A 71329-nucleotide genomic window follows, 5' to 3' on the forward strand; every position below is an offset into this window, starting at 1 on the left:
CCAATCTAGCAAGCACTTCTTATACATTTAAAGCACATGCCCCCCCCTGCAAATCCTGGAATCTGTAGCTGGTTAAGGGTGCTGGGAATTGCAGCTCTGGGAGGAGTAAATTACAGCTTCCATGATTCTTTGGGGGAAGCCATGTGCTTTAAATGTATGGTGTGGATGAAAGCTGCCTTATACGGCGTTAGACGATTGGTCTATCTTGCTCAGTATCATCTACACCAGGGGTAGGTAAGGTGGTGCTCTCCAGATGTTGTTGGACTATAACTCTCATCAGCCCGTCGGTATAGGCAATGGCCAGGGATAATGGGATTTGTAGTAAGAGACCCCGCTGGCTACCCCTGGTCTACACTGACCAGCAGTGGCGCTTCAGGGTTTCAGACATCTATCTGCAGATGCCAGGGTTTGAACCTGTGGCCTTCTGCACACAAGGCAGATGCTCCACAATGAGCTGCAGCCCTTCCCCAAATCAAATGTGCGGTGTGATCGATTCACAAATATACCAGCAGAGGCCAACAACAAGTGCACTTAGAAAACATCAAATGGGTAGCAAGGCAACCATTATTTGTAGTTACTACTAATCCTGTCTCCTCTTGAGATAGAGGCAGTCTTGTCTGGTTTGTGTGGGATAGAAAAAGCAAGGTTCTCAGCCACTTCTCAGAAGGAAGGTCCGTTTCCTACCTACTTAAAGCTGCAGTGGAAATGCGGGGTTGTATGTGGTGTTGGGTGTCCTGCTCGCCTGATGGGTTGAGGGCACTTGCCTCTAGCAAGTTGATCTGTGGATAGCTGGGGATGCCCAAGTTAAGTACCATGGAGGTTGCCCCATGGCACCGTATTATCAAATACTGTACAATTGCCTCCTTATGGATAGGCTGCCTTTTAGGACATAGCCCTCTCAAGGTGTCTTATATAATCAATAATTTTTAAAATTCTTATTAAATATCAAGTTGGGAGAGAGAGGTGATGCAAATTGCAATCCAGAATGGTATATGCAGCAAAACCCTTTATGCAAGACATTTTGTGTGTGAGGAAGGGGCTGCCAACGGCCTGCCACATTACTTTTTCTTATGAATTACATTTGTCGCTTACTACATATAATTAAGTTGCTTTGAGACATTTTAAAGTCCATTACACAATGGAAAAAGAACTAAAAAACAACAGTTGATTCCAGTGAAGTGAATGAAGCTAAAGCAGTCATGTTTGTTAACTTCAATGGGTCTATTTTCTGTAAGACTAACATGGAATATGACCCTAAATACCTAGATCAGCCTTCCTGAAGCAGGAGGCTGACTTAAGATAGTCAGCAACTGGAAAGAAATAAAAAGGTTGCTATCCTTAACAAAATACAAAGGTTCAGAAAAAGAGAGTTAAGTACAAATAATGCATAAATATAGCAATTTAACATGTCAGACAGGAAGAAAAACTCTACTTTTTCCAAAAGGCACGCATCTCCCCAGTTTAAAAAACAAATAATTATTAGGAAGTGCTCCTTTGGTATTATGGCCAAACACGTTTCGACAACCTATCTTCCTCAGTGGCCAGGAAGAAAATCCAGGCTTCTAAGCAAAAAAATCCTTTCCAACTGGAAGTAGCAAATATCACAATCTAGCATGGGATACCACAGATCACCTTTGCGGTCCAGTTCCAGTGAGTAGTAGTTGTAGTACAAGTAGTAGTAATGGACCCATGGCTTCTCTATATTTTTTCATTATTTTTACTCACTAGAACCGACTGTAACAGTGTCTGTCATATTACATTCTTACATTTATGTATTATTTGTCCTTAACTCTTTTTCTGAGCAACTGGAAAGAACCATTGGCCTCAAATACGGGGTGAGGAGAATGAATTTCTGCAAAATAACACAATGGAAAAAAAGTGACCTCTTTTGTGCTTTTGGGACAGCAAATATATGAGAAATGTATTTGGCAATGTCTGTGATTGGCTGTTTACGTAACAAGCGACTGTTTTTTGACCCTCCTGATTTTACTGGAACTGTCTTGTTTCAGTCTTGAGACAACCTATGATTTAAACCAGGCACAGTGAGGTTTTTCAGCCCGAGGGCCACATTAGCCTGTGTGCAACCTTCTGGGGGCCACATGCCAAGGTGTGCGGAGCAACAAATGTGACTCTTACCATTGAAAGTAGGCTACATTTCAGCCACACAAAAACAAGAGGTTTCTACACAGACACAGACACCCATTCAGGCAAGCAAGAGGCATTATCTAAATTCAAGGACACATTGCGGCCAGGCAAAAGCACTTGAGGAGGGCATGGAGCAGGCCTGGTGAGGGGTGTGGCCTACTGAGAGTCCCAAGGGCTGGACAGAGAGGCCTGGGGGGCCATGTGTCGTCCTAGGGGCCTGAACTTCCCTACCTGTCATTTCAACAAAGGAAAAATGCAGTGTCAAGAAGAGGAGAGCAGCAGGGGGGGAAAAAAGATTCAATCCAGTGTGCCTGCTTGAGAAACGAGACATTGAGAAACAACAATTTTAACATGCAGATTTTATAGACGTTACTTGTTCAGAAAATAAAAATAATCTCCTGCTCGTCCTACGACGGAGCAAAACGCTAGGCCGTCTCCGTGTTGGGTTTGGATGGAAGAGCAGCATTGCCAGCTCAAGATGGCCACGGAAGCTGGCTCAGAACGAGAGATCCACGAATACTGAACACAGTCTTTCTCTTCGAACCCTGCCCCTGATCATAGCCTCCGTGCCTTTCGAGGCCGGCAGCCATTGTGGGGGATCGGGGTGTTGTCTGTGATGGAGATCACCTCCAAACCACCCATGGTCAGTCCTTTGATAGCCGCCTGAAAGAGACATAGAGACAAGAAGGTTTTTTTCTCTCTCCAGATGACGCAACTTTTAGCTTTCTGCATGGGAAGACAGGGAGGTGACTTACACTGAGCCGGACCATTGGACTGTCTATTGTCTACACAAAGGCTAGTCGACAATAACTGGCCGTGGCTCTCCGGGGTTTCAGAAAAAAAAAAAGACTTTCCAAACCCTACCTGGGAATGCCAGGGACTGAACCCAACACCTTCCCTGATCACCCCCGGGGCCGCCCTAGAGTGTCTCCCCCTCGCACCTTCCCTGTGCTGCACTTAGGTTTGAAAACCAAGCAGGAAGCTTTTCTCCCCAAGCTTAATTACAGTGTGGGGGTGGGAGCATTTTAAGGGGTGGCTGCAACTGAAGAGAGAAGGGTTAACCTCCTTGTGTGCTGTGACCCCCCCCCGAAAACCCTATTATGCAATTAGGCTTGAGGGGAAAACCTTTCTATTGGTTCCAACAGAAGCCTCCCCCCCCCCGTTGCTGCCCTTGCAAAAGGTCTAATTATTACGGGGGGAGGGAAGAGATCTTCCTGGGCAGTGCAGCTAAGGAGGGAAGGATTAGCGGCCAAAGATTTCAGGCAGAAGCGAGACTTTAAATCTGGAGATTCTTGCTTTACCGCAGCTCAGCCTCATAGCTGCATCGCAACACTATGGCCACATGCACACCATACGTTTTTTCCATTGCTATTTCATTGTAAACAGGCCTGGCTTCTCCCAAAGCATCCTGGGAACTGCAGTTTGTGAAGGGCGCCGAGTTAGGAGACTCCTATTCCCCTCACAGAGGTACAGTTGTCAATGCGGTTTAACAGTCAAGTCCCTCTTCCCGGAGAACACTGAGAAACGTAGCTCTGTGAAGGGAACAGGGGTCTCCTAACAACTCCCAGCACCCTTCACGGACACTTCCCAGATTTTTTGGGGGGAAGCCATGACTGTTTAAAAGTGGAACAACAGCAGAATATATGTATGGTGTGAATGTGGCCTACATCTCCAGTGGGGACAATTCCTGAACCCTTGATTTCCCAGAATTATTTATTTATTTATTTATTTTATTTGTAACACGCCCTTCCAGCAGGAGCCCAGGGCGGCAGACAAAGCACTAAAACACTCTAAAACATAATAAAACAGATCTTAAAATACATTAAAACAAAACAGCATTAAAAACATTTTTTTAAAAAAAATTATATCCTGCCGTTCCTCCCAGCAGGAGCCCAGGGCGGAATCTATACATACAAGTGAGCACAGGCAAATTTTAGGCAAACTTGCATCTTGGGACTCTGCCCTGAATCATTTAAGTTCTTAGCAACACCCCCAACTCCACCACCTTAGTGGTCATCTTCATCTGAAACAAAGGCCAACTACATTTGCTAATCTTTGCCTTCTCCCACTTATCCCCGCTTCTCGTTTCATTGTTACCTCCCTCACTGCCAAAACTTAAAAGACTGTAAGCTCCTTGGGGCAGAGAACGGTCTTCTTTGACTTTGCTGCTCTTTTGCGTGCTGTGTGCACCGACAGCGTTCTGGATGGATATCAACTAAGCCAGGCCTGCGGAACATTTGGCCCTCTCGATGCTGCTGAACTACAACTCCCATCAGCCCTAGCAAGCATGGCCAAATGGCAGGGGTGATGGGCACTGTAGTTCAGCAACATCTGGCGGGGCAAAGGGCCCTCACCCTTGAACCAAGCCCTACTCACAGTAAACCCATTGAGATTAATGGACCCACGCTGAATCATGTTCATTCATTTCAAGGGGTCTACTCTGAGTAGGACTGATGTTGTATGCAATCCTGGGAAAGGAATTAAGAAGGAACTGCAGGCACTTACCATTCGTCCGGGTCCCAGGCCCTTCACCACAACTCGGATGTGGGACACACCCTTAGCAGAGGCTTTCTTGGGGTGGATAGAGAAAACAAGACATTTTGTACACTTAGCCACAGAGCGTTAATATTGCCCTCCCAACGTTCTATCCCAATGTATTTATTTATTGAATTTATAGCCCTCCCTCCCTCCAGAAGGAACGCAGGGCAGCAAACATAAAAACCAAACAATTTAACAAGGAGGGGGGAAAGCATCTTAAAGCATTCTAAAATCACAGTTAAAACATTTCAAATACAATTACAGATAAAAACATTCTAAAATACAGTTAAAACATTATAAAAAACAACTGGAACAAAAAAGGAAATGGACTGCCTTCAAGTTGATTCTGAATCATGGCGACCCTGCGAATAGGGTTTTCATGGTAAGTGGTATGCAGAGGGGGTTTGCCATTGCCTTCCTCTAAGGCTGAGAGGCAGCGACTAGCCCAAGGTCACCCAGTGAGCTTCATGGCTGTGTGGGGATTCGAACCCTGGTCTCCCAGGTCGTAGTCCAACACCTTAACCACTACACCACAACTAAAATATTCTAAAGACACAGTTAAAAACATTCTTCAGCCAGTGATCTGAGTTGCCAGGAGAGGTCCGCTTCAGCCATCAAATGCATGGGCAAACAGAAATGTTTTCAAATTCCTCCTGAAGGTCAAACGTGATGGGGACAGACACACCTCACTGGAGAGAGGGCAGTCCAGAAACAGGGAGCCATCCCATTTGTTGTAGTTGTTATTGTTATTAAATGCTTCTCAAGCCTCAAACGTCTTCTAAGTGCTGCACATTTAAAGACAGTCCCCACCAGCAGGATCACAATCTCATAGACACGATACGAAAGAAAAAAGGAATGGGGAGGGAAGAGGAAAGCAAGGTGCTCCTTCTCTGGCCAGTAAATAGGGCCAGGCAAGCCTCCCTCTTGCTGTGCTATCCCCCCCCCCATTTTTTTTCACCTCATGTTTCGGTCAAAAAAGGCTCCCAGAGAAGCTTAGTAGAAAGACATTTCCTGCCCTCAGGCTTACAACAAGCGTAAGTGCTTTCCGTGTGCAAGGTCCCAGGATCAATCCCCAGCATCTCCAAGTAGGTTGGGAAAGAGCCTCAGCCCCAGCTGAAAGTAAAACCGTAGTGAGCTAGACGGGCCAGTGGTCCGCCTTAGCAGAACAGAGATGGGGAACCTCTGGCTGGCGAGCCCTTTATGGCCAAGCCACGCACCACCTGTCCTACATCTGACAGGTGCAGGGCAGGTAAAGACGTGGCTGGGCCTAAGGGACTTTGCAGGGCGCTTTTCAAATCCCAACGATCAGCTGATTGTCAGTGTGGGCAAAAATGAGTCATCAGGATTGACAGGTTGGTGGCCACGTAGAGGCAGATCTTGTTTAGGGTCAGCACTTTAAGCCCAGGCTCATGCCCATAATAATATTTATTAAATACAGTTATATTCAACATGCCCCTAGAAAGTGGCTTGTGAGTAGAGATCTCTCAGTAGCAGAAAGGATGAAGGGGGAAAAGGGGTGGTGGAGGAAAGAGAGTTAATTTTGATACGGTGTTTGTTGCCTTGATGATCCTTTTGAAGCATGGGAAGCCTAGAACTGAGCAGATCCTGAATGGGTTGGTCAGATAAAGAGGGAAGGAGAGAGCTGCCGGATCCGGACTGCAAGAAAGCTGCTCTTTCTTTCAGAGCTGCATAAAACAGAAAATTACAGCAAGTGTGGCTTACCTAATCATCGATGGGGAAGCGACTCGCCTTTGAGGAAAGGTTACAACACTGGGGGCTTTTTAGTTTAGTTTTTTTAAAAAAGGCGACTAAGACATGACAGATATGTGTAAGATTATGCACAATATGGAGATGGTGGACAGAGAAGTTTTTCTCTCTCATAATGCTAGAACTGAATGAAGCTGGATGTTGGAAGATTCAGCAAAGATAAAAGAAAGTACTTCTTCACCCGGAGAGTCTGGTCTCCACAGGATGGCCAGTGTGGTGCAATGGTAGAGTGTCAGACTACGACCTGGGAGGCCAGGGTTCGAATCTCCACTCAGCCGAGAAACTCACTGGGTGATCTTGGGCCAGTCACTGCCTCTTGGCCTAACATACCTCACAGGGTTGTTGTGAGGATAAAATAGGGAGAGGAGAACCACGTACATCACTTTGAGCTCTTTGGAGGAAAGGGAGGACGTACAAATAAGAAAGAAAGAAAGAAAGAAAGAAAGAAAGAAAGAAAGAAAGAAAGAATAAATAAATAAATAATTCAGCTATGGAATATGCTCCCACAAGAGGCACAAGATGGCCACCAACTTCGCTAGCTTTCAAAGAGGATTAGACAAATTCATGGAGGATAAGGCTATCAATGGCTACTAGCCATGATGGCTATGTTCTATCTCTACTGTTGGAGACAGGATGCCTCTGAATACCAGTTGCTGGGAATTGCAAGTGAGGAGAGAATGCTTTTGCACATGGGTGCTGATTTCAGGATTCCCACAGGTGTTTGGCTGACCACTGTGAGAACAGGGTGCTGGATAGGATGAGCTTTTGGCCTGATCCATTAGGACTCTTCTATTCAAAGAATCCACAGATGAGGGAATTCTCACTCTGTAGGGTGATGGCCCAGAAACTCTGGAAAGAGCATGGGAACTGCAGAAATGCCAGGGCTGGTTTAAACAAGCCCTAAGTGGTAGTGGGCTGTCCACTACCAGTCATATTGTGTTAAATGGAGATGACCATTCTGGGAGTAAAGGAAGGCCACAGGGCATGAATTAAGAGGCAGAGAGAGCGAGAGTGAGAGAGCGCAGGTTGCAGACTAGCGTAAGAGAGCTCGCTACATTTAGAAAATGGAAATGTTCAGTTCTAGGGCATCTACTCCTTGTAATGACTATTGGTAACTTTAGATACTTGATATTCTGAGTACAATAGGCTAAGGTTGCCATCTAGTGGCTATTTTAAGGCTTTTCATCTATGTCAATACACCTAAACCTTAGCAATGAATACAGTGGAATCTTATGCGGCAGTTGGGTTCTACCGTCAGCACGTAAGACAAAAATCATGTAGTCAGAATTACCCTTGAAAATCCCCTAAATCGTCCATAAAGTACAGCACGAAAAAATATGTATCTTTAAACACTGGAATCAGACACAGAGCGGCAGATGCAAATAGATGATGGGAAAAAAAGTAATCCACCCAGGGACATCAAGGTGAAGGGCAGGTAAAACGGAATATAAAATGGGGGCAAAAAGTATGTACACCATCTTGAGCTCCTTGAAGGAAAGGTAGGGTATAAATAAAATATTTTTACAGGGGTTTATATATCAATCAATCAATCAATCTTTATTAATACGGTCAAAAGACCAGCAATAAGGGGTTTATATAAGTGTCTCCAGTTTTTTATAGGAGAATAGGGGGTCTCCTAACAACTCTCAGCATCCTTAAACTACAGTTCCCAGGATGCTTTGGGGGAAGCCATGATAGGTTAAGGTGGTATGATGCTGCTTCAAATGTATAGAGCAGATGGGGCCTTAATTTCACGCAGTACTGTCACTACAGGGCACTGTGGGAAATTAAAATGGTGGCTCCAGGACCTGGCTGGTGGAAATGCTGTTGCCACCAGGTTAGCCCTCCAGGGCCTGCTGACATAGGAGGGTATTCTTCCGACCAAATTCCCCAAGTCTCAATCAAGGTTGCGAGTTTCTGTGCTGCAGCTGTTACATGCTGAAGAGCACTGTTAACTCAACAGCTCACACAGACTTGAGAATCGGCTTTTAAACAGAGTTTGTTTTAGCATGAAAAATGTTTGTACTGTACTAATATCTTTATGATGTTTCGATCTTTTGTATGTTTATGCTGGTCTCCGACTGTAATAAATCAAATCAAGACATAAGAGGGTACCAGAGGAGACTTTGTTTGGTTTAAATACTGCAGTGTAGACCCACTGAAATGAACAAGCCAAAGTCAGCCACGTCAACTTCAATAGGTCTGCCCTGAGTAGGACAAGCATTCTATTAGTCATGCAAAACGACTCATGAATTTCAGTTGTCAATGAATTCATTAGAAAAGATAATAATGCTGGGAAAAACAGAAGGGAGTAGAAAAAGAGGAAGGCCAAACAAGAGATGGATTGATTCCATAAAGGAAGCCACAGACCTGAACTTACAAGATCTGAACAGGGTGGTTCATGACAGATGCTCTTGGAGGTCGCTGATTCATAGGATCACCATAAGTCGTAGTCGACTTGGAGGCACATAACAACAACGAGTACTCAAGATGTTCTGGTGATTCTGGCAAGACAGTGTACAGGTACTGCCTGGACAAGCAATCCAAATTTTAAGTCCCCGCTGGATTGTTCATGTACTCATAGGGAACGATTCTGGGAAGACAGCCTCCAGGTATTCTCTGGGTACTCCAGCACTAAGAGTTAAGCAACAGTAGTGACTCTTTTGCTCGGTCAATCACGACAGGACCTAACAAGAAGGTCCTCCCTTTCATCTCTGGAGTCCATAGTTCTTCTAAGGGAGAGCATCCAGACCCAGCATTAAGAGGAGAAAGGGACAAAGGAAAAAGCGTCCAAGTCTGAAAAGGGCTGAAGTGCACTCCCAAACACTCCTGGGCTGATGTGTTCAGATGTAGCACAGCTTTAGATTTAGGGGCTTCATCGTCTACATATTGTAACCTTTGCCTTGCAGATTGTCATCAGGGAGGCATCTTCACTGTATTCTTTTCGGCGCCTGCTTAAAACTTTTTTGCTTAGGTAAGCTATCCAGACACATGGATGTTGATGTGCTTTAATCTTTTTATTTACTGTTTTAATTGTTTTTAAAAATGTTTTTAATTACTTGTTTTTAACTGTTTTATTGGTGATTTCTAATGGGTTTTTTTGAAAACCGCTTCGAGGTTTTTTTGTTTTTTTTTTACAGTTATGCAGTATATAAATGTTTTTTTAATAAAGAGAAAAGAAAAAACGTTTGGGACTACAACTCCCATGTGGCCATGCTGGCTAAGGCTAATGGGAGTTGTAGTCCCAAACACCTGGAGGGCACTAGGTTGGCGAAGGCTGATCCGTTACATGTGCAAAGAGCTTCACAATGACGATCTTGCCTATACACAGGATGGCAGTTCAGAGTTCTGTGCAAATAACAAATAAGCAACACATTGGGGGTTCCCTGCCTGTGAAAACAAGATCTGTCGGTTGAAGAGCCACAGCACAGCTTCACCCTTTCCAAGCATGCAAACTGGCTCTCGTCCTCGGAAAAACCTTAGCATCGAGGTGTGATGCAACTTGGATTTCACTTACTGCTGCAGCTGCGATCCCGGTAGTCTGTGCTGCAATGCCAGTGGCCTTCTTGGCGTTCTTGAACCCTTCCGTGCCGCAGGTGGACAGGGCCAAAGAGACGTTGTCGTGGGAGACAACCTGGATGTGAGTGCTGCAGATACAACAGAAAAGAGGAATGAGAGAGGAGTAGCGGAGAAAAAAAGAGAGAGGTTAAAATCTACATGCGAGCGCCAGGGTCGCCAACAAGGCCCCCCCTGTGCACAATGGCGCTCTGAGGACTTTCCCTGGTGCCTGTGAACCTTCGGAGCTCCCTCCCTGTCCCGCTCAGGGAACTTATGGATCCTTGTACTTTTTGCAAGTGATCCCCTTAGAGAGGGCAGGGATCGCCAGGGAGCTCCTAGAACGGCGCCTGTCTACTTCTGCAGCTCCAGGGTTGGGAAGAAAGATAGTTGATCATCGCAGTCACCTTCTGGGGTCTGCGTGCCAGTGACGGATGGGGCCCAGTGGCAAACGTAGGTCGAGCAACTCATTACATTTGCAGCCACACAAAAGCCAGAGGTTTCCCCACCCGGCTCTCTCGACCCATGCAGACAAGAGGTATGACCACAGTGCAAGGCAGCCAGGCAGATTGAGGGTGCACAGCAGGGATGGGGAGTAGGACAGTGGCCTGGGGAAGGTCCCAGAGGCTGTTTAGAGAGGGCCGCATTTGGGCCCTGGGCCTGAGGCTTCCCACCCCCTTCTTTAAGCTGGGGAAGGGTCGTCGCTCAGTGGTAGAGCACCTGCTTTGCATGCAGAAGGCCCTAGGTTCAATCCCCAGCATCTCCAGGAAAGGCTGGGAAAGTTCCTTGCCTGAAACAACTTCCTACTTTCTCAGGTAACTGGACTGCAAAACAAACAGAAAGTTCCGAGCGAAGCCTCATCAAACCCCATCCTCTCTCTCCAACTACCCAAGGCAAGATCTGTCAGTAGTCTAGGGACAGTTCCTCCTCCATTCTCACCCTGAAGGGCTTCTCTGCCACCCCAAAAGCCAAACACCCAGACTCCCTTGGCTCCCACCTTGACCACTGCCAAGTTGACCCCCTCACTTAAGGGGAGAGATCCCTGTCCCAATGCGCACGCTCTGAGCAAGCCCAAACGCAGGTGGCAAACGCTGCCTCTTACTTGTTATACGTGGCTTTGATGTGAGCTATGGGGATCTCTTCAAATTTCTTTCCACCCCACCTCAGAGGGCTCTCTTTGCCTGGTGCCGGGGGGAAAAAGCTGAAAAGTGGGAGGAAAAAAAAGTTAAATGGCAGAGGAGTATTTATGAGGCCGTGCAAAGTTTTAACGCGGTCAGGGCATTCAGAGGAGGACCTTTGTGTAACATGGGGAGAGTTCAAAAAAAGTCTGAACAGCAAAATGGCGAACTTTACTTGCTCCATGCTGCCAGTCCTTTTGCTTTTAAGATGCTCAGTGCTAGGAAAGCTAAACTGAGGCGAAGCAGTCATCTCTCTCCCCCTCCCCCATTTCACCATCTCACCCACAGGTTGCACAAAAGCCCCTCCCCCAGACGTGAAGGGCCGTAGCTCAGCGACGGAGCATCTGCTTGGATGCAGAAGGTCCCAGGTTTAATACCCGGCATCTTCAGGAGGGGCTGGGAGACCCCTGCCTGAAACCTTGAAGAGCTGCTGCCAGTCAGTGCAGACAATACTGAGCTAGATGAGTTGAGTTGAGTTTATTTATTTTACAGTCATAGACCCAAATTAAGGAAAAAAACAACAACAGTACATACAATGATAGCAAAAACAAAATTAAGTACATGAAAGAGAAATGCGTTTCTGTTGAGCCGCATAAACGAACTTGGCAACTTGAAAGGTAATTTCTTTAACAGAGCCAGATAGCAAATAGACAATAGAGGCTTCAGGCGATTTGTGTGCGACTTTTAACAATATATCATTAAGATACCGTATATTCCGGCGTATAAGACGACTTTTTAACCCCGGAAAATCTTCTCCAAAGTCGGGGGTCGTCTTATACGCCGGGTGCTGAAAAAGAGCGGGAAAATTAAGTAAAAAAAAAAGCTGCAGCAGGAGTGGAAGCAGTTGCAGCCGCCGTCCAGAGAGACCGTCACGGCGAGGAAGGCAACGCAGCGAGGCTCAAGAAGTTACTGCCCTGAGGAGGGAAGCCTCGGCAGAGCCTGAGATGAAATTGACTCGAAACGGCGTTACTGCCATGAGGAGGGAAGCCTCGGCAGAGCCTGAGACGAATTGACTCGAAACGGCCAGATACAGGAGGGAGAAGCCACAAAAGGCTCCCGGGGAGAACTTGGGCAAACGGGGGGGTAACGGCGGGAGCTGCAGCTGCAAGCTCCCGCTGGGAATAGAGAGAACCGCAGCCGCGGTCTCTCTGATGGCCGTTAGACGAAAAACAGGAAAAATTAGCGACCCAGGTCAGGAAGAATCCCCCCCCCCAAGGGAGTTCCCCAGGAATAACAACAACCTTTTAAAACAGCAAGCGCGGCCGCCTTGGATTCCTGCCTGACTTTCTAAGGGTTAAATTATAGGGATTGATTCCTAGAGAGGCAGGAAATCTGGGAAGGAGCGTCTGGGTCCTCCAGCGCATGATCTCCTTGCCATCTTGCCTTCTGCATGATCCTTGGAGGCTGATGCGTGGAGGGAGCAAAGCGATCTTACCGCAAGGTTCCTCCTTCAACCCGGAGCAGCCTGAAATAGGAGGCAAAGTTTCACCTCCGCCTCTGTCCAGCCCGCCCCATCCGCGCGGGGAAGCTGGCCTTTCTCCTTCGCGCCCAGGAGGACCTGGTGAGCCCCCAGCCACGCTTGTCCACTTGGGTGAAGGGACAGAAAGAGAGAGAGAGAGGTGAGGCGGGTTGGAGAGAAGGGGATGGGGAAGTCCCAAGTGGGGTTTCCAGCCAGAATTTGGAGGGAAAAGACTTGGGGAGGGGGGCGCTGAGAAGATCAATCGAAATCTCCCCTCCTCAGTGGGGCGATGTTCTGGGCCACGTGATAATCCCTGGATTTAGGAGCATAGTAAACTACCTTATATAAGACTTATATAGTCTTATACGGTGAGTATATCCCAAACTCTATATTTTAACTGGAAAAGTTGGGGGTCGTCTTATACGCCCAGTCGTCTTATACGCCGGAATATACGGTACTTAAAACGAATCTGAGAATACAGAGGACATGAGAAAAAACTGTGATACAGAGTTTCAATATCAGCACCACAGGGACAGACACGTTGCTCATAGGGGACCCCCCTAAACCTCCCTTCCAAGAGCGCGGAATATAAAGAATTAAACCTGGCTTTAGAAAATGCTAAACGTAATTTGGGAATTGTAAGAAAATCTAAATAAGAACTAAACTTCCCAGGAAGAAAGTTTAGTTTCAAAAACAATGGGGAACAAGTTTTAGAGGCCAGGGAAATTGTAGTCTGATAAGCTAGATGAGCAAAGGCCACATCCACACTAGACACCTATTCCACTTTAAAACAGTCATGGCTTCCCCCAAAGAATCTTGGGACGGGTAGTTTGTGAAGGATGCTGAGAGTTGTTAAGAGACTCCTATTCTCCTCACAGAGCTACAATTGCCATAGTGGAGTAACAGTCAATCCCTCTTCCCAGAGAATTCTGGGAATTGGAGCTTTGTGTAGGGAATAGGGGTCTCCTAGCAACTCTCAGCACCCTTCACAAATGACAGTTCCCAGGATTCTTGGGTGAAAGCCATGACTATTTAAAGTGGCATGATACTGCTTTCAATGTTCGGGGCAGTATGTAACCACAGGCAAAATGCTACAACTCCAAGATGGCTGAGCTAAATGGTGGATCTTCTGAGAAGAGACTCAACAAAACTGGCTGGAACCTTTGCATACAGTACTCCCCAAGGTAGCCCCTTTGGAGTCATAGCTAGAAGGGATGCTGGAACTCTGGACTCGATGACAGTCGCATCCCATCGCTTTTCTTGAAACCGCACAAAATGCTACCTCACCTGAAGCCACTCTTGTTTGCAGCCTCTACTGCTTCCGCAGCTGGACCAGAAGAATTCTCTTCTAACCCTTGAAGTCTCTGGATGCTTGTCTGCACGCCTCGAGACAGGAAAACACCACAGCTGCCGTAAGGAGAGAGAAGCAAGAGGCAGAGGTTAGCAGTTACAGGAGTGGCTCATAAAAACAGCAGGTTGAGACTTCCGGGAAGGGTGACTTAGCCTGTGCCTGCTTTTGAGACGGGCTCCTGCCTCAAAAGAAGCTTATTCAGATATATCAGTCAGTTTTTTCTTTTTTTTTTGACTGATTAAACTTCTCCCGGGTAGGGAGAAACGAAGAGATTAACCTCAAAGCCTATTTTTGTTGGGACGACCAGATCTCATTAATTTATGGGACGAGGTCCAGCCGACGAAGGTGGGACGGATTTTCAACAGCAAGCTCTATCTGTTAAAGCGAACGTTCATCTTATCTTCTAAGAGAGAACGCACTAACAGGCAAGCACCCTTCTTTCTATATTTTTCTTTTACTTGACTTAAATTGTTGCTGTTTAAAAGAGATTTGCCAGATTGATCAGTTTTTGACATCTCACTGGGGAGCCATAACTTCTCTCTGCTACGCACTAATTAATAGCTTATCTCTGTTTTTGTTGCAAAAAGCTGTCCTGGATTTGCATTCTAAAGATATACACAGAAGAGGGATTTCTATTCCAGATTTTTATTTTGAAAAATATTATACTGTTTTGAGACTACTCTCTTTTTGGTCTATTTTATTTTGACGAATCTGTTTCTTGACGATTGCCATTAATTGTTTCGATCCTGGGAACTGCATTTTGTTTACTTAACTATTGGAGAGATAAGGCTGTCTGCTCTGTTTATACTGTGATGTCACCAAGTTTGGAGAATTAACCCAATTGTTGCTGAAATAAGAAGTGGTTTTCCTATATTTTTCTTTTAAAATGGCAATTAAGAAAGTGGCTGAAAATCTGGAAATAACTATGTTTCAGAAAATAATGGATGAGATTGAGATAACGAAAATTGAATTGAGTAAAATGAAGCAGGAGATTAAAGATATAAGGGTCCCTGTGAGAGAGGTGACCCTGGAAGGGGTCCCTGTGAGAGAGGTGACCCCGGAGATTGGAACAGGGGTCCCTGTGAGAGAGGAGACCCTGGAGACTGGAATAGGGGTCCCTGTGAGAGAGGAGATCCCGGAGATTGGAACCAACGTGGAACAGGAACAAGATTTGGAGTCTATGGACTTTAGAAATAAAATCTATTGTTTGGAACTCAATGTTATCTCTGAAGAAATGAATGAAGATTCTAGAGATAAAGTTATCAATGGCATGGATAATCTTCTGGACTGGAATGATGTGATGGAGCCCAATATAGAGAAAATCTATGGAATTAACTGCAGCCATGTGACAATGGAAAAACTTTTAAGAGATGACCCAGTGTATTTTGAAAAAAAGAACAGAGATATGATTTTACAGCAGTATTTCAGCAACCTATTCAGAATGGATGGCAAGAAAATATTTGGGATAGAGGTAATTCCCATCAGACTCTTACTATATGACTATGGCTTTGACAGCAAGATTATTATGGAATACTGATAATGGAAGATTGGATATTGAAATTACTGGACTTAACAAGACTACTGAAGATGGAAGATGGAAAATGGAACTAATAGAGATAATAGAACAATGGCTACTGAAATTATTGAACCTAACAGATTCTGATGTGATGGATTAATTGAAATGTTTATTTTGACTATGGTTATGACAATAAGATTATCATAATTAGTAATGAGATGGATTAATCGATATGCTTATCTGGAAAAAAAAAATTGATAGATATATTTCTTAAAGAATTGAAACCTCTCTTTGACTTTTTGTGGAAAGAATAAAGTAATGTTTATGAGATTTGATGATTAAGTAAGATAACTACTGGAGGAAAGTGATTTTATAATATGACTTAAGAGACAGGATTGTTATATATTATAGACTTATAACTGATTTGATCTTTGACAAATGGGAAGTCAATATTTTACTCTTTATTTTTTATTTTTGTTTTTTTTTTCTTTTTTTCTTTTTGTTTAACTATTTTTGATTTTGTTTTTTGTCTTTGAATGTTTTATGATTTTGTCTTGTATGTTTTATGAAAATCTGAATAAAAATTATTGAAAAAAAAAAAAAAAAAACAGCAGGTTGAGGACCGATCACAGAATCTTTAAATTAATTTTCAGGACTGGCCGACCAACTCCATCTGCTGATCGATTCAGATCCAGTGGCTAGAGTGTTGGAATGGGAACTTGGAAACAAGTGTTCAAATCCCTACTTAGCCATGAAGCTCACTGGGTGACCTGGGGCCAGCCTCTGTCTCCCAGCCCAACCTACCTCACAGGGTTGTTGTGAGGATAAAATCGGGAGGGGGAGAACCATCTTGGCACAGCACTTTGAGCTCCTTAGAGGAAAGGTGGGATGTAAATGTTATAGTAAAATAAAAGAAATAGACCATTACAAAGCAGTTTAACAGTATAAAAGTAAGACAAGGCAGTAGAAATAGAAATTAACTTGGACACAGAGTTGCAACGTGAACTAACTTAGAACAGTGAATTTCTGTGGCAAACCATACCTTTCCCCTTAAAAAGGGAAAAGTTGTTACTGTTAACACATGTTAAAAGGACTAAAATGAAGTAACACATAAGAACATAAGAACATAAGAAGAGCCTGCTGGATCAGGCCAGTGGCCCATCTAGTCCAGCATCCTGTTCTCACAGTGGCCAACCAGGTGCCTGGAGGAAGCCCGCAAGCAGGACCCGAGTGCAAGAACACTCTCCCCTCCTGAGGCTTCCGGCAACTGGTTTTCAGAAGCATGCTGCCTCTGACTAGGGTGGCAGAGCACAGCCATCATGGCTAGTAGCCATTGATAGCCCTGTCCTCCATGAATTTGTCTAATCTTCTTTTAAAGCCGTCCAAGCTGGTGGCCATTACTGCATCTTGTGGGAGCAAATTCCATAGTTTAACTATGCGCTGAGTAAAGAAGTACTTCCTTTTGTCTGTCCTGAATCTTCCAACATTCAGCTTCTTTGACTGTCCACGAGTTCTAGTATTATGAGAGAGGGAGAAGAACTTTTCTCTATCCACTTTCTCAATGCCATGCATAATTTTATACACTTCTATCATGTCTCCTTTGACCCGCCTTTTCTCTAAACTAAAAAGCCCCAAGTGCTGCAACCTTTCCTCGTAAGGGAGTCGCTCCATCCCCTTGATCATTCTGGTTGCCCTCTTCTGAACCTTTTCCAACTCTATAATATCCTTTTTGAGATGAGGCGACCAGAACTGTACACAGTATTCCAAATGCGGCCGCACCATAGATTTATACAATGGCATTATGATATCGGCTGTTTTATTTTCAATACCATTCCGAATTATCGCTAGCATGGAATTTGCCTTTTTCACAGCTGCCGCACACTGGGTCAACATTTTCATCGTGCTGTCCACTACAACCCCGAGGTCTCTCTCCTGGTCGGTCACTGCCAGTTCAGACCCCATGAGCGTATATGTGAAATTAAGATTTTTTGCTCCAATATGCATAATTTTACACTTGTTTATATTGAATTGCATTTGCCATTTTTCTGCCCATTCACTCAGTTTGGAGAGGTCTTTTTGGAGCTCTTCGCAATCCCTTTTTGTTTTAACAACCCTGAACAATTTAGTGTCATCAGCAAACCTGGCCACTTCACTGCTCACTCCTAATTCTAGGTCATTAATGAACAAGTTGAAAAGTACAGGTCCCAATACCGATCCTTGAGGGACTCCACTTTCTACAGCCCTCCATTGGGAGAACTGTCCGTTTATTCCTACTCTCTGCTTTCTGCTTCTTAACCAATTTCTTATCCACAAGAGGACCTCTCCTCTTATTCCATGACTGCTAAGCTTCCTCAGAAGCCTTTGGTGAGGTACCTTGTCAAATGCTTTTTGAAAGTCTAAGTACACTATGTCCACTGGATCACCTCTATCTATATGCTTGTTGACACTCTCAAAGAATTCTAATAGGTTACTGAGACAGGACTTTCCCTTGCAGAAGCCATGCTGGCTCTGCTTCAGCAAGGCTTGTTCTTCTATGTGCTTAGTTAATCTAGCTTTAATAATACTTTCTACCAGTTTTCCAGGGACAGAAGTTAAGCTAACTGGCCTGTAATTTCCGGGATCCCCTCTGGATCCCTTTTTGAAGATTGGCGTTACATTTGCCACTTTCCAGTCCTCAGGCACGGAGGAGGACCCAAGGGACAAGTTACATATTTTAGTTAGCAGATCAGCAATTTCACCTTTGAGTTCTTTGAGAACTCTCGGGTGGATGCCATCCGGGCCCGGTGATTTGTCAGTTTTTATATTGTCCATTAAGCTTAGAACTTCCTCTCTCGTTACCACTATTTGTCTCAGTTCCTCAGAATCCCTTCCTGCAAATGTTAGTTCAGGTTCAGGGATCTGCCCTATATCTTCCACTGTGAAGACAGATGCAAAGAATTCATTTAGCTTCTCTGCAATCTCCTTATCATAAGTTACATAAGTTACACAAATCCGAGTAAAAGTTTGTAAACCCAGAGTCAACTAAAAATTCTTAATCCCTTGGGTAAAACACAGCATTCTCTTAAGAATTTTCTTCTCCCATTGATTACTGCTGACAGAAAATGTGCAGTCTTCATAGTTGTCTGTCTTGTGCACTCAATAAGTAAATGAGAGTCACAGGCAGACCTCGCCCCCATATCTCCCTAAAAGCTGTTCCAAATATTGCTCTCTCAAAGCATTATATAAACGGCAGTACCTGCAGATAGAAAAGTCAATCAATTTAGTTTGAAGGGGTGGAAGCGCATTCAGTAGGCAGAAGTGCAACCTGCAACAAAAGTACTGTAGTATGGAATGCTCCTGCTCAGGGTTCCAGTCATGCCCTTTTCCAGGATTCTCCATTCCATTCCACCTCCCCGATCTCTCTCACTCTCCCCCACCCCAGTTTTCTGTGGCTACTGAGCAAGCTTTTCTCACCCCTAAAGTTGTTTTGTACTTCAGCAAACCTTGGGGCTCTCGCCCTGACTTCATCTTGCATGTAGATAGTGCCATTTTGTCCACGTAGGAATCCAACGTGGGAAGATGAGTTCTGGGTTCAAATCCTGCAATTATGCTCACCGGGTAGCCTGTCATTCTCTCTCATGTTGTGGAGAAAGCAAACAGGGTTTTTTTTTCTTACTGGTCATCAACGTGGGATGGCTTTAAAAGGGGGTCAGACAAATTCATAGAGGATAAGGCTATATACATGGGTACCAGCCACAACGGCAGCATTCTGCCTCTATTGTCGAGGCAGTATCGCTCTGCATACCAGTTGGTGGGAATCACAAGTGGTGTCAGTGCTGTTGCACTCAGGTCCTGCTTGCAAGCTTCCCATTGGGATCTGGTTGGCCACTGTGAGAACAGGATGCTGGATTAGATGGGACTTTTGCAGAGCTCTTCTTGGAAAAAAAAATCTACCACAGGGTGATTCTGAGGATGAAATTTGGGGGGTGGGTGGGGGGAAGAGTCAAGTATACTGCTCAGAAAGATTTGGAGGGTGGGTACGATTTCGACAATTCAGTAAATTAAAGAATGGCTTCCACATGGAGAATGGCATGTCTCACCTAAGTAGATGCCGATTTCTTGCTTTTGGGATCAAAGCCCCATCACTGACTTTCAACCTGGCCAATCTCATGAGGCATTTTTTTTTTTTAAGAAATGGTAAAATGCCATAGAAATCATCCAATAAATTCACAAAAGACATTTAAAATTATTGTTTCAGCACACGAAAACCAGGACAAACAAACCAGCAAACGCTTGAATGCTAGTCAAGAACTATTTTTTTTTTTTTAAAGGAAAAAGCAATCAAGATTTTTTAAAAAACTTCTTGGTTCAAGGATTTTTTAAAAAACTTCTTGGTGCAAGAAAATAGCACATGCATTATCACCTTCTTAGGAAAATGGGCAATTTTCACATATTTGCAAGGCTGCATTGGTAGGTCAACAACACATATTGTGAAGAGCATAGACAATTAAGAAAGTTCATCTACAAAGCAAGCAACCTTGTCCAACTGTTCCTAGTAATTAATTAAGCAAGCCCATCTATACACTTGCTGGGGAGTGGGGGGTTGATGGGGGGGAGACTGCTATTCCTGCGGCAGACGGCAAGCGTTTCCATGTGAACAAACGGCCTTGCTGTGGTATAAGCAGAGCCGAGAAGATGAACAACATCATCAACCACAACAACCACTATGCCTCTCTCAGCTCTTTTAAATATTTTATTTAGTTTAAAAGTATTTTTCACCCACTTATTAGAGTTACTATGCCGTCAGAGAGTGCTGTGCAAAGCAGCGAGAGCATGGCAGAAAAAGAAGTCACAACAGAACAGAAAAAGAAGTCTGGGAGGGAAGGTGGGATAGACATTTAATAAATAACTAAAATAAATAATAAATAAAATAATAGGAAAAGCTGCTCCCAGTTGCAACCTATTGATGGTATCCATTAAAGGCAGCCGTAAAGACAAAGATCTTCAAAGGCCCACCGAAACACCAGAGCTGAAAGAGCAAAGGGCATGTCCCTTGGGAGTTCAATTCTTTTGGGGGCAGGGCCGGCTCCAGGCGTGCCAGGACCCTTGGGCATCAGCCTGCCCCAGGCCCCTCCGCTCCCCTTCCGCGATCCGCAACAGGAGCCGCACCGCGGATCGCAGGACAGGAGATTCTGAGCAGCCCGCCACCCTCCTGTTTCACCTACCTTTCTCTGCTGTTTTTTGCAGCTGCGCCCACTCCGTGCGCAGGGTTGCCATCGATCAAGATGGCGGCCGAGGTTTCCGTAACGGGCTGAAGCCTCTGCCGCCATCTTGGCTAATGGCACGCAGTGTGCGCATTGCTGCCATCAACCAAGATGGCGGCAGTGGCTTCAGCCCCTTACGGAAACCTCAGCCGCCATCTTGATTGATGGCAACCCTGCGCGCACTGCAAAAAACAGCAGAGAGAAAGGTAGGTGAAGCGGGGGGATGGCGAGTGGCTAGGAAGCTCCTCCTGTCCTGCGATCCGCAGCTCCTGCCATGGATTGTGGAAGGGGAGCATAGGGCCCCTTAGGGGCTCCTGTAGCTCCGGGGCCCTCAGGCCAGTGCCCCACCTGGCCGTCCTTTAGAACCAGCCATTTGGGGCCATCACTGAGAAGGCCCCATCTCTTGCACATACCAAACCACCTCATCGTAGTGGCAGACACTGGAGAAGGATGCCCGAGGCAGATCTTAAGCATGTGGGCAGAATTATATAAGTCAAGGTGGGTCCTTCACATAAAGTGGACTGTAATACCTTCATCCCTGGTCTTATAAAGGCCTACCCACACGAGAAAATGATGTTTGTGGTTCTGTTCTGAAAAAGCGTCAACAGACTTTTGGTAGCCTGTAGGAGGCAAAGAGAGGGGCCACAAATACTCTTTAACTATATCAGCCTGCCCCAACCTAGCACCCTCCAGATGTTTTAGACTACAACTCCCATCAGCCCCAGCCAGCCCAGGTTGTGGAAGGCTGAATTATATGACCATATAAAGCTGACTTGTATCGAGTGAGGCTATGAAGCCCAGTGCTCTATAGTCCAGCTGGCAGTCAGGGCACGCTCCAGGTTTGAGGGAGCTCTACACAAAATGTCCTCTTGTGGGTTCCCCTCCTATGCCAGCAGGCCCTTGTGGGTTGAGTTGGCGGCAACAACATTTCCATCGGCTAGGTCCTGGAGCCACTGTGTGAAATTTCATTGGGTGAAATTAGACTGTGGGGATGCTGTGGACACAATATATCTTGACCAGCAAAGGTTTTAACAAACTCCTGGAACTACTGTGTGAAATTAAGGCCTTATCTGCTTTACACAAAGCAGCATCATAGCACTTTAAAGAACAAATCGTGTCAGACTAATGTTATATTATTTTTTGATTGGGTAACTTCCCTGGTAGACTGTGGGAATGCTGTGGACATAATATATCTCAACTTCAGCAAAGCTTAAGTTGATTAGCAAGCTAGCTAAATATGGGCTGAATGGAACAACTATCAGATGGATCCACAGTTGACTACAGAATCGTACTCCAAGAGCGCTTATCAATAGTTCATTCACATGGGAGTGGGGGGAAAGTAAGGAGCGGAATACTGCAGGGTTCAGTCCTGGGCCCAATGCTCTTCAGCATTTTTATTAATGACTTGGATGAGAAGGTGCAGGGAATGTTTTTCAAATTTGCGGATGATACAAAATTGGGAGGGACAGCTAATACCCTGGAGGACAGAACAAAATTCAAAGTGATCTTGATAGGTTGGATCATTGGGCTGAAAACAACAGAATGAAATTTAACAGGGATAACTGGAAAGTACTACACTTAGGAAAAAGAAAGCAAATGCACAGTTATAAGATGGGGGATACGTGGCTCAGCAATACTACATGCGAGAAGGATCTTGGAATTGTTGTTCATCACAAGCTGAATATGAGCCAACAGTGTGATGTGGCTGCAAAAAAGGCAAATACTATTTTAGGCTGCATTAACGGAAGCACAGTTTCCAAATCGCATGATGTATTGGGTCCCATCTATTAGGCACTGGTTAGGCCTCATCTTGAGTACTGTGTCCAGTTGTGGACACCACACTTGAAGAAGGATGCAGACAAACTGGAACAGGTTCAGAGGAGGGCAACAAGGAGGTGCAATCAGGACTGCATCTCCAAAGATGGAGAATACATTTTTGTATGTTTGTTGGTGTTCATTTTATTTTGCTTCTTTCCTGTGTTACTACTGTTTTTACAGAGAATTACTCATCCTAGAAATCTGTGTCAAATTTATTGTTATTAATTTCAAAGCCTTTTCATTGGTCAATGTCATATGGTGGTGAAGACAGCTTTTTATTTTACACTGGAGGTTATATTCTATTTTGGGTACACTAACAGTTGAATCTGAAACTGCAGTTTGATGTAAAATCAGACTGATTACAATATGTTGCTATTTATGCAATGAATCTAGCTGTTGGAAAACAACAAACTTGACCCACCCAAGATGCATGTTTTCAGCCTGCTATGCTTAAACTACTCCACTTAATGAAGGGTGGGCATGGTCAATTAAAAATATAGAGCACACCTAGAATTTTGCTAGAATATATTTCACCTCCCACAGTTTTATCTTGTGCGAACTGAGAGACTCTCATGTCCATTGGAGACTATTCTGCAGAACAGTCAGTGCCTTTATTCTAGAATTGTTTTTGGAGACTTTTTAGTGTAAATTATGCAAAGTGTTGCTGTACTTCACATATTCACAGAAAGAGAAGCAAAAGAAAATAATTTACCATCAAAAATTTCACTAAAATTGCAAAGTAAATCAAACATCTTTAAAGTGAATATCTGAGTTATACCAACTGCCTTAATATTGTTGCTTCCTCCCTGCTAAAACAAGATCAGCACAGCACATGCCATGTCTCTGTTATTTAGGCTGATTGCAGGTATTGCCACCTCTCACAATATGCTCAGAGGGTCATGATGATGGACTGCCTTCAAGTCGATTCTGACTTATGGCGACCCTATGAATAGGGTTTTCATGTTAAGCGGTATTCAGAGAGGGTTTACCATTGCCTTCCTCTGAGGCTGAGAGGCAGTGACTAGACAAGGTCAGCTAGTGATTTTTATGGCTGTGTGGGGATTTGAACCCTGGTCTCCCAGGTCATAGTCCAACACCTTAACCACTACACCACACTGGTGTTACCAAATTCTTCCAAATTGGTGTTATCAAATTCTTCCAAGCTACACAGGAAGTGGATTGGACTGTGAAAGACCACCCCAAATTGTGTTTACATTCTTACAAATTTGTAGGGCAGTACAAATCTCAGAGAGGTCAGGTCTCCTGTTCCCCTGGTGCATTCACTATAGCTGCCTAATTTCCCTGCTTTTAAAAGTTTGATAGAAATAATTGTTGGCTATAGGTACGTTATTAAGCCGCAAGGGTTTTTTTTGGCTATTAGTGAATAAGATTCTATTACTAAAGCAGAGCCTGGGAGGCTTCTAAGCCAGTGCACAGCCCATAGCCACTGCAATAATGGTACCCAGCAATTTTTGGTGGGTCCTGGACTTGGAGCCCAGCACAGAAATTGTTGTGAGCTAAGCCTCACAACAGCCCTGTGAAGTAGTTTATACTGCCAAGGACTGACTGAGCCAAGGTTACTCAGGGAGCTTCATGGTTGAGTGGGGTTTTAACTAGGCCCTCCTCAAGTCTTTAGTCCAGCACTTTTTAAATCACAACATCACGCTTACTAGGCATACTCACAATGCTGCAAATTATTAATGTAATTATCTGGACATTTCCCAGCAGGGTGCCATGGGTGAATGCTGTACCACCTGTTGGATTTCTGTTTTTCCCCACAGAGTCTAAATGGCAGAAAGGAGCCCTAAAGAGAGCCACCCTGCTAGCATCCACACCAGCGCTGGTAAATGCTCCTCCAGTTGGATTTTTGTCTTCCCTATAGATTTTAAAAGCAGAGGGCCCTGAAGACAGACGACCCTCCTGGCATCCCCACCAGCAGCCTGTCTAGGGCTGGTGAATGCTCCACCTGTTGGATTTCTACTTTCCCTACAGAGTTTAAAGGCAAAGGGCCCTGAAAGAGATCCGACCCTGCCGTCATTCCCTAGCAGCAGCCTGACCAAACTGAAGCTCCAGAATTCGATTCCAACCAACCCAGCCCTTTTCACCCTGGCCTGCGCGCTCTTACCCCATGCCGCCCCCCAAAAAGCCCCGCCGGGCGATCGCCACCAAAGGAATCATGATCCTTCTCCGCCACCGTCTGGATCCCTCTTCCTTGGCACGGCTACGCTCTCTCAAAGCAGCAGGGGTAGAGCTAGGATTGAAGGCTCTTCTCGCGGTCACAGGCGAGGGGGAAATGGAAGCGCCCTATTAAACGTACGGAGCCGCTGCTTATCGTCCTAAGATGGCGGCGCCCAGTCCTGGAAGGAGCCGTACGCAAGGTAGTGCATCGCCGCCCTCTCTAGCTGGCTATAGAAAAATAGAGAGATTTCACTCTGAGGATGGAAAGGCTATTCGTAGGGTCGCCATAAGTCGGGATCGACTTGAAGACAGTCCATTTCATTTTCAATCATTTCATTATCTGGTTCAGTATTATCAGGGTTCACACTGGATAAACCGTTTTTGAATCTCCCCGAATGCGGAGGCGAGACCCTCCCATAGAAATCTAGATCTTTGGAGGAAAGGCGGGATAGAATTATAATAGATAAATAAATGTAAAGTTAAATGCTAATACAGTCCTTTATCTCCATATGCTCTCTCTGTGCGCGTTTGTGTTGCGGTCGAGAAAAGTGCCTTGTGACAGCTCTTCAAATGTAATTTGCTCTTAATATTGCATACTGGAGGGTCCAACAGCCTGGTTTGGATATCCCGCTAAAAGTTCCCCGTTACAACTCCTCAGGTTGCAAGCAAATGCAACGGTGCACCTAGATAATTTATGAGGTGGACCTGTGGAGGCTGGTGGCTGTAATGTCAGTGGGGCAGTGAATCCACTCCGGGTTTTAGTCCGAGCTGCTCAAAGTGCTCTTCTCCACTGCTGTTTATTGGAAGGGGGGGGGCGTTGGGCTTTTTGGATACCGATGTGTATTACTTCACTGTACTAAGCCAGCCCTGCTGCATTCGCTCCTCCTGCTCATTCTGCTGAGTGGAGCCCTTGGGTGTCTGCCCCAAAGTCCAGCCGTGATGCTAACGGTGCCCCCGAGCCTCCTCCTTCCAGCCCCAAATCCAGCGCTCAGTTGAATGCAGAAGCTTTCTGCTCCATTCAGTTGTATGCATGCAATCACTTTGCACTGCTAAATATTTGAAAATGGAAATGGATTTAGGAGGATTTTTTTTAAAAAAAACCCCGCAACAAATGACTTAACCAGAAATCATACGCATGCCTACTCAGAAGTCCCATTGAAACGTATCAAGTTCGTTGGGACTTACTTCTGCATACAGCCGTTGCCAACCTGATGCACGGGCTGATGGGCGTTCTGGTTCAAAACATCTGGAGAGCATCAGGTTGGCGATGGCTGGTCAGTAGGAGCGCAGCCTTTGAGCAGGGTCACTCTGTATACAGGTACTGCAGATTGTGTATAACTCTCATATGTATAGCTCTATAATCCCCCTACGGCCTCGCTCTAAGATTGGTCTGACTGTCGCGGTGCATTGTGGCCCGGCGGCAATAAGATGGCGGCGCCCTTGGCCAGGGTGTTGCTTAGCGGGGCTGCGACGAGTTGGTCTTTCCACGCTTGCTGGCGGGGGCTTGCCGGCGGCTCCGCGGCTGCTGGGTCGAAATGGAGGCTTCTCGGGGCACTTTGCTTACAAAGGCCTCCCAGGCTCACGCAGGCAATGAGTCCAGAGGAGAAAGAAATGGCTGAGCTGCTGCAGCAGGTGAACAAGAGAGAGAAGCGCATGCGCACAAGCGGGGCTGTGGGAACAGGGAGCTGATTTGGGCTTGAGAGCGGCCCTTTAAAAGCTCTTGTTTTATCTTTTGGAATGTTTCCATGCTGCTTTTAAACTGTTTTCAGTTTTATGAACAACAAAATGCCAGCGCTATCTTCCTCCATCCGAAAATATAAAAAGTGTTCTGCTGGGTCAGACTAAGACTGCAATCCTAATCTCACCTACCCGAGAGTAAGCCCCATTGAATTTAACGGACTGACTTCAAAGAAGGCATGGTTAGGATTGTAGCCTAAAGCAGCAATGCAGAACCTGCAAACCTCCATAAATTGTTGGATTCCAACTCCATTACCCTAACCAGCATGACCAATGGTCAGGGGAATCCAGCAGTATCTGGAGGCCTGTGGGGTCTCTGTTGCTGGTTTAGGCTGCAGTCTTAACCATGCCTATTTAGAAGTACGTACCATTAAATTCAGTGGGGCTTGCTCCCAATTCCCATCATCTCTGACCATTGGCCATGCTGGCTGAACATAAAAACTGCCTGCTAGATCATGCCGCATTGGCCCATCTAGTCAGTACAGCATCCTCTTCTCACAGCGGCCAACCGGATGCCCTAATGGGAACCCCACAAGCGGAGCTTGAGTGCAAGAACACTCTTCCCTACTGGGGTTTGCAGCAACTGGTATTCAGAAGCATACACTTCTGATTGGGGAGGCAGAGCATAGCCATTGTGGCTAGTAGCCATTAATAGCTTTATCCCCTATGAGTCTGCCTTATCCTCTTTTAAAGCCATTCGAATTAATAACCATCACTATATCTTGTGGGAGAGAATTTTGTACTTTAATTCTGTGTTGTTTGAAGAAATACTTCCTTTTGTCTGCCCTGAATCTTCCAACAATTTGAAGGATGATGGAATTGGAGTCCAATAACATCTGGAGGGCCACAGGTTCCCAATTTCTGGACTAAATTGAACTTCCTCCCCCTCCCCCCTGTGGTGATCAACCAGATTTCTCTGAGAAGCTCATCCATCTGTGTGTGAAGGCAGCAGCAGCAGCTACCTGTTTTGTTCCCTAACCCAGCAACTGCTGTTCATAATAGTATATCTCTGGATGCGTGGGTTCCATGAGTTTTATTTAAAATGTAACATAAAAAGTTGCCTTATGCCAGGTTAGCTTTGTTATCCATTTGTCTATTAAGATAATTTATACTCTGCTTTTCTATAGGGGTTGCAATCCATTTAGTTCAGTATTGCCTGCTCTTAAACAGACAGCAGCTGTCCAGGGTCTTTGGCAGAGGCTGCCTCCATCTCTTTCCATTTTTTCCTGTTAATTCAAATGTGGGGAGCTTGTGGCCCTCCAAGTGTTGTTGGACTCCAACTCCCATCAGTTCAAGCCAGCATGACTAATGGTTAGGGTTTGTGGAAGTTGTAGGCCTGCAACATCTGGAGGGCCATCAGTTTCCCATCCCTTTTTTAACTGGAGATGCCAGGGTGGAATCTGAGATTCTTATGCATGCAGGATAGATGCCCTCCCAATAAATTTTGACTCCTTTCCTTTATTATTATGGGAAGGGCCATAGCTCAGTGGTAGAGCCATCTGCGGTGCATGCAGAAGGTCCCAGGTTCTACCCCCAGCATCTCTTGGTAGAGTTGAGAAACCCTGGCGAGCTGCTGCCAGTCAGTGTAGATAACACTAAGCTTAGATAGACCAATAGTTGACTCAGTATAAGGTAGTTTCCTATGTTACTATTTATATTCTTGAGCATTCTAATGGAAAGGTGGAATATAAGTACTTCATTGTGCCTATCCCGAATCTTCCAGTATTCATCTTTATTCAGTTTTCAGTGCATTAATTCCAATTCTCCCACCCCTAAAATCTAAATAATGTAAGAGAGGTGTATGCTATTTAGTTGTCATAGGTGAATTTCTTGTAAAAATGTTCATACAAGTGAGTTCATAGTGGAGGAGTTGAACTGGGGCTTCCTGGTAATACTCTGTATCTTAGTCGCTATGGTATCCTAATCTTTAAGCCCTCAATAAATTGTTGGTCCCTAATATCAGATGTCTGTAGACTAGGCTGTAGACTGAATTCTGATAACGCACAGGTGCTGTGAGTGGGTGGTTTCCATGTCTGGGAATGACGACTTCTTCTGGGAGGAGTTGCACTCCCCCTGGAGGTACAGGTTTGGATTTTGGGAGTACTCCTGAAAGCCAAGCTCTCACTGGAGTCCCAAGTGGCTTTTGTGGCTAGGAGGGCTTATGCCCAGCCTGGACCAGGGTACCCTCGCCTCAGGTGTCCATGCTGTAGTGAGCTCCTATCTGGATTAAAGCAATGCACTATATGTGGGGCTGCCCTTGAAGGTGGCCCAGAAGCTGCAGCTCACGCAGAATGCAGCTACAAGGTTGATTAGTAGGGCAGCCCAACGGGACCTTGATTCACTGGTCCTGAGAGCACTGCACTGGCTGCCAGTGGGCCCCCTCTTCAAGGTGCTAGTGTACAAAATCCTAAAGAGCACAGCGCCTTCCCCAATATCAACCACCCGGTGCCCTACAATTGGCAGGGAAGGTCCTGTTGGTGCTGCTGGGTGCTGCCTGGTTGGCGCTGACCCACAAAAGGGTGTGATGTATCTTGTCTTCCCTGTTGTTAACTTTTAAGCAGAGTTTGAAAACATTCCTGTTCACCCAGGCATTTGATGGTTGAAATACACTGTTTCTGGTAATCTTGAAGTGATTAGCTGTGAGGATATATGGCTCTTTTTAAATGTTTTCAGATGTTTTTAATTTGTTTAAAAATGTTTTAAGTGTGTGTTATTGTGTAAATCCATTGTTTTGCTGTTTGCTGCCCTTGGCTCCTTTGTTGGGGAGGGTCAGGATGGAAATTTAATTAGACAAAGTTGCATCCCAAGTTAGTTGTGTTCATTAATTTCAGTGGGTCTACTCTGAGTAGGACTTTGTTGGACACAGCTCTGTGTACATGATTGAATGAAAGGAAGGGCAGGATAGAAATATAAATAAATATAACAATATTCAGCGGAGAAGCAAAGAAGCCCCCAAAAGAAGAAATTTAGGCTAAGGCAAATTAAGTCCTCAATGAATGAATGAATAGGAGGATAGAAGGCATGCATCTTGCAGAAGAGCTGGTGATTTCCAGTGTCTCCTCCGTGTGGTTTCAGCAGGTGGAAGCTTCTGCTGGTCCTCAAGCTGGAGGATGAAGGAACTAGTGTCTGCAGGCAGGATTGTTTCCAGAAGCCATCCTGGTCTTACGTTCATCATGGAGCAAGGCTCAGCTGTGAGCGATATGATTTGGGGCTAGAGGAAGGGGAGGAGACATAAAGGCTGGGGGGTGGGGGAGGCAGCAGTTCTGAGGATTCTAGGGTTTGTCTTAGAGGGCCTTTGGCTGATTGCAGTAGGATGCGACAGGGCTCTAAAACTTCAGCATAACAAATAACACAACTAATTCTATAAGATTCAGTGGTCACAGTTTTCACTAGAGATGTGAAAGCCCAAGAAAAAAAAAACAAGAAAAAATGGAGGGAAAATTGTCCCCCTATTTTTCCTTTAACCCCATATTTATTTATTTATTTTGGGGGGCGGAAGGAAAAACTCATTTTTTCCTGATTTTCCCATTTTTTTCCACTTCTCTAGATTTCACTCAAATTACAAGAAGTGTGTGTGTGTGGGTTGGGTGGGGGTCCATGGATGATGATGTTGTTGCTATTGTTATTATTTATTAAATTTATGCCCCACCCTTCTTCCATAGGAGCCCAGGATGGCAAATTCTGCTTAACATAACACATTTTGTGTTATCAGTGCATGCATTTCATGTGTTATATTTCATGTAACTAAAATCCTTGTCGAGAGCCAGTGCGGTGTAGTGGTTAAGGTGCTGGACTACAACCTGGGAGACCAGGATTCGAATCCCACACAGCCATGAAGCTCATTGCGTGACCTTGGACCAGTCACTGCCTCTCAGCCTCAGAGGGAGGCAATGGTGAATCCCCTCTGAATACCGCGTACCATGAAAATCCTATTCCTAGGGTCACCATAAGTCAGGATCGACTTGAAGGCAGTCCATTTCCATTTTCAAAATCATTGTCTTGCACATCTCCTGAAACAAGGAAGGGGGAGCCTGTGAGCCTCTAAATGTTGCTGGACTGCAGTTGCCCTCATCCTTGACTATTTGCCGTGCTTGCTGAGGCTGATGAGATCTGGAAGACCCACAAACATTCAAGAAGGTGGTTTGCAGAAGTCTAGATCTGACAGTTTTCTGTTTGCTTATGTGTTTGTTCTCCAGATAGAGGTGGAGAAAAGCCTCTATTCAGACCATGAACTCCGCTGCTTGGCAGAGGAAGAGCGTCTGCAGAGGAAAAAAGACAAGTATGACGACGACGACGACTCTGGGCAGGAGATTGTGCTGGCCCAGGACCTTGAAGACTTGTGGGAACAGAAATTCCAGAAGTTCAGTCCTGGCCCACGGATAACAGGTTCAAGCCCATGCTTCCTCCATCTCTACTGTTGGGATGTTGTTGGGCAGGCGTGGGGAAACTCCTGCTTGCAGGCCAGACCTGACACACCAGGCCTCCCCGTTTGGCCAGCAAGGCAGTTTTCCCGCAGCTGCACATGCCTGCCCCACGCCTGACATCAGACGGTGGTATCGGGGATGGAGCTTCTAAGGAACAATCGGGAGTGTAAGGTGAGCTCCCGGTTGTTCCTTTGCTGGGACAAGGTGCACTCCCACTGTCCATTAGCTGACTGGTGGTGAAACGTCTCACTCCAGTAGCATCGAGCGGTTTGCGCTGAAGATAGAGGGGGGAACTTCTCTTTCTGCAGCAGGTTCAGTGCAAATTGCTTGGTGCCACAGAAGCAGCAAAGCCCCTTGTGCTGTGGTTCCCAGGCACCCTCTTGGGAACCATTGCATGATAGACTTTTACAGGTGGGTGAGGACAACCCACCTGTTGACCATCTGGTGTCATAATGATGTCAGGTGATTGGCAGGTGGGTTGCCCTGCCCACCTATCAAAGTTGGCCAGCAAGGTGGGGGCACCTAAGGATATGGCCCACTGGGCCAAAAAAGGTTCCCAGCCCATGTGGCTGGGCAAGCTTGTCTCTAACTGGACCTGGATTAGGTCTAACTTAGTGTTAGGGAAAGGGCTGCAGCTCAGTGGTAGAGCATTTGCCTTGGATGAAGAAGGTCCCAGGTTCAATCTCCAGCTAGCACTGGGAGGGATTCCTGCCTGAAACCTTGAAGAGCTGCTGCCAGTCAGTGTAGACAATACTGAGCTAGATGGACCAGTTTGTCTGATTCAGTATAAGGCACAGTTACTCAATCTTGGGTCCCTGGATGTTCTTGGACTACAACTCCCATCATCCTCAGCCAGCTTAGCCACTTGTCAAGGGATCACAGGAATTGTAGTCCAACAACATCTGGGGACCCAAAGTTGAAGAACACTGGTATAAAGCTGTTTCCTGTGTTCCTAAGTAAAACATAGAACATAAGAACATAAGAAGAGGCTGCTGGATCAGGCCAGTGGCCCATCTAGTCCAGCATCCTGTTCTCACAGTGGCCAACCAGGTGCCTGGGGGAAGCCCGCAAGCAGAACCCGAGTGCAAGAACATTCTCCCCTCCTGAGGCTTCTGGCAACTGGTTTTCAGAAGCATGCTGCCTCTGACTAGGGTGGCAGAGCACAGCCATCATGGCTAGTAGCCATTGATAGCCCTGTCCTCCATGAATTTGTCTAATCTTCTTTTATAGGGTTGTGTGCTGAAAAGGGAGTGGCTTTCATTAGCTGTGCTCAGTTTTTGTGTAAGAGAAACTGGATTGTGTCCAAAGGGGAGCTACAAGGTTCCTCTGAAGGGAAGCCTCACCACCAGCCTCTGGTTGAAATGGACGAGGAAGAGTGCTGCCTTTGAGGGTGGAGGGAAGAGAGCGACCCACTTTTGCTGCTAGACTGTCCTTCATGTTCTTGAATGGACAGATGGGCTTGTGTTCAAGGTGCAGATCTGGCCAGGCAGGAATCTCCCCCCAATTTTTTTTAAAAAAAGTGTTTTTAAATTTGTATATTATTTGTTTTTAATGTTTTTGATTGTTGTAAATCGTCCAGAGAGCTTCGGCTATGGGGCGGTATACAAATGTTAATAATAATAATAATAATAATAATAATAATAATAATAATAATAATAATAATAATAATAATGTGCAGGAAACAAAATGTGGAGTTGGGGGGGAAAGTGCAGGTTGAAAAGTGGAAGGGGGGAGGTTAGACACAATGGGTGGTATTCATTGATAGTCCTACTCAGAGTAAACCCACTTAAGTTAATAGATATGACTAACTTAGGTTTATTCATTTCAGTGGTTCTTCTCTGAGCCAAATGCAACCTGATAGGCATATTTGTTTATTAAGCCCTTAAATGACAGGCAGTGTCAGGGATAGCATGTACGCGCATGATGCAAGAGTAGAATGCACTCAGTTTCCACACTTAAAAGAAACTGTCCAAACCATATTAAAATACCTTCTTTTGGGCTGGAACCTTCTCTTCACCTTTGGGTAGGCAACGCTTTGTCTCATCCTCATAATATATCCTTAAAGCATGTCTGCCTTTTCCACCAGATAGTTGTTGAACTAAGGCAGATTCATAAATGAATCGTCACTGTAGAGTAGATTAGAACTATTGACTCCTATGGAGAAACTGCCACTGATACAGGATGTCAGCAAGGAGCAAAGCATGCTTTGTGTTCCTTTGGCTTTTCTTTTTTTTAGTGGGATGTCTGACGGGAAATTTGTGCAGTCGGAAAATCTGCTTTCAAAAACAAACAGACCCTGGGGAGCTGTGTTTCCTGGAGGGAACAGGAGAGAACACTGCCACTTCCAAACAATAATTAAACAAATACACACAAATGTCTCAAAAGTGTTGAGGGAAAATGTATGATTTTTAAACACTGTTTAAGGTTACTTCCCCCCACCTCCTCAAAAAAGAGTACACGGAAATCTGACCTTGATGCTTAATGCTCCCTGTTTTGACTTCCACTCCAATCAACAGTGCAAGGAGTCATTTAATTTTTCTTCCCTCTTTAAAAAGGAACAGCAACGCGAGACCGAGTTAATTGCTTTTAAGTCCTATTGACTAGAGCAGGCACGATGGAAACATAGTTAAGACTGCAAACCTATACGCATTTACTGAGTACAGGAATACCTGGCATTAACGTACTCAATGGGACCAGAGCGAGTACGTAAACCGAAAATGTCCTTAAAGTGAAGCACTACCTTTTAAAACTTTTTTCCCCTCTCCTTCATGCGGAGCCTCAAAGCCATGCGCTAAAGCCTCTGCTGCTGCACTGCCGCGCCTCTCAGCTGATCGCGATCACGCCGCCCAGCTGATTTGCGGTGGCGCGATCACGTCTGTTTCCACCCCTGCGCTCTAAAGCCTCTACTGCTGCGCTGCCGCGCCTCTCCCTAACCCTGTAAGTGGTTTGCTAGCTGTGTTTCTGGAGAAATACAGGCCTATGGAGCATGTACGTTATAGCGAGTCGACATTAAGTGAAGCGACGTTAAGCGGCATATGCCTGTAGTGCCAGGATGAAAAGGCCGAGCACACATCTGGCAGTCAACTGCAACGTTTGTTGCAGGCCACCCTTGTTTTGATTTATTTAGCTTAATATTGCAAATAAGTTCACAGAACATATTCCCTCCCCCCCCCACCAAAAAAAGAGGTGTGAGCAGAAGGTAAAGTTGGTAAAGGTGTCCCTGCACTTGTAGTGCAAGTCATTTCCGACTCTTAGGGTGACGTCTGGCGACGTTTACTAGGCAGACCATATATATGGGGTGGGATTGCCAGTTCCTTCCCCAGCCTTTCTTTACCCCCCAGCATATGCCGGGTACTCATTTTACCGACCACGGATGGATGGAAAGCTGAGTGGACCTCTACCCCTTTTATTCAACTTCCTCCTTCCATTGGAATCGAATTCCGGCCGTGAGCAGAGCTTCGGCTGCGTTACTGCCGCTTACCACTCTGCGCCATGGAGGATCTTACGAGCAGAAGGGCTGCTAATAATCACGTTTAGTCTAAGAATCAGCTTTTGTACAATTTCTCTGCTTGTTCACCTGGAGACAATTCTTGCACACCTCAGGCAACGAGGCAGGTGGCTATTTAAAACCCCAGTTGGGCATCTAACTGCCCAGTCTTCAGACCAGCTAAAAGTGGAATGCTCACATTTCAGCTTTTTGATTGGAATAAATGGTCTTAAATTTGGCTGAATCAAGCTAGTCTGCCTTAAATGAGTTCATGGATTGAGCTGGTGACTTTTCAAAGAAGGACAGTTTATTTTTAGAGGTAGATGTTGCCAAAAGGTTGTGCACTTTCAGAATTTCCACAGTACCCTGGAGATATTTTTATCTGAGCCCTACAAACTTAAAAGCCAATTTTAATAATTCACTGTGTTGAAATGAGACATTGAACTGCTTAAATGACCTTTCTTTTAAAAAAAGAGTACACAATCTAGCTTGTCACCCGAAGGTGCAAAGAATGATGTATTCTGTTCAGGTTGCAAGCGGCATCTAAACTCTTCCTAGCATGTTGTCTAGGCAACCTAAACCAAATGTTGCTCCTTGTAATGGTTTCATGTAGCCTTTCAGGAAAGAACTCTGGGAAGCAGGTTTGGATTTATGCATCACTGGCTGGCTGAATGCCTTTCACTCCGGCTTCTTTCCATGGCAGAGGCTGACCAAAAAAATGACCGGACGTCATTGAACAGGCAGCTGGACCAGAACCTGCTGCTACTGGTTAAGCAAAAGGTTGGTGAGGAAGACACCTGGCTCTTACCCCAAATAGAATGGCAAGATGGGGAGACTCTGCGAGCCACAGCAGAACGGGCCTTGGTTACCCTCTCAGGTCAGTATTCATGTGTGGGGGTGTATCTCTTTGCCTATCTCAGGGATGGGGAACCTCAGGCCCCCGGGGGTCAAATGCAGTCCGCTAGGCCTCTCTGTTTGGCCTATGGACCTCTCCCTGGGCCTCATCCCTCACTGGTCCTGCTTTGCACCCAGAGCGTTTTTGCCTGGCTGGAATGCATCCTTGACCTCTGATAATAATGCCTCTTGCTTCTCTGGATGGAGGATAGAGAGAGAGAGAGAGAGGGGTGTGTGTAGAAACTAGCCTACTATAGAAAGGTAAAACTTGCATTCATTGCTTCACCTGCTTTTGCCTCTGACCTGGCATGTGGCCCTTGGAGGATTGCCCAGAAAAAGGTTCCTCACCCCAGGCTATCTGAAATATTATCCTATCCTTTGCCTGTTGATCCCTGCCTCTTGTTCCCTTCCCATTCCTCTATGTTCTCCCTTGTGCCTTTTTTGTTTGTTTTCAGATTGTAAGCGCATTGGGGCAAGGATCTGCCCTGTTGTCCTTTGCAAAGCACCACGTACATACATACATACATACATACATAACCATAATTCCCACTTCATCTAGTTTGTCGTTTACTGCATTGTGCTTGGCTCCCAGAGGAACTCTGTTGCTGGTTCTTGTTTTAAGTTTTATGTACGATGCGTGCATTTGTGTCACTTTGATTTTGATTCAAAGAAAAAAGGTTTTTTTTTTAAAAAAAGCAATTCATGGCAAAGCTAAGAACTGCAGACTTGATCTCATGTTCTTAATGAGTAGCTTATGCTCGTAAATGCTATGCTACACAACGCTTGCCATTTCCCACCCTTGCTCCTCCTGAAACCCATCTTGCAAACAGCTTATTGCTTTTTGCAAATGCATCTATTTCTTTTTTCTTTCTCAGTGGAAACTGTCAGAGTGGCCTTTGCAAATTGCTTGGTTAAAATGGTAAACAAAGATTACTTGCTTAACACCAGCACTTGCAACGAGGGGCAAGACAGTGAAGTAGCAATCCTAGACCCATTTATCTGGGAGTAAGCCCCGTTGAATCAACAAGACTGTCCTTTGAATTAGACATGTCTTGCAGAGGTGGGGAACCTTTTTGGGCCTGATGGGCAGTGACTTCAGGTCTGGTTTCTGCAGGGATTAGCTGCATGATTGAGTTGTAGCCATGTCTCTCTACCTGCCCCACATCTGACACTACATAAGAGGTTAGGTGGGCATGGATTGGGAAAAATGGCCTCTCGGGCCAAATTGGGACTTATGCTGGGACAAATTTGGCCCACAGGGCAGAGGTTCCCTGGCCTTGATGGCTTGGCACTCTTGGTGTCATATTCCTAGCCAGCATCCTGCAATCTGTGTCATGTGGCATTGCCACTTGGCATATGAGAGTCAGTGCCTAGTGGCTAAGAGACTGATCTGTACACCAGGAAGTCCCTGGTTCAAACCTTGTGTCTGCCATGAATTTGTTAGGAAGCCTTATGCAAGCAAGATATTCCTTCATCTGCAATATTATCTTACAGAGTAATTGTAATAAAGGTTACTGAAAGTGTATGTGCACAACCTGGAAACCACAAATCACCAATTCTATTGTGAATGCACAGAGGAATGTAAAGGCATTGTTGTCCTTTTTTTACAGTAAAGGGGGTCAACATATTCCCTCTGCGATACAGGTTTTTAGTGCCAAGGTAATAGCACAAATGCTGTGTGGCGCGCAGTTTTGTGCTTTCGAGGACTTTGTGGCTTTGGAAGCTATTCAATCTAAATTCCTTGGCCTCCCTCCCTGCGTACCTAACGTAGTTGTTCGCCTCGAGGCTGGTCTTCTTCTCTTAGAGTCCTGTGTTTGGATCTACAGATTCAATTACTGGCTCAAGGTGATTTTCACCCCTTTAGGGTTGGCCCCTCTGACGTTAGAAGATTCTTTTCAGACCAAGTGGAAGCACTTACTATATAATAAAATTTATACCCTTGGCTTTTCCCCTGAGGCGCTTATTGAACTCGGGTTTTCTAAGGCCAAAATGGCTGTTCTTCAACGGATCAAGGATGTCGAACTCCAAACGGCTTTAAGTTTGGTTGCGGCATATCCTAACCCGGGTTTGAATCTTAGAGTTTGCGCCCTATCTGGTAAATTTAACTGTCGCTAAATATAGGAAAGCATTCACACCGGCTAGACATAATGTCCTGCCCTCTGCTTTGCTTCAGGGCAGATACAATGGAGTTCCCTACTGTGAACAGGTCTGTCCATGTGAGAATGGGGAGGTAGAGACAATAGCGCATGTCCTTCCGTACTGTTCTTTTTATCGAGATCTCCGCTATGTTTTTATTACTTCTATTATACAAGCACTTTCAGAGGATTCCGAAGCTGGTTATCTTTCTCTCCTGTTAGCCGACTGTAATCCAACGGTCACCATTAAGGTAGCCAAATTTTGTGCAGCTGCCATTACTGGTAGGAAAAAGATACTAGACATGGAGCAAATATTTTAATTGTTAATTACTCTTTTTATTCCCACGCTTTTGTCCTGTGGTTTCTTTTTGTAAAATGTAATCTCTGTATTTATACAAAGTCGGCTGGTCTATGACCGAAAAACATTCATTCATTCATATGTGCACAAGGTTCCATAAATCCACATACTGATGGCAAGCACCTTGCTTTCTGCAAAGTTCCCACTTCTTTCCTTTCTTGGTATGTTTTTTTTTTTTTAAAGAGGACTTGGGAGAAGGAAGTACAAATGCAAAGAAAACAGTCCTCCTTTTTCCCGAACTGAATGTCTGCAGTTCATGAGGAACTTAGGAGAGCAAAGTAAGGGGCAAGTGTTTTCTTCTGTTTCCCTGGGTGTTTTGTGTTTATCCCTTCCACAAAACCCTAGTATGAAGGCAGAGGGAAGGGAAGGCTCAGTGGTGATCACAAACTATGGCTGGCTAGTAAACCAAGCCCAGATTTGTGGATCTTGTATACAAAACACTTGGAGCATGCTGTATAAATGCCAAATATTATTTAGCATGCTTGGGTTTTTCAATCAGTACCAATCGGCATATATTTCAGCCAAAGACAAGCATCTTAAAACAGGGGCAACATTGTTCATTAGGCTAATTCTGTTCTGATGCTCTCTCTGTATCACCTGATCTCACATAGATTTTTTTTCTTTTCGGGCCTGACTCCTGACTCTCCAAGGACTCCACTTTGATGCCAAGTTTCTAGGCAACGCGCCATGCGGCTTTTACAAGTACAAGTTTCCAAAGGCGATCCAGGCAGAAGGCAGCATGGGGGCCAAGGTGTTCTTCTTTAAAGCCCTCCTGCAGGATAACCACTTGCCCTTGCCCAGGGAGAAAGTGGACTATGTGTGGGTCAGCAAAGGGGAGCTAGCCGACTACTTGAGACCCAAGTACCACTCCCAGGTTGTTCGGTTTCTAGTGGACTTGTGAACTCTGGAACTGTGTCTTAACCCCATGTCAAGACTACAGAGAGCAGACTTGGGTGGGACAAGATGTTCAGTGTCTGTCTGTTTTTGCATTTGGGGAGCCATGTTCGATCCAGGACAAGGACCCCACTTGTGTGTATGTGTCCCCACTAAATAAAATGGTCTAAGAAGTGACATGTCACCGGAAGCTAAAATGATGAAACTAAGGTTATCATACTTTGGACACATCATGAGAAGACCTGATTCACTATAAAAGAGAATAATGCTGGGAAAAACAGAAGGGAGGAAAAAGAGGATGGCCAAACAAGAGATGGATTGATTCCATAAAGGAAGCCACAGACCTGAACTTACAAGATCTGAACAGGGTGGTGTATGACAGATGCTCTTGGAGGTCACTGATTCATAGGGTCGCCATAAGTTGTAATCGACCTGAGGGCACATAACAACAATAAGTGACAAATCTGTCCTGTGTTTAAGCTGTGTGTGCATTCACATCCCAAATCCTTGCCTCCAGGCAGGGCTGGCCCAACCAAATAGGCAGTCCAAACAACTGCTTGGTGTGGCAGAATTGGAGGCACTCTAGGCTAATTGGGAAAAACCCATTGGGGTAACGCAATCCCATCCCTTTGGCTATCGCACTCTGAGGTGTGGTAGCAATTGCATAGAGCAGGGGCAAGGAACCTTTTTCATCCCAAGGGCCACTTCTCCTTCTAGGGTGACCTTCCGAGGGCCACATGCCAGTGGTGGATGGAGCCAGAGGCAAAAGGAGGTGGAGCGGCTAATGTAAATTTTGCCTCTATACAGTAGGCTAATTTCTACATATGCTTAACACATTCCTCTATCCTCCACCCAGACGCGAACCAACCAAATTTGCACTTGATAATTCATGAATCGAGAAACAGCCATCTTTTGAAATTTGCAATTCTCTGAATTTTGCAGTGCAGTTCTCCAGCCAAATAATGTGTACTAAAATGCATTTACTAAGGCAAAATGTGCATTAAAAAACACTTGTGGGTGAAAATGCCCAGAAAAAATGCATTATATTAGGGAAAACTGCTTTGTAAAAACCTGCATATTAGGTAGAATTCTATAGAAAAATGCCTCTCTTAGGAGACATTTGCACTACAATGCTGATAAATTTTCATGAGGACTTGTGTCCATTGTATGAGAAGCACAAATTCACAATTCCTGCTGCAGTATGGGCCTGGAGGGCTGTCTGCCTCTCTGTGTGATCACTTTGCCAGGAGCCTTTTCCAGTGGTTCGCTCTGTGATGCTTCGGGAGAAGGTGAATAGCCAAGGGAGCCGGCATTGCAGCCACAGACTCAGGAGGATAGGAACAGCGGGGGGGGGGAGTTTGCTCAGGAGGAACAACTAGAGAAGCAGCCTTGGGAGGAACAGCTGGAGGACATGACTGCTGCTAACCCCCCCCCCAAGCATCTACCATCTGAGACTGCTGCCCCACTCTGCCTGCTTTTGAATCGCAGGACTGTTCCTCAAGAGCAGACACCTAGAGAACCAAATATGCAGCAGTCCACTGACTGCAATTAGAGATGGAGGAGAAATTTGATTCAGTTTGTATTTAAAGCCAAATCTATCAAAGTTGTACAATGTGATAACCGAAACACAGCCATCCTTCAAAATTGATACATGCTCACAGTTTGCAACGCAGTTCTCTGACTGACTGATGTTTATAAAAATGCATATATTCCCCATTGGGTTGCATCCAGTGGAAGTCCTACTCAGAATAGACCCCTTGAAATTAATGTACCTAAGTTGGTCATGGCCATTAATTGCAATGGGTCTACTCTGAGTAAGAGTAACATTGGAAGCAACTGGTGTTTTACTATAAATCTGGTGTCTATGCTAGATTTGGTGTTTTTCAAGAGAAATTGGATTGTCTTGTACAAATATATATATAATTTTTTTATATAACTTTAAAGTGACTTAGCTTGTCAGAGTCAAAAGGCATTGACATTTCCTTCTTTTGATATAGATTTTTATGACATTTTAGAGTTCAATGATATGAATATTTTATCTTCTGGCATTATACTGATACTTTAAGTGGGTTTAATATTTCTTATTTCCAAGGCATGGTGCAGTGGTGTGGTTAGAGTGTTGGAATAGGACCTGGGAAGCCAGGGTTGGAATCCCCACTCAGCCATGAAGCTCCCTGGGTGACCTTGGGCCACTCAGCCTGAACCTACCTCACAGGGTTGTTTGGGGGATTAAATGAGATGGGGAGAACCCTGTACGCCCCCTTGAGCTTCTTGGAGAAAAGGTGTGCTATAAATACAGTTTAGGTGGGGTTAAAAGGGAATTGTATAAATTTATGGGAGAGCCAGTGTGGTGTAGTGGTTAGAGCGTTGGACTATGACCTGGGAGACCAGGGTTCGAATCCCCACACAACCATGAAGCTCACTGGGTTACCTTGGGCCAGTCACTGCCTCTCAGCCTCAGAGGAAGGCAATGGTAAACCCCCTCTGAATACCGCTTACCATGAAAACCCTATTCATAGGGTCGCCATAATTTGAGATCGGCTTGAAGGCAGTTCATTTCCATTTTCATAAATTTATGGAGGAGGAGAGGGCTCCCAGCAGCAAAATAGAACCTAGAACATATCCAGAAGCAATATACTAACTGTTGACTACCAGTTGCAGTAGAGGTCGGCAGTAGGGGAGTGCTATAGCACTCATGTTCTGCTTGTGGGCTTCCTAGAGGCATCTAGTTGCTCACTGTGCGAAACAGGATTGTGGACTAAGATGGACCTTTGGTCTATTTCAGCAGGCTCCTCTTACCTTCCTATAGCAGGGATGTCGCCAGCCATTTTGGGCCAGTGGACATAATTTGGAATTTTGAGGTAGTGTTGTGAGTGCCAGTCACAACGCTGCTGCTGTGGGGTGTGCGGCATAACACAAAATGGCAGCTCTAGAGTCTGGCATCACATAACATGGCAGTGGTGTGGGTGAGGCATAATATAAAATGGCTGCCACATCTAACAGAGCAGAAATAGTGTCAGGAACACAAAACTGCAGGGATACTCTCCCCCCTCGCCTTGTGCAGCGTGAAATTTTGATGTGATGTTTACTGAGACCTTTTGCAGATGCAATAGGAGGTAATGGTGAATGCCAGGTTGCAGACCCCTGCCCTATAAGAGAGACTTAAATAGTTGCCACCACAGTTTTGGAATCTCTTTCCCCCTCAGTGTTGCCTTCCTCCAGCAGTCTTGGAGGTACCAGCAGATGCCTGACCATCCCACTGTCTAGCGCCAGAGCCACCCAAGAGCTATTGCTGATTGAAATACTGCATTCTCTGAGGTGGTATTAACCTGAGTTTCTGCCGTGGCAATTTTTTTTGTGTGTGTGTGTGGGGGGGTTGGTCTCTGAAGCACTATTTAATTACCTGGGGACCGCGGGGCTCCAAACATAGAGCTGAAGATTAGTGGACATATTTTGCCAACCACCTTGGGAACTTGACTTGCTAGAGGCCTCAAACTTTGAAAAGAAAAGAAGTCTAGGTTTTTTTTAAAAAAGAAATTGCTCTACGAGCTGCACGTCAGCCTTTTATTTTGGAAAAGTCAGTCTGCTGCTCCAAAGCTCCAGGCTTGCAATAAATAACATAGATTTCTATAGCACAGAAACCCCCTCAACCCTTCCTCTGTTCTGAAACCACCCTAGGAGGCCTGGCAGGGAGTCAGCTCAGCTGCCAAGACCTGGGCAGGCAAGACTGATGCAGACTGCAAAGGGGAAAATAAATAAAAGGCAGGTATGAAGCTCAGGCCGGCGAACTGCAAATTAATTTCCCGAGGTCTGATAACTAAACCTCTGGTGATGGAGGTGGGATGTGGTGGGGGGTGGGAAGCAAAGGGTTGCAAGAGCTGAGAGAGAACCCAGCCAAGTTTAGTAGTAAGTACCCTTTCTCCATAGGCTTATATTAAATTCTGATTGGTTGTGTACACAGCATATATTTAAAACACATGAGTTCCCCCAAAGAATCCCGGGAACTGTAGTTTACTCCTCACAGAGTTACAATTCTCAGCAAACTACAGTTCCCAGGATTCTTTGGGGGAACTCATGCCCTTTCAATGCACCTTAAGTGTATGGTGTGTACCCAGGAGGCATCAGAAGGATTGCACACCCAGGGCAGGTGCCTCAAATCTGGGCAGGGATGCACAATGGGTATCAAAGACCATTTCTCTCTTTGGACGGGCGAATCTGTCCATTTCTTTTTCTCTCCATTTCTCACGTTTTGAATTTTAAGTTCAGTTCTCCACATTTCCATATCACTTTGCATTTTTTTTAAGAAAAGCCCTAGTGAAAATTCAGCATTTAGTGCAAATTTCTCCTAATACACACATTTTTGCAAAGCAACTTCCCTGATTAGAATGCATTTTGATAGTTGTTTTTGCTAATATATACTTCCCTGAATATAATGCATTTTGGTATGTTATTTTTGCTAACATATGCATTTTATGCACATTTTAGCCGAGTATAATAAAACAATTTCCCTGTGTCTAGATATCTAGCCTCTCAGGGAGAAGAGTAGAACCCTTCTCCCTGACTCTTGCAGGGGATTCAAAAATATACATATAGATTCCTATGGAGAAGTATTCTGTTGCCTACAAATTGAAGCAATAAGCTCTAGCAACAGGTTAATCTCATCTGCTAGTTAACTAGGCTTTCTGGAAATCAGAGTCTTTTGGGAACGCTTTAGCTGGGCCTCTGCTGTTTTTCCTCCTCCGCTTATCTTTTAATAAAAGCAAATAAAATTCAATCAAGCCCTGTCTGTTATGTTTTCTTTACTGCATTTGTTCTGCCAGAATGAAACAAGGTGAAGGAAAGGTTTCTAGCTGTCTTGGCAGGCATCCCCTCATGTAAAATGAAATAAAATAAAATTTTACTAGTTTATTTGTGTTGGAAATTCTTCACTGTGAGAAGCCTGAGGAGTTTTGGATGGGCATAGGTTTTGCTGTCCATTTCCAAGAGTTCTGGCTATTTCTCCCATGAGTTAGTGTCCATGGTCTGATTGTGATGGGGGTGGGGGTGATGATTCTGTCAGAAAATAAATCCCACTCATGGCTTCCAGGTGGCGCAACTGTTTAAGGCAGTGATTTCCTGAACTTTCCCGTCTCGGGGAATCCACTCCAACCTGTCTGCAGAGGAGCCATGGGGTGTCTGCCACAGAATTCCTGCAGGTTGCACAGGATTCTGGGAAGCGTTCCAGGGAACAAACAATTTGTAAAAGATGGTGGAACACCTGTATGATGCTGAGGGTTCTGGGAAGTGTTTCGTGGGCACACAGTTCTTGGAAATTGGTGATGCAACTTCTGTGTGATGCAGGGTAGCCTTGCTTACTGGGTCTGGTAGGAGTTGTAGTCCAAGGCATCTGGAGGGCATCAGGTTGGGGAAGGCTAAGGAGATTCTGGTAGAGGGTTCTACATGGTACACAGTTCCTGGAAGTTTTGGGCCAGGCCCTTGGTGGCTTCATTGTTGTCCCCCATCATCTGTGATGGTGATGTCACTTTTCCACAAATATTTTCAGAAACAAATATTAAAGGCAAATATAATAACAAGTGTAAAAGACAACCTAAAATGCTCACCAATGACATACATAAATGGGCAGATCCAACTCAGTCCAACCCACCTTTTGCCTGACTCCAAGCCACAGACAGTGGTGGCGCCAAGCAAGCCTTCCTGGGGGGAACATTCCACAAACGGGGAGGCACCGCTTGTGTCACTGCCATCCACACCACCCTTGCAGGGGGCACACAGAGAAGGGCCATCAGACGACAAATGCAGGGTCCAGGTTGGTTCATGTGTGTCGGAAGGCAGAGCTGGGGTCCCAATCCCGGGGAGCTGGATCCCGGAGAGTTGGGAGAAGAGTATTCGGATGGATGGCAGAGGGAAGGGGGAGGAACTTCCCCCCTTTGGAGCTAACACGAAACAGAGGAACTGCCAGTGATAAGGTCGCTTAGCAACGGGGAGCCTGAGCCCTCCCTGGACATTCTCACGCCTCCCCCTCTTTCAGGCTCAGAGCAAGAGGGGGAAGAGGGAGGGCTGCTCACAGCAGAAAAGCGGGGAGGCAGTTTACCATCAGCCCCTCCCCTATCCTCCATCCTGGAATCGGAAACTTCAGAAGAGGAGGGGGTGATGCTTCCCCCCTCACCGCGCACACGCAGACAGCTGAAAAGACAGGAGAGAAGGGGGGGAAGGCGGGCCGTACCTGAGGGGCAGTTAAGGAGGAGCGAAAGATTGCGCGCCCGTTTGGCCCCTTCTTAAAGAACAGGCGGGAAGAAGTCCCTTGCTCTGTCAACTTTCTCCCAATGCCGCAGGACCTGTATCCCTGTATTGCTTCATGAGAAAACGCAGTCTTTGTTTGGACATTACCCTAATAAAACACGAATTAACTACAACCGCTGGTCTGGTTCCTGAGTCACATCCTGGGCCTGACAATGTGGGGAGAGGTGGTCCTTGAGCTATTGTGCTCCTGAGCAGTATAAGGCAAAACCAGCACTTTGAACTGGGCCTGGATGCTAATGAATAGCCAATGCAGTCATACCAGGATTAGTGTTATGTGCTCAGGACATCTTACCTCAATCAGCAATCTGGCTGCTGAATTTGGCACCAGCTGCAGTTGTTGAACCATCTTCAAAGCCAGTCCCACGTTTAACGCATTGTAGTAATTTAATGTAGAGGTTGCCAGAGCATAGACAACAGAGGTTAGGCTATCCCTGCCCAGACAGGGACATTTACGGGCCACCAGCTGAAGCTGGCGGAAGGCACGTCACACTGCTGGGGCCACTTGAGCCTCAAGCAGCAACAGTGGATCCACAACTACTCTCAAGCTCCGAGGGAGTGTAACCCCAGAGGTGGGGAAGAGAGTCATTGGTGGCAGACAGTGCAAGTTTATATGTTGGCCACAGTGGCTGCAGCCCCCACTGTGTTCATTTCCCTGCTCAGGACCCCCTCAGAACTGGACGTGGAGAGCCGTGCCTTGAACAGAGCCTCCTCCAATTGTGATCTCTGTGAATGGGCAAGTTGTTGTGGGAGGCGGTGGCCCTTTCGATGGTCTGTTGCTATTTAAATATGGGTGGAGGACTCTTGAGAAGCCAGTTCCCCTATTACAGAGGTGGGGAACCTTTTCCAGCACAAGGGCCTAATTTCCTTCTGGACAACCTTCTGGGGACTACATGCCAACAGTGGGCGGGGCCAGAGGGAAAAGTAGGCGGAGCAATGGATGTCAGTTATACCTTTGTACGGAAGACTGGTTTCTACACACACTCACACATCCTTCTCTATCCTCCATCCAGGTGAGCAAGAGACTTGATCAGAGTTCAAGGACGCATTCCAGGCAGCCAAAAAACACTCAAGGAGGGTGCAAAGCAGGCCAATGAGAGGGTGTGGCCTGGGAAGAAGGGGTGTGGCCACATAGGGAGACCTGGAGGCAGTGGCAGCTGATGCGTCCATGTCAGTAGGACAGTGGAATCCACTCCAGGTTTTAGTCCGCACTTCGAAGGAGCTGTCCAAAGTGTTAATTCCACTGCCCCACTGACCTGGAGCCACCAGCCACCACAGCCTGGAGGGCTGTATTCGGTCTGAGGCCTGAGCTTCTCCAGTTCCACCTAATTATGCCCCCACCTTAGGGATCCACTGAGCCCCCAAACATATGCCAAGTCTAACCAGAGTGTTAGTTCCTGCAAACCTGCCTGCCTTTGTGACTTTGCAACTCCGGGTGTCCTCCCAGCTTGCCACGCGCTTGCTGACATTCATTTATCAAAGTAATGGCAGGCATTACACTGATCTGGCTGAGTGTTCCCCTGCTAGCTGCCCTATTCCTAAACATTAAAACTGTGGGTGGGTGGGAGAGTGAAAGACCTAGGAAAGTAAATAGATTTAATCCACATTTAATGGGCACGTGAAGGAGCAGGACAGCTCCAGAAGGCCAGCTTCTGCAGTCAGTGTCCTCCTCTTGGCCAGCGAGAATTAATCGAGATGTCTTTTTGCTTCTCCCGCTTAGTGATCTGTGAGCTCTGAATAATTGGTTTGTTTACCTCTCAGTAGCGGCGCTGCTCATTTCCAAATCCACATCCGTTTCTCCCATTCCCCAGTAAATATAATGGGCCATAAATCCCATTCGCATTTGAATCCTGAATAACTCTGACAGTGCTTTGGAAGCACTTTGAATGGTGAGGGGGGAATGGAAGGGTGTGTCAATTTTGGAACTTGAGTTCTGAAAATTATTCATTAATCCATTCATTTCCATAGCGCTTATTGTTCCCCCTGGTCACATCCACACCATTCACTGAATGCACATTTAAAGCACATGGCTCCCCCGCAAAGAATCCTGGGAAGTGTAGTTTACCCCGCACAGAGCTACAGTTCCAAGCACCCTTAAACAAACAACCGTTCCCAGAATTCTTTGAGAGAAGCCGTATGTTGTGCTCTAATAACTGTTTTCGGTGTGCTTGTTCTCTCCTTCCCTATGCACTAAAGCACCATGATATCACTTTAAACAGTTATGGCTTCCCCAAAGAATATGGGAACTATCGTTTGTTAAAGATGCTGAGAGGAGACTCCTATTCCCCTCACAGTGACAATTCTCAGAGTGGTTTATCAATTAGTCTTCTTCCCAGGGAATTCTGTGAATTGTGGGACTATGAGAGTAATAAGGATCTATTAACAAGAGGCCACACCCCCTCTCCCCAGGCCACACCCCCTCTCCCCAAGACACACCCCTTCCTGGCTCAGCTCTACATCCTCCTCCAAGTGTTATTGCCTAGCTGGAAAGTGTCCTTGAATTGTAACAATGCCTCTTGCTTGCTCGGATGGAGATATGGATATGGGAAAACCTCTGACTTTTGTGCAGCTGGATTGGGGCTTGCCGTACGAAGAAATGAGTCACACCAGGGGATGGGGGAGAAATCTATTTCATTTCACATTTAAAGACAAACCTACAGAATTTGCACTTTCCTAAACAAAACATAGTCATCATTCAAAATGCGCACCTCTCTGAATTCTGCAATGCAGTTCTCCCAGCAAGTAAAAAGGTAAAGGTGTCCCCGCACTTGTAGTGCGAGTAATTTCCTACTCTTAGGGTGACGTCTTGCGACGTTTACTAGGCAGACCATTTATATGGGGTGGGATTGCCAGTTCCTTCCCCAGCCTTTCTTTACCCCCCAGCATATGCCGGGTACTCATTTTACCGACCATGGATGGATGGAAGACTGAGCGGACCTCGACCCCTTTTACCAGAGATTCGACTTCCTCCTTCCGTTGGAATCGAACTCCGGCCGTGAGCAGAGCTTTCGGCTGCGTTACTGCCGCTTACCACTCTGCGCCACGGAGGCGCAAGTAAGGTGGTACAAAAGTGCATATATTAGGGTAAAGTGTACACATACAAATGCATATATTCGTGAAAGTAACACAGAAAATTGCACACAAAAGTATGTATATTTGGAGAAAGTCCTGAAATGCGGGTTTTTTTCATGAGAACTAATAAAAAGGCAGACTTGTGGAAATGTGGGGAACTGGACTGAAGACTGGAAAAACAGGGAAATGGAAAGAAACTGAAATTGACAGATTTGTCAGGAGAGAAACTGAAACTGACAGATTTATGAGTCCTTCCTTACATACCCATGGGCCTCTAGAAGTTAAATCTCTGAAGGAGGAAAGGAACAGATGCTTCTTGTCTTTATAGCACTCAGATGGGTACGGCCATATCTTAGTGCCAGAGCACATTGCTTGCATGTCACAGGTTCAGTCCCCGGCATCTCCCGGGCTGGGAATCCAGCCTGAAATTCCAGAGAGGCCTGTCAATATGAACAATACTGAGCTAGATGGACCAAGGATCTGACTTGGTATAAGCCAGCTCCTTGTGTTCCATGTTCTTGAACATGAAGGCTTCAAGTGGTGCCTGTCCTGCCCCTTCCCAAGCCACAGCTGGAGAATTTCATTTCGAAAAGGGATGGGCAAATCTGTTAAATCTGTTCAGGGTTCTTTCCAGAGCTTGGAAAAGTTACTTTTTTGAACTACAACTCCCATCAGCCCCAGCCAGCATGGCCACTGGATTGGGCTGATGGGAGTTGTAGTTCAAAAAAGTAACTTTTCCAAGTTCTACGCAATTTCCTCTAATATAATGCATTACTTGGCTGGAGCACTGCACTGCAAAATTCAGAGTGTGACTTTCAAAGGAGGATTGTGTTTTAGAAAGTGTGAATTAGCTAAGTTTGCATTTAAACGCAAACAGAATTGAATTTCTCCCCCGTCCCTAATTTTGAGCTGCTGATAAATGACAACGAAATGTTGCAGTGAGGGATGCTTCTGTTCAGTGCCCCAGTCGCTCAGCTATGCCCTTCTTCATGATAATTCCATTGCCCCACCCTCTTGTGCATGGACGGTGCTGTTTTGGCTACGGAAGGACCAGCAGTTACCTCTGAACTTGAGAAATAGAAGGAATGACTGGACTGTCATGTTGTGATATCCTTGCCATGAAAAGTATTGTTAGTTTTTTTGTTTTTTTGTTTTTTAGTTTCTTACTTTTAAAAAATGTTGTAATTGATCTTAGATTTGTGGATTTTATATTCATGTCCCTTGCACTGATTTATTGGATTTTATTGTGTATATTTATATTTCTCTATTGTACACCGCCCAGAGAGCTATGCTAGTCGGACGGTATAGAAACTCAACAAATAAATAAATAATAATAAATATAAATAAACAAAATGACAAAACATCCTCTTACCATTTTAAACAGTATTGCAGCATTAATGATTACAGCATAAACACTTTTTACAGGGTGCACCAGTCTGGATAGTCATCACTAAACTAACGGAATTCTCTTCCCCAGGAAATTTGGATGTGCCCATCATTGTTATTTTTTAAGGGTACTCTTAAAAAAAAACTTTTTAAGAGAACTTTTTTATTTCAATTTGTATTGTATTCACTGCTATTTTTTGATAAGTATTACTGCTTTTCTGGGAAAAAAGAAGGTACAATGCGGCTTTTAATTTGATCATATTATATAATTTACAAAGTTTGTTACTTTTTTTGTACACTGCCCTGAAAAGCAACTTATAAATCTCATCATTAACAAACAAATAAACTAGATGCCCCTGTAACATGGTCACCCTGTGATTGTCCGTGGAACCAAGGCAGGCAGAGGGAACCTGCGTGGATATCCAGATATTCTTGGACTACAACTCACATTAGCCCCTGCAAGTTTGGTCAGGAATGATGGGATTTCTAGTTTAACATCATCTGTAGGACCATATGTTGCCCATCCCTGCACTGGGGAAAGGTGGTAACTGGTGAGAATAGATTTTCCAAAGGATCCCAGGTATAAACGTCACAAGCGGCCAGCCAGATGCTTCTAGGAATCTTACATGCATGAAGGCTACAGCCCTCCTGTATGGTTTGTCCCTTGCACTTGATATTCAGAGACATACTGCCCCTGAACATGGAGGCTCCATTTATTTATTTATTTAATTTATACTCCACCCTTTCCCCCAGAGGAAGGAAATAATTAGCCATTAGTTCATGGCTAATTAACAGACCTACCGTTCATAATCCCCCTCCCAATAAAACTTTCTAAAGGCTTCTAAGCAAGTGGTCATCATCAGCACATCTTGTGGTCCTTCAACTAATTACCTGTCAGAACTCCCTTTTCCCACAGTCCTGAATTTATTTGCTGGATAATCCGGAGTTGTAATGTTGAGAAGGAGGAATATTGAAAACTACTGGCTTAAAAGATTCTTAGCGACCTATTTTTAGACCACTGCTGTATAGAATTAGATGTTTGGTTCCAGCACATTTTTGGCCTGATTTGAGAAGTGCTTTTGAGTTTGACCTAATGTTCTGCTGAAGGTTACTACTAAAATATGCACACCAAATCTAACTAATGCCACTAGATGGCAAGCACTGACTGGCAAAGCTCTCTAGTCTGTGTTTCAAATCCTCCACCTCTGTAAAAATAGTCTCGGCCAAGCTCTGGTTGCAGTTCCCAATTAGAACAGGATTAGGAGCACATACAAACACTAGTTTGCCATCATTATGTTTTGTTTCCCAGTTTGGAATGCATCACGCACATGGCAAAGCTGATTTCTAAAGTGTTTGACATGAACCACATATATAACCTGGCTGCCATTTGGAAGCAGGGCTATCAACTGGCCTGTATTTTACTTAAAAATGAGCCGTTCTTTTGCATTCCATTATTTTTAACTGTTCCATGAATGGATTGTGTCCCTTGTTTTGTTCCACCTGCCTTTCTGGTTTAACTTTGAAGATGTCCAAAGTTAGTTTTGGAATTGGCACATGCACAATTCACCAAAATGTTTATTTTACCTCCTCCCCCCATCCACATCTCTAACTTACAAGTTGCTGATGTGCAGGAGTGCATAGGCACATTGATTAAAGCACCTTGATTAAATTTTGACATGCTCAAACCATAGCATTAGGATTGCTTTGTGTGTGCACTGTTTTAATCTATGTACATAGGCATTCCTGTGCATCAGGTACTTGTAAATGGGGCAGCGGAAGGACACAGACTAAAAATGGTGGCAAATAGCTGTGCATACTCAGCAACCTCAGCAAAGTCCTGAAATCAAAAGTAGAAGAATGGCAGAACATGAGCTCATCAGGTAATTTATCACTCTGATATCTAGGGAGAATTGGAGATGGGTAACTTTTGTGAGCACATGAACATATAGGATTCCAGAGCTTGAAGGAATCGCACAGGTCATCCAGTCTGACCCTGCAAATTCAGGAAATCCACTGTTATCACACACCTGATAGGCAGCCATCCAGCCTCTGCTTAAAAACCTCTAACAAAGGAGAGTCCGCTATCTTCCCAGGCAGTGTGTTCCCTTGTTGAACAGCTTTCTTATCATCAGGGACAACTTGCCAGCGTGATATAGTGGCTAGACTGTTGGACTGGGAGACCAGGGTTCAAAACCCCACTCAGCCATGAAGCTCACTGAGTGACCTCAGGCTACGAACAGTCTTTCTCTCAAACCTACCTAGCAGGGTTGTTGTGCAAAAAAAAATCTGCACATGTCTGAAGGGAGCCGACAAGACAGCTGCTTTACGGAGAGTTCTGCCTGTGCAATAGCTGAACTTCCATACAGGGCTGATTCACACATGCAAGGAGTGACGGTGTGGTGGTAGCTGCCTGCAAAAAACAGTTTCATGTTTTATTCCTTTCATCAAGCCAAGAGTCTGCTTGGAACAGAATGGTTTCCATGGCATTCAGAGGAGGAACTACTGGCTGAGGAATAATTCAGATCTCACATGGCTGGGAGGCGAGAATTGCTCCTGCAGTGTCAGAGCTGCTTGATTCTCTCTCTCCCTGTATGTATGTGTTCTCTGTAGTTTTTTAAAAAATGTTGGAAGCTGGGTTGGGGTCTAACTCCAGCATCTAAGGGCACTTCCAAACTGTTGCTATTTTTGGATGGGATTTAATCACCTACAGGCAAATTCAGGTTGTGCAGTTATAGCTGATTCAGAGACCTTGTGCAACAAACTCACTTTCCCCAAAGTTCGGACCTTTTGAGATAAGGAAAGCGATGGGAAAATGTACAGAAAGTGTGGAATAACACTCACTTTGATGCAATGTCATCTAACCTCCCCGCAAACAAATCAGAAGGAAGGTTCACAAAATAGCCAACGTCATCTCTTGTCCCTGCAAGTAAATCAGGATGAATGCTCAATAACCAGGTTGTCTGGAAGTGCCCAAAATCGCTCTCTTTCTCCCAGCTGTGAGCCCCTTACATTGGCAACTGGAAGTCATTGGGCCAAATCCTGTTTTGATGTTGGGTGGCTCCAGAAGGCAAACTGAGCTGTGAGGAATCTAGGTAAGATCAAACCAAGGCCTGAAGCGGTCTTCCCTTTTGGCTTGGTGGTAACTAGGCTTGCTAGTAACTCTCTAGTTGCTTATTTTAATCAGGCCTGGCTTCAGCACTGGGTGGCTGGTTCTGGGGAGTGGCTATTTAAATTTCCCACAATGACCCTGCCACATTGCAACTTCATGGCATTGTGGGAAATCACACTGCCCAACACTGATTAAGGTTCTGTTACTGGTTGCCACTGCCGCTCTGTCTGCTGCTCAGAGCTCTCCCAGGCCACACCCTCTCCTCAGGCCACACCCCTCTCTAGCCGTGCTTCACACACACCCTTGAGTGTTTTTCCCTGGCTGGAATGTGTCTTTGAACTCTGATCACGCCTCTTGCTTGCCTGGATGGAGAGAGATGTCTCAGTGTGTGTAGAAATTTATGTAAAAGATTATGTTAGTTGCTCCACCCACTTTTGTCTCTGGCCTCACCCACTGCTAGCATGTGCTCCTCAGAAGGTTGCCTAGAAGGGAATGTGGCCCTCAGGGTGAAAAGGGTTCTCCACCTCTGACACAGGGCCTCCCAAAATTCTTGCCTATTGCCTCAACTCTGGTTGGTAACCTTGAGGCAAAACCAGAGATGTAAAAGCCTGGGGGAAAAAACTGGAAAAAATCAGAAAAACATGGTTTTCCCCAGGCTCCCATCCCTAATTCTTTAGATTCTTCTTTTAGGGGGGGGGACAAAAAAAAAAGTCCCCCCTGAAATTTTCCAGTTTTGAGGGGGTCTTCACATCTCTAGGCAAAACCTGGTGTAGCCAATGGGGCACCATCTGTGGCAACAGAGCGAAGCTGTGGATTAAGAACTGAGGTCCATTGACCCTCAGCTGCTTACGCCTTTAAAATGTTTATACATGGGAGATCCCAGTCACAGATCTAGTTTTTGACCCAAACAGAACCTCTGTTTCCATTCACTGAAAGAAAGTGGTGCAGCATGAGACGGAAAGTGGTGCACTGTAAAACAGAAAGGTCCTTGAGATTAAAGGATGCACCAGGTGGCCAATGGGAGCTAGATTTGAGGCCTTGGGTTGTAGTTGCCTATCCAAACCTTAAGGCGATCAGATGCAAAGAACGATGGGCTTTAATACTATCAGCAGGCGCAGTTTTTCTCACCCTTGCATGCCAAGTTGAAGCTTCCCAGATCCCCTCTCTGCTACTATGATTGGTAAAAGAGTCCGGTGGCTCCTTTGGGGAAGGGCCATGACTCAGTGGCAGAGCATCTGTTGCATGCAGAATTTCCCAGGTTCAATCCCCAGCATCTCCAGATAGGGCTGAGAAAGATTCCTGGTCAGGAACCCTGGACAGCCACTGCCAGTCAGCTGGACCAATGGTACGACTTGGCGTATGGCAGCACCCTCCCTTCCTCTGTCCCCCTTTGCCTCTGTTCACCCTCCATGTAGCGCACTGGCCCTGATTTGCAAAAGCAGTTCAGCCTCCATTGCTGAGGTGGCAGAGCCCGCTCTTGCCTTTGCCAGTTCCCTGTGAGCACCTTCCGATAACAACAAAAGGGGTGGAGATTATCTGGAGCTTGTCAGAGCCCTCTCAGGAATGGGGGGAATTAAGTCTCTTTGCTTGCAAAATGTCCTCTTCGGCGGGATTACAAGATAATGCATACAAAAACGACGCTCACTCAGCCAGGTTTATGGATTATTTCAAAATCACATTCCTTGTAATCTCATCTGCCATCTGGCATTGGCGAAGTGGCCGGCAGCCAGCCTGCTGCCATCCGCAGCCATGCAACTGGTGAGCCATCATGACAGCGGGCAACCTGCCAGCAAGAGGCTTTGCAACCACAGCCTGGGGCTGGGCTACCCCGACTTCTTCCAACAGAGGTATCGGATGAGTTGCGTATGAAAGCTGAGCCGCTCTTTCTGTGTTTCCCTGTCCCCTCCAATCAGACGCTTAATGCCCAAGGCCTGCTGTGTTGCCACCTTGATGTATATACGTTGCATGGCTTCCAAGTACAGATATTTAATTGCTATGATTTGCTTATTTTGCCTCCTTATGTTTACCAGCTGCCGGTGCATATTGAATTCATTCCTTTATTTGGGAGAGGGGGGTGCGTATTGAACCTGCTCAATCTGAGAAGGCCCTGAACAGATGATATGAAATGTTAAACACAACAGGAATAAAAATTAAAAATAGATAAGGGAACATTATGGGTGATAGCCACATAAGAGCCCCTCCGGATGACCTGTTTATGCATCATTCGTCCTCATTTTCTTGCACAAAGCTTATGCAGTGGTTAGACTTTGTCTGGTCTTTATTGAGCATTCGTTCTGATTTGTTTTTGGGGTGTTTCTATGACAATGAGCATTCATCTGGCATTCTTTCTGATTTCTTTGCAGGATGTTTGTAGATCTTCCTATTATTAATTCACTTCTCAGTGCATTTTCCCATAACTTTTCTAACTGCAAAAAGTTAGGTGCTCTTTTTTTTAAAAAAAAAGTGGATTTGTTTATTGCATTTATATCCCACCTCGAAGTGGCATATATTGGTCTCTCCCCTCCTTATTTAATCCCCACAACAATCCTGTAAAGTAGGTTAGGCTGAGAGGCAGTAATTGGCCCAAGGTCACCCACTGAGCTTCACGGGTGAGTGGGGATTTGAATCCTGGTCTCCCAGGTCCTAGTCCAGAACTCTGACCACTACACCACATTGGCACATTTGTTGCCCTAGGGTGACAGAGCACTTTAATAGACTTTAATGGCACAGACCTAACATTCCAGTATATGCTTGAATCCCTCCTGCAAAATAGTCTGGAGGCACCCTAAATCATATTCAATCAGCCATTGAAATCAATGGACTTTAGTAGCTTGCGTTCCATGGCTCCATTTTGAGTATGGCTCACGTTGGGAATCTTCCAGGGTGTTTAAGCCTTTCACCCTGTTTCCATTCCCATTATTTCCCATCTATTCCCACCCATTGCCATTGTCATGGCCCCTGAATCTAGCAGTGATGTGGACACGGAGATGGTGGCTGCAGGGGCACTAGATGGGGACCCAGGTGAGGTTCAGGGCTCACAGCTGGCTGTTGAACACAGAAAGGCCATTGCACTTGGGAGGAACCCCCAGAGGAACCACCCAGACCACCAGGGCCTATAGGGATAGAGCCCGGACCCTCATAGGCACCTTTCCTTTACCCTGAAAAACCGGACGCCTCCCGCTGCACATCACAGTCTGGCAGTGAAGTGAGCACACCAGGAGGGAGGCTATGGAATGGAGGAGTGTCCATCTTTCAGCCAGAGGGTTGGCTCTTTAAGGCTCTGAAGCTCCCTACAAGGAGTGGAACTTGGAGGAAGCAGTCTGGAGACAGAGGCATCAAAAGCCTCAGTCTGATCCCAACCTTTGTCAGAACAAGTTGCTCAGAGCTAACCATGGTCCAGTAACCGCTGGCCAGCCCTGCTGCTTTCTCCATGGAATTTGGCATTGGACTTGAATATAACAGCTATGTCTGGTGGCTGGAACCCGACATTTCTGCTTGTGGGACAGCTAGCACAATTTATTTAATGAGCAGGACAGGTGTGGGGAACATTTGGCCCTCCAGAGGTTTCTGAACGACAGCTCCCATCATCCCTGGCCATTGGCCATGCTTGCTGGGGCTGATGGGAGTTGTAGTTCATTAACATCTGGAGTGCCAAAGGTTCCCCTGAAGTAGAGAAAGCATTAGCTATCTGGATTACACAGTCACACATACTCTACATAAGCCTGGTGTTCTGATGAGTGAATCTTGCAGAAAAAATTCCTGTCCTACTTTCAAAGACCCACTCAATGAATTTCCAGAGAAAATTCAGTTGCCTATTGATATTTTAGCTATTTCCTCTTTTTGTTGGTTTTCCTTTAGTTGCCCAGTTCCATTAAGGGTGCCACTATGTTCTGTATAGATTCATACACCTAGTCACAGCCACACCATACATTTGAAGTATTCTTATACCACTTTACCAGGTTATGTTATGGTTTACTTCTAGGCCGCCTTTTGGCCAAAAAGGTCCCCAAGGCGGTTTACAGACAAATAGAAAAACACAAATAAAAACAATACAATTTACAACAACTCAAGGCAACAAAATCCTAGCATTTCTAAAAAGCAACAACAGCTAAAAACCAAAAGCATTCATCTTCCTGGTAAAGGACAGTCCCCTGAGAGCAGGGGTGATGGGGCAAAGCAGGTGGACAAGCTTGCCCCTTGATGGTCCCAGCACAGTCTCACCCCTGCAGCAATCATGGCTTCCCTCAAAGAATCCTGGCAACTGTAGTTTGTTAAGGGTCTCCTGATCTGGACATGGAGTCACAGGGGCACCAGATGGGGAGCAGGGAGAGATTCAGAGCTGGCTGCTGAATACAGGGAGACCATTGTACCGGGGGCTGTTGGACAGGAATCCCCAAAGGAGCCTCCCAGACCACCAGGGCCCAGACCCTCATGGGTACCTTCCCCTGAGCCTGAAGTATCAGATGCCTCCCCCTGCACATCACCAGTCGGTGGCATTAAGAGCACACCAAGAGGGAGGCTGTGGAATGGAGGAGGAGTGCCCATCTTCAGGCTAGAGGGTTGCCTCCTTAAGACTCTGAAGTTCTAAACAAAGGCATGGAGCCTGGAGGAGGTAGTCTGGAGGCAGAGGCTTAAAAGGCCTCCATCTGCTCTCAACCTTGGTTGGAGCAAGCTCTCACTTGGAGCTCTCCCCGGTGGCCATCTCCAGTCCAGCCTTGAAGCGTTCTACATGGGATCCAGCATCGGACCAGAAGGCACACTTCTAACAACCCTCAGCACCCTTAACAAACTCCAGTTCCCAGGATAGTCATGCACCTGTCTTTTACTCCAGTTTTCACCGCAGCATGGGTTTTGGCACCTTAAAGTTTCGCCAGTGCTTCACTGTTCCCCAGCACACAGATTTTGCTCTGGGTTGCACCTGATGAAACATGATTTTGATGAGATTATATGCTCTACTTGGAACAGACAATGGAAGAGCGAGGACTGGGTAATGCTTGAACCCACAGTCTAGTGGCATCCCCTGTACGAGATGTATATTGACCTGATTGAGCAAGGTGATTCTTGTGTTCTTTGGCTGTTCCCCTCCCCCACCAGGTCCATTTAAATTCTGCTCAGCAAACAGCTGAGGCACTGAAGCCCGTCGCCTTCAGTAAGTGGGGGGGACCAGCAAAAGAAAGATAAATTGGCTAGATGAAATGACACACTGTTCTAATCTGCTCAGCTGAGTAAATACTCTGTTCACCTCACTGGGCAACCTCCCCATTCCATTCTCCTCCTCCTCAGAACATAAGAAGAGCCCTGCTGGATCAGGTGAAAGGCCTTTTTCATTGAACATCCTCCTCTCCCAAGGGCCAAACAGATGCCCATGGGAATCTCTAAGTTAGATGACTGCAATGCGTTAAACATGGGGCTGCCTTTAAAGACAGTTCGGAAACTAGCTGATGCAGAATTCAGCAGCCAGACAGCTCATCGGGAGAAGACGGTTTGAGCATTTAACACCAATTCTGGTGCCACTGCACTAGCTACCAGTTCGTTTCCGGGCTCAATTCAAAGTCCTGATTTTGACCTATAGAGCCTTATATGGCTCAGGACCTCAACACCTCAAGGACCGCCCTCTCCCTGTATGGACCAACCTGGATGCTGCGCTCAGCATTGGAGGCCCTTCTTCATGTGCCCCCTCCGAAGAAGATGTGGAGAGTGGCAACATGAGAACGGGCCTTCTCAGTGTTAGTCCGCCATTTGTGGAATGCTGTCCCAAGGGAGCTACGCCTGGTGCCATCATTATCCATCTTTAGGCGCCAGGCAAAAACATTCCACTTCCCCCACTGGCATTTGGATCTGAACTTTGGAAGGCTTTTGCAGGGCTTCTGTTGTGTAGCCATCCAAAGCAGAGCTTGGAAAAGTTACTTTTTTGAACTACAACTCCCATTAGCCCCAGCCAGCATAGCCACTGGATTGGTCTGATGGGGGTTGTAGTTCAAAAAAAGTAACTTTCCCAAGCTCTGATCCTAAGACAGGTTGCTCCACCGCCTTATGTACTGTTTTTGTTTTTAACCTTTTACATATTCTTAATCTTTTACTTAATTTTTTAAATTTTTTTTTTATTAATTGTAAGTCGCTTAAACAGTGACTAACAAATTTAATAAATAAACATGAGAAGCTCGAAAACAGGACCCGAGTGCAAGGGCACTCACTTTGCTTGTGATTGTCTGCAACCATCTGTGGTTTGTTAGGACATAAGAAGAGCCTGCTGGATCAGGCCGACGGTCCATCTAGTCCAGCATCCTGTTCTCACAGTGGCCAACCAGATGCCTAGTAGCCATTGATGGTCTTACCCTTCATGCGTTTGTCTAATCCTCTTTTCAAGCCATCCAAATTGGTGGCCGTGACTACACCTTAGCGGAATGAATGTGATAGTTGAACTATGCACTGTGTGAAGAAGTCCTTTCTTTTGTCTGTCCTAAATCTTCCAACATTCAGCTTCATTGGATGGCCACGGGTTCTAGCATAACAAGAGATGGAGAAAAATGTCTCCCTGTCCAGTTTCCTAAATGCAGAAAGCCTGGCTTCCCCCCCCCAATAAAAATATGGTTGTGTTGTATCAGAGAGCTTTAATCCACTTTAATTGTGCACACTTAAATTTACGGTATGCGATACTAACAGGCGAGAGGCGACCTTTGTGTTTTAACTTACATTGCCATTCAGTATCTCCAGAAAGGGACCTGTATCGAGGTTTTAGTAATAAGCAAATTGATTTCACATTTAGGTTAAATGACTAAGAGGGAGATGATGATTCATTGACTAAACAAAATGTAATTGGTTGGCAGCCTTAGTTTTTATGGGCTTGTTTTGTCTTGATGTTTTAAGGTGTTATCAGGCTGGGGAATGCCATGGATTTCCAGACATGGGACAACGGCCAAGTGGACTAGAGGTAGGAGATGTGGTTCTGAGTGAGTTGGAGGCCAGGGACTGGACCAGGCAAACAGGAATCGATGGTCAGAGGCAGGAAATGTGGTCACTGAGAAGCTGGGGGCCAATACCAAATTGGACAGGTGAGATGAAGTGAGTTGGGGAGGGGCAGGGCGGGAGTGAGGTGCAATCCAAGAGTCTGCGTCATTACCCAATGGGATCCGTTGCTCAGACTGCCAGGACAGCCCGGAAGGAAGTCTTGCATTGGGCAGTATCTCCCCAACTTCCCCCCCCCACCATTGGCCACTCGAAAACGGCTGAGGGTCTTGGCGGACCATTTAATGATCTTTCAGCCTGTCGCAATTGTAATGCACTGTACTAGAGGCTGCGTGGTTTTTAATTGCATTTTTGTTGCTTCTTTTACTCCTTATATATTGATGCAGTACACCACAATATAAGAAAGAAAAGAAGCAATAAAATACAATTCAACAATAACTGTGGATATTGAATGCAGACGTGCCACAGACCACCTGAAGGAAGCTCATGGACCACTCCACGGACCGCTGTTTGGGAAACCCTGGTATAGGTCATGCTGGGGAACCAGAGGCAAAAGTGGGCAGAACAATGAATGTGAAATCCACCTTAGTACAGTCGACTAGTTTCTACACATGCTCACACACCCTTCTCTGTCCTCCATCCAGCAAGCAAGAGGCATGATCAGAATTCAAGGATACGTTCCAGCCACGAAAAAACCACTCCGATGCAAAGCAGGGCAAGTGAGGGGCGTGGCCTGGAGAGAGGTCAGAGGGCCAGACAGAGATGCCTGAAGGGCCACATTCTGCCTGAGGTTCCCCACCCCTGGTCTGGGGCCTGGTGCTTCTTCATTGGGCTGCAAGGTCAGCTGACCACCCTAAGGCTGTGATACCCTGCATTAACTACGCAATGGGTCCAGAGCGAGTACATAAACCGAAAATGTACTTAAAGTGCAGCACTACCTTTTTTTCACTTGCGCCACCACTGTGCCACCTCTCCTTCACGCGGAGCCTCAAAGCCCCGCGCTAAAGCCTCTGCTGCTGCACTGCGGCGCCTCTGCTGCTGCACTACCGTGCCTCTCAGCTGATCGCAATCGCGCCTCCCAGCTGATTCACGGTGGCGCAATAGCGTCTCTTTCCACCCCCCACGCACCGAAAGAACAGGCCACAACCAAAGGTTAAGTGTCCGTTCTTGCGTAGCGAGTGTACGTAAACAGGGGAATGGTGCTACTCTAAGTATGTCTGTACTCGCGAGTGTCCTTAAAGTGAAGGTCCGTACAGCGGGGTATTCCTGTAGTGAGCTGACAGAAAGCAGGCCGAGACTCCAGCCTAGAGGGCACCCTTGCCTGATGGGCTTGCTAGAGGCTTGGTGCTCTGGTGGGGCAGAGGATACGCTGCTAAAGGTTGGGCCCTGGAGGCCCTGGTTTGAGGCCCTCAGTCTAGCCTAGCACGTGTTGCCTAGTACATGGCTAAATGCAGATACAGAAATAATTCCTGTCATTTCCAATGAAATCCAGGACGTCTCACCATGGTGGGGGAGACTGTGACCGAATGGCCTGTGTGCCTACTCAGTCTGCTGTCCAGGCAGGGCTGGTGCCAGGCATGCCAGGGCCCTTGGGCACCAGCCTGCCCTGGGCCCCGGCACACACAAACGTGCGTGCGTGCGCGCATCCCTGCCGTCGACCAAGATGGCGGCACAGGCATCAGCACCTTAGGGAAACCTTGGCCGCCATTGTGGTTAATGGCAGCCTTGCGTGCGCAGCGCGTGCAGCCACAAAGGACAAGAAAGACAGGTAGGTGGAGCCAGCAAATGGGCGGGAGGCTTGCAAGCTCCCTCCCTGCGATCCGGGGCAGCTACCCGTGGATCGTGGAGCACTACTCCTCCCCCACCCTATTGAGGGGCCTCTCAGGGGTCCCTGCGGCACCAGGGATCCTTGGCCAGGGGCCGACCTGACCATCCTTCGGTGCCGGCCCTGTGTCCAGGTACTAAGCACTGATGGGCAGCTTCAAGGCCCCCTGCCACTCTCCCTTCTTAGGATGGTTTATCTTTAAACCAGACTTGGACAGCCCTTCAAACAGAGCAGAGGTGTGTGGAACCGTTGGCCCTCCAGATATTGTGGACTATAACTCTTACCATCCCTGACCATCAATGATGCTAACTGGGCCTGATGGGAGCTGAAGGTCACCAAATCTGGATGGTGCTGCATTGGCTATATCTGCCACAGTCTGTATGCTTTCTGGTTTCCTGTTTTCTGGTCTCTGCTCCAATAAATGACTGTCCCTAATTCATTTGACCTTTCTGGGGATGCCTTGCTCAAATGTGGTTAGCATGAGTCGCTCAAGTACATGATCTAACTCCCGCTAAATCTCTGAACACAGAATGGATAGATCATCTTTGTTTCTGATGTATGGCCCCAGGAAGGAACCTAGGAAACTACCTTATACTGAGCTAGACCATTGTTCCATCCAGCTCAATATTGTCTGCACTGACTGGCAGCAGCCCTCCAGGTATTCAGACAGGGAGCTCCCTATTCCTTATCCGGATATGCTGGGGACTGAACCTGGGACCTTCTGCATGCAAAGCAGGTGCTGTACCACCGAGCTACGACCCTTCCCTGTAAAAATGTATGCAAGTAAATGTATGTGCCCATGACACACTTAGATGCCACACAGCAGACGTTTCACACTTTGCATCTGCTGAGGTGTATTTGAATTGTTGCTAATGTACTGTAAAGCAATTATATTTTTTAGGAAAAAATATTTAGTCAAAAGAAGAAACACTCTCTCTTAGCTTTTAAATAATTGAAGGACATTGTATTGCAGAGTCATCAAATGCAGCAGGCAAAGTAGGGAACCTTGGCTTGGGCCATTGTTTTTGGTAACAGAATGGGGATGTTACAAGCACGTCCCTATTTTCATCTGTGAAATGTGAGACTGTATAGTTACTCCCAAGGCTGGCGCCAGAAGTCGGCATTGTAGGGCCCTGGCTGAGGCCCATGTCCCAGTAGAGGGCCCCATTGGCAATCTGTCAAGCTTCCTGGCCCTGCTCCACCTCATCAGTGCTGCTGCCGCTGTTCACCTCCCCTCTTCAAGTCAGCAAATTATGTGAGAACAACAAGAAGAAAGCACAGTAGCCATCCCCATGCCTTGGCCAACACCCATAGGCTGGATCCTTATTGTCTTTCATGCCCTATGGGCCAAGTTGGACAGGTGGGTGGGGCCACCTACCTGTAAATCGCCTAATGTGACAATGATGTCAAGTGACCTGTTTCTGCCTGCAAAGGCACACAGCCCTGCGCTTTGCAAGCCCCATTGATCAGCTGATCTTCAGGGCTTGCAAAGCACTTTGCAGGTGCCACTGACCAGCTGATTGGTGGTACCTGCAAAGCTCCCTTTGGCCCAGCTGCATCTTTACCTGCTCTACACCTGTATGATATCAGGTCTAGAGCAGCTTGGCATAGCTTGACATGCCCTCACAGGCTAAATGGGAAAGTCTGGTGGGCCCAATTAGGTCTGAAGCCGGAGCTTCTGCTCTGCTACTCTGGGAAATGGTGTAGGTTGGGCACAGGTAAAAAGGCCAAGAAGGGGGCAGCAGCAACAGTGCTGGTGAGGAAGAGGGCTCCCACCTACAGGATCTTTCCCAAGTGCCCTCCCCAATCCTGGAACTGGCACTAGTTTCTCACACACAAGTGAGCCTAGGATTGCAGCCGGGCAATGCAATCCTTGACATGTTTACTTAAAAGCAAGGTTGTGTACACACCATACATTTAAAGCACATGGTGCTACCCCCCCCAAATCCTGGGAACGGTGGTTGACCCCTCAGAGAGGACCATTTCCCAGCACCCTTAACAAATGACAGTTCCCAGGATTCTTTGGGGGAAGCCATGCATGTTAAACATGCTTGAAATTTATGGTGTGCGCACAGCCACAGTCTCGCTGACAGAGTTTTCTCCTTAGTTGTTATACTTAGGACTGCAGCCTTAGCCTCCCTCGTTATACTTCGGAGGGAGTTCTCCATGTCATCACCTCATGGACACCCACCCATGGGAGGCTGGTAAAAGGGGAAAGCTAACCTGATTATCAGATGGCAGCTCCTTTGGGGCCTGGGGCAGAGATCAGTGGACAAAAGCAACTTTCAGCTTCAGCATTCATGCTGCCAGTGCAATGACTAGGTGTCCAGAGACAGTCAAGCAGGTGGCGTGTCTGGTCGACTCTTGGATTGGCTGGGGTGCCTGGCCACCCCACTGGCAGCTGGGGGAAAAGAGCCATACATTTCCCTGCTGTTGATAGGACAAGACAGGAAGAAAAATCAAGAGGGTAAACAGAGGAACATAAAAGCTGCCTTATACTGAGTCAGACCAATGGTCCATGTAGCTCCTTATTGTCTACACTGAGTAGTAGCAGCGCTCCAGGGTTTCAGGCAGGCGTCTCTCCCAGCTCTACCTGGAGATGCCGGGGATTGAGCCTGGGACCTTCTGCATGCAAGGCAGGTGCTCTACCGCTAAGCTACAGCCCTTCCCCTATGACAGTTGGTGTAAATGGAGGCAGCTTCCAAGAGAGTCTCTAGGCCAGCCTTTCCCAACGAGTGGGCCACCAGGTGTTGTTGGACCACAACTCCCATCAGCCTCAGCCAGCATTGCCAATGGTCAGAAAAGATGGGAATTGTGGTCCAACAACATCTGGTGGCCCACTAGTTGGGAAAGGCTGCTTTAGGCCCAAAGAAGCATTTATACCAATGTGAGGATGGAAAGAGAGAGGGAGGGGGTTGCACCAGAGCGCTCTTTGCGGGGCCAAGTCAAAGGGTCTTCCTGGGCCAGATCAAAGGTCCAGTAGCTTCTGTAGCATTCTGGTGCCAGTGGCTGCCCACCCAGATTCTATTTATTTATCTCCTATAATCTCTTCCCCCCAAGGGAGACTACTAGATGGTGGAACAATTGGTATGCTTGTCTCTGTAGGAAGCTGCCTTATACCAAGTCAGACCATTGATTTATCTAGCTCAATATTGCCTGACCGGCAGCAGCTATCCAGGGTTTCAGACGTGGGATGTTCCTGGCCCTTGCTGGAGATGCCAGGGGTTGAACCTGGGACCTACTGCAGGCAGAGCAGATGCTCTGCCACTGAGCTATGGCCCTTCTGTGGCCCTTCTCTAAAAGTGTTTGGTGAGAAACACTTAGTGCATGTGGAAGCAAAGTGCTGGATGTAAGAAACAGTCGGTGGCACCATAACTAGTTTTGGATGCCAACATCTTAAGTTTCAACATTGTTGCATGTGTGAGATCATGCTTTGTTTTGTTCATTTTGTCATGCTTGCACAATGACAGGGACAAATTCCAAGAGAGATGTAGGAAAAGGACTTTGGTGGCACATGCAAACATTGAAAAACAGGACATTTTTCTTATTCCACCCAGCTGCTTTCCACGTCTTTGACGTGTTTCTTCATGGATATGTGGGTGAATGGCCATTGTTGGAAACTCAAGATTATTGCAATGTACTCTGTCTGGGGCTACCCCTGGCCCTGGTCTGGAAGCTTCAGCTGGTGCAAAACACTGCAGCTAGGCTGTTGGTGGGGACAGACTGCCACCTGCACATGACTCAGGTGCAAAAGACCTTGCATTGGCTTCTCATATGCTACCACGCCGTTCAAGCTTCTTATATTAATTTAAAAGGCCCTTGACAAGGATATCTTAAAGACCTCCTGACAGCATATATCCCTACCCAATCACTGAGGTCTGCAGGGCAGTCTCTTTTAGTGGCTTCCCCATGGCTCAGACACATGGCTTGTGTGCACCAGAAGCCATGCACTGTTTTGTGAGCCCAGATCTGTAGAACTCAGAGATCATCCCTGTTGAACTTACAGCGCTTGGTGAAGACTATAGCAGCAGGCATTTTAAGTGATTTTTTATTGATATTATTATTATTATGCCCTTCCTCCCAGAAGGAACCCAGGGCAGCAAACAAAATACTAAAAACACTCTAAAACATATTAAAAACAGACTTTGAAATACATTAAAACAAAACATATTTAAAAACATATTAAAACAAAACATCTTTTAAAAAAATGCTTTAGAAACATCTTAAAAGCAATTCCCTCACAGATGCTGACTGGGATAAGGCCTCTACTTAAAAGGCTTGGTTAACTTTTGGCTGTAACTCATACGCTGTTTAGAAACCACCTTGTTAAAAAGCATATAAACTCTTGAAATAAAATAAACATGCGGCTGCATGTCACTGTGACATGGGATGCATCCTCGTCTCTTGATGCATGTGTTTGCATGCGAGATGCTGCTGGAGGGAACAGCTGCAGCTGAGCTAGTAGTGCATGTTGTGTAGATAGAGCTGAGCATGACCTGGTTCAGCCACCTTGCACCTTAAGAAGCTTGACACTGAAAGGCCAGGGTGGACACACTGAGACTATATTGCAAGTGAGCACAATATGTGAGACAGAAAAGCATGTTTACATTAGAGATGGGGAACCTGCAATCCTCTACAGCAGCCTTTCCCAACCAGTGTGCCTCCAGATGTTATTGGACCACAACTCCCATCAGCCTCAGCCAGCATTGCCAATGGCTGAGGCTGATGGGAGTTGTGGTCCAACAACATCTGGAGGCACACCGGTTGGGAAAGGCTGCTCTACAGGTTGTTCATCTCCCGTCAGCCCCAGACAGCATGATCAATGGTAAGATACAATGGAGTTGGAGGCATCTCGGGAGGGCCACTGATTACCTGCACCTAGATGACACGGTATAGTTGATAAGTTGGGGCAAATACTTTAACTTTCAGTTTCCAATCTTTTTGGCGCACTTCTTTTACGCAGAAGGTTTTTGACCCTGGAATAACTGATGATGGGTGTAAGTCAGCCTTCCCCAAACTGGTGCATGTTCAGATATTTTGGACTATAGCTCCAAACAGTGCCACTCAGCATAGCCAATCATCAGGGATGATGAAAGGAATTGTTGCACTAGGGCTCATGTGTCAGCGGAGGCTGATTTCTCAGTTTGCCCAACAGAGGAATCCAATGGAGCAGGTTGTGCAAGCACTTGCGCTGGCAGATCTGTTGTGCAGAACTGCAGTGCAAGAGCCTGCACTGGCAGATCTGTTGGGAAACTGCCTTTTATTTTCCTTCCGTCTATAAATGGTACATACAAATATACAAGCTGTCCACTTGTGGAACTTCTTCCACAAGATCCGCTTGCATAAGAGAACCTGTTAGTGGATCAAGTTAAGTGCTAACTCTTTTCATTTATTGCTACATTGGATACAACCTTCTGGGCTGAGGACTGCCTCCCCACCACCAAAAATGCCTCAGAGTAGCACTACATCAGGACTATGGATGGACAAATCTGTCAATTTTGTTTTCTCCTAGTCTTTAATTTTTCTAGTTGTTAACCTCAGTCATCCAAAACCCCTGGAGATTTGTGTTTTTGTTTTCAAAAGTCCTCATGAAAATTCATTAGAGATTTAGTGCAGTTTTTCCCCAATATGCACATTTTTTGCTGGCGGTTTTGCCTGATATACACAGTTTTGAAAGTAATTTTCCCTAATGTATGCCTTTTAATGCACTTTCCCCTAACATATTCATTTTTGTGCATATTATTTGGTTGCAGAACTGCATTGTCACATTCAGAGAAGTGCAAAGTTCAAAGGACAGCTGTGTTTCCGTTCACATATTGTTTTGGGAAGTGCGACTTGGGTAGGTTCACTTTAAAATCTAAAGTGAACTGAATTTCTCCCCTGTACCTAATCATGTGTGATGATTTGGGAGCAGTGGGGGCAGGGAAATAGCAGATCTCCCTGGCATCATTCCTAGTGGAATTATTGGAAAATAAAAACAATGGCCATCAGCTGAAGCAAGACAGCAGGAGCACTGATGAGTACTGCCCCCTACCCCACAAGGTGAATGAGAGAAGGCAATTGTATCCTTTTTCACTGTTGGATGCCCTCCTTCCTCTCCTCAATTGGTTCTCTTTTGAGAACGTTTTGCACTACTCAGTGGTGGCTGGTGTCCACTGAGACTGGTAGGGTAGAAGGCTGGGAGACCACCAGTAGGTGGCACCAGAACCAATGACTAGCAGAGCCAGGACCAATGACAGGCAGACCCAAGTAATTCTAGTTGTGTTCCCATCCTTCTCCCTGCTGAGTTCTACAAGGGAAACAGTGAGACTAAGGAGGAGGAAGGCGTTAGTGTGTTATCTCCTGGACTGGATGTAACTAAGAAGGAAGGCAAATGAAGTCTGGCTGAGGATGGTGCAGCAGTGCCCCATTTGCCCAAATGGACCAGCCTCCCCTGGCACTACTTTAAAAGCATGGGGCTGTCACCATCATGTCTCGTTTAGTCCTCCTCTCGGTCGTTCGCCATTGTAAATTAACCCAAATCCCATGGGAAATATTGTGTCAGACGTGGGCTGAGATGTAAGGCCACTGGGCAATGTGCTTTGGTGCTTAGCAATCACACAGGAGTGCAGACCCAACAGCCAGAGCCAACCAGTGGCCCCAGACATTGCCACCCTGGACTCCTACTGGGAGGAAGAGCGAGATATAAACAAACAAACAAACATTTCAGCTACAAAAATGTGATCCACTAGGACTGTCAAAAGGTTAACCTGACCACTGGGCACAATGGGTTGGTAAACTGAGGCAGCAGTGCCCTGGTATGCCTTTGGTGCATGTAGAGAGCCTTTGCCAATGTGGTGCCCTCCAGAGACTTTTGGGCAACAACTCCCACCAGCCCCAGCCAGCACAGCTCACGATCAAGTTCAAGATCACAGCTACAGGGATTGGGGCTAATAGGAGTTGGTGTCCAAAACATCTGGATGACACCATGTTGCCTTCACTGCTTTCCTAGGACAGCCTAGGAACAGCCCTCCTTATGAAGAAAGTCCCCCACTGGTGTCCATCACCAGCAGCTTCACGACCCATTACACAGGACAACAAGAAGTTCAGTTTGCAAAGGAGTGTATTTAGACTTTTGTTCCATACTGGAGATGTGAAAAGCTGAGGAGGGGAGAGTATTCTGTCTGCTGGCTGGGGCTGATGGGAGTTGTAGTCCAAATCACCTGGAGGGCGCCAGGTTGGTGAAGGCTGAAGTAGAGACTTGGCAACCCCGACTCTAATTTATCTATTGGCACGCTGAAGCTCAGAGCACATTCTAGTCGCTATGAAACAGCTGAGAACCTTTTTTTTGTAAAAGGAAAAGTTTAGGGTTTTCTATAAATATTTTCCTTCTTAATTCAAACCATTGGCCTCCCCCACCCCTCCAGGAACATGTAATGAATAACACCCATGTGTTTCTAACTAGGCAGCCAGAAGAAATCAGCCTGGGTTCCTGTTTGGAATGGGCCTGCTTCTCCAAAGAAGACACATGCCAAACCACATTTGGTAGGCCAAAAGTGTGCTTTTTCTCCCCTGGGAACTGTTCGGAGGCAACCTGACACTTGCGGTTGTGTCCCTGAAGCTGGGCACATGATATGGACCCCCTAGAACAGAGGTAGTGAATGTAGTGCCCCCGCAACTCCTATGATCCCTGACCATTGGCCATGCTGGCTGCTGTTGATGGAAGTTGTGGTCCAACAACATCTAGAGGGCACCGCATTGGCTACTCCTGCCCTGGAAACTCCCTGTGTTCTTGCAGCCTAGATGTTAGATTCATTTCTTCCTGGCCATGCTGCTCATGGAACCTCGCATGGGTGAAGATGCTGTTTCACCTTTCTTGTGAAATATGGATGGATCTGTAAGAATTGGTTTCTCTCTGTTTCTCTCTTTTTTCCATCGTAAGTTCAGTTGTCCACATTTCCACATCAGTTTGAGGATTTTTTATAAAGTCCTTCATGAACATTCATCAGGATTTTAGTGCAAATTTCTTCTAATGCTTTTTTTGTATATTTTCACGAATACATTCATTTTAATGCACATTTTACCCTCATATATGCATTTTTGTATACATTAGTTGCAGAACTTGGTAAGGTGTGGATTGTGAAGGTTGACTGTGTTTTGGTTCGTATCTTGTTTTCAAAAGTGTGAGTTTGGTAGGTTCACCTTTAAATCTGAACTAAATCCAATTTCTTCCCCATCTCTAGTTTGAAGACATCCCTTCAGCTCTTTGGTGGGGCCCTGGAGACACTTGTGTTGACTTGCTTGTTTGATCCACATGAATAAAACAGGTGCCCTAGTGAGAAGATGAACAGGCAATTCATAGGGACACAGGGAGCTGCCTTATACTGAATCAGACCATTGGTCCTCCTAGCTCAGCCTACACTGACTGGCAGAAGAACTCCAGTGTTTCAAGCAAAGTTCTCTCCCAGTCTTAGCTGGAGATTCCAGGAAGTGATCCTGGGACTTTCTGCATGCAAATCAGATGCCCCATCCTTTTACGCTGTGGGGAACCTTCTGGTTTTTGAAGGACAGAGGAATATTATAGGATGTTGGGATTAAATGGCACTGAAAGGACAGAACACACTGAAAGAGTCATAAATCTGGAGGGAACAGCATTGGGAAATTGGGTGTAGGCTCCAGCTGAAAATTTTAGGTGTTCTTAGCTTCAAGCAGCAATGCATCCTGAGAGATGACAAGTTGAGTAGCTCAGCTCCAGACTACTCCATTCTCTCCAATATCTGGAGAAGGCCCACCTGCCCTGTTACCTTCCCTTAGAACTTTGCTAGTGTCAGCAAAGTGCTGGACACTCCCCATAAATCTTCGTTCATTTGTGCTTGCACAGCACTTAAGAAATGCAAAGTGCTATGTCCCTGCAGCCAATGTGTCTCTCATCTTAGCGCCGCGCACCCTCCATTTTCTCTTTCTGGCAGTCAGATCGTCCTGTGATTGTCAGATTAGCTGCCAGTCTGCTTCTCTGTGCTCTTTAGCCCTCCAAGGTTAGTCTCCTCCTGCCCCAAGCACACGCTCAGAGCCAAAACAGAAAGTTTGTGGGAAATGAGTTCTTCTGAACCTACAGGGGTAGGGAACCTGCGACCCTCTAGATAAGGCATCGGGAATCTTTGGCCCTCCAGATGTTGCTGAAGGACAACGTCCACCAGCCCCAGCAAGCATGACCAATGGCCAGTGAATCTGGGGGTTGTAATTCGGCAACATATGGAGGGAAAGGGTTTTCCACTCCTAATCTAGATGTTGTTGGAATCCAGTTCTCACCAGCTGCAGCCAGCATGGCTGATGGGCAGAGACAATGGGAGATGGGGGGGGCACAGGTTCCTCGTCCTTGCTCCAAAGCCTTCTCTGGACATAGGGATGCCAGATATTGAATTTAAAACAATGGTCATTTCTGTCTTATGGGGTTTACATGCGCCTATCACATCACAGTGCCATCATGAAGCCTACTTTACACTAGGGAATGGGAAACCTGTGCCCCCCCAATGGCCCTCGACGGAGTCCAACAATGACTCCACATCCCATCAGCCCTAGCCAGTGTGGCCAATGGTCAAGATGGAGGCAACTGTAGTCCAGCAACATCTGTTCCTATCCTAGTGCAAAAGTATCTGATGGGGGTCCTAGGAATACAGGAAGCTCCCTCATATGGGACACTCTAGTTCAGTATTGTCTACACCAGAAGTGAATCTTCAGATGTTGTTGCACTCCACATCCTATCAACCCTAGTCAGCATGGCCATTGGTTATGGAAACACAGGAAGCTGCCTTATACTGAATTAAAACATTGGTCCATCTAGCTGAGTATTGTGTATTCCACTCCTCTTCAGCCTTGGGTCCCCAGATGTTGTTGGCCTACAACTCCCATCATCCTTGGCCATTGGCTAATCTGGCTGGGGTTGATGGGAGTTGTTATCCAACAATCTCGGGACCCAAGGTTGAAGAACAGTGGTCTACACTGGCTAGCAGTGGCTCTC

The 71329-nt window shown here is 46.0% G+C and overlaps 2 protein-coding genes across 2 annotated transcripts; one reads left to right on the top strand and one right to left on the bottom strand.

Annotated features, from left to right (window-relative positions):
• Window positions 1-2489: 2489 nt before the first annotated feature.
• On the bottom strand, window positions 2490-24905 carry MRPS11 (mitochondrial ribosomal protein S11). Its single transcript, XM_061595179.1, has 6 exons — window positions 24696-24905; window positions 13930-14049; window positions 11108-11206; window positions 9968-10097; window positions 4651-4716; window positions 2490-2808 (listed from the first exon to the last, which is right to left on the bottom strand). Exons 1-6 carry the CDS (start codon window positions 24746-24748, stop codon window positions 2701-2703), a joined length of 576 nt encoding a protein of 191 aa, XP_061451163.1. The 5' UTR covers window positions 24749-24905; the 3' UTR covers window positions 2490-2700.
• A 1237-nt stretch (window positions 24906-26142) lies between these two features.
• Window positions 26143-38874, top strand: MRPL46 (mitochondrial ribosomal protein L46). The gene is made up of 4 exons (XM_061595178.1): window positions 26143-26380; window positions 30682-30871; window positions 35100-35273; window positions 38434-38874. Exons 1-4 carry the CDS (start codon window positions 26177-26179, stop codon window positions 38682-38684), a joined length of 819 nt encoding a protein of 272 aa, XP_061451162.1. The 5' UTR covers window positions 26143-26176; the 3' UTR covers window positions 38685-38874.
• The last annotated feature ends 32455 nt before the right edge of the window (window positions 38875-71329 follow it).

The sequence above is a fragment of the Rhineura floridana genome, chromosome 14 (genome assembly GCF_030035675.1).
Source record: "Rhineura floridana isolate rRhiFlo1 chromosome 14, rRhiFlo1.hap2, whole genome shotgun sequence".
In the NCBI taxonomy this organism is placed as follows: domain Eukaryota; kingdom Metazoa; phylum Chordata; class Lepidosauria; order Squamata; family Rhineuridae; genus Rhineura; species Rhineura floridana.

Excerpts from the sequence above, each read along its gene's own strand:
- MRPS11 (XM_061595179.1), bottom strand. The coding sequence starts at position 24,748 with ATGATTCCTTTGGTGGCGATCGCCCGGCGGGGCTTTTTGGGGGGCGGC. Across the intron at positions 11,207-13,929 it reads GCAAACAAGAGTGGCTTCAG|CTTTTTCCCCCCGGCACCAG; the intron begins GTGAGGTAGCAT and ends CCCACTTTTCAG. Across the intron at positions 10,098-11,107 it reads ATCAAAGCCACGTATAACAA|CACTCACATCCAGGTTGTCT; the intron begins GTAAGAGGCAGC and ends TTGTATCTGCAG.
- MRPL46 (XM_061595178.1), top strand. The coding sequence starts at position 26,177 with ATGGCGGCGCCCTTGGCCAGGGTGTTGCTTAGCGGGGCTGCGACGAGT. Across the intron at positions 26,381-30,681 it reads TGGCTGAGCTGCTGCAGCAG|ATAGAGGTGGAGAAAAGCCT; the intron begins GTGAACAAGAGA and ends TTTGTTCTCCAG. Across the intron at positions 35,274-38,433 it reads GGCCTTGGTTACCCTCTCAG|GACTCCACTTTGATGCCAAG; the intron begins GTCAGTATTCAT and ends TGACTCTCCAAG.